Here is a 72,089-nt window from a genome sequence, read left to right on the forward strand (position 1 = left end):
CTCACAAAAGCTGTTATAGCTGTAGTCCTTGTTCACCTCCTCGCACTCTCACTGGAAAACTGAGGGCAATTATCTGATGTTAATGATAATGTGCTACGTAATGATTCATTCACCAATGTCAGCCTAAGCCTCAGCACACAGTATATACTCTTAAAGTTAGCATAATGGGCATTCACAATCCATTTTACCTGTACATTTTTACGTATATAGTCTAATCTATAAAGTCAATTGCTATTATAATTAAGCAAACTTCTAGCCTTTAATTTTTTTTTATTTAAATGTTGTACACTATTACATACTTCTGTCTTCAAGTAAAAAATCTTTTAGCACAATTGTAAAAATCTTCACCTTCAGATTTCGGATTAACTGTAAAATCGTAACCGATTTTTAAAAGACTTTTTTTTGTTCTTACAAAGAGAGTTAATTGAAATAACAAAACATTTGTATTGTTAGTCTGTTGGTGGCAAACTCGTTCAGCGTAAAGTCAGTCATGCCAACTTGAAGTGGACCGTTGCCACAGTTAATTAGCTTCATGATAAACTTTATAAATAGCGTGTATTTGTACAGCATTTAAGGAAATCCTGAGAGCGCCGCAGAAGAAGTGAGAAAAGGCCTTGTCAGAAAGTCTCCAGAGTATATGTAAACCTAGCAAAACATGACCAGTGGCCTCCAAATGCATTCATAATTCATTTAATACAGGAGTAGCAGCTTGAGCTTCCACCCACCCATCTGCTAGCTGGACCTGTGCCTCGTCCACAGGGCTTTATGAGGCACCAGGTCGGTCCACCATCACCATTAAGCTGACACTACACAACCGGACGCTATCGGACCACAGTTCTGTTCAGGGTTTAGAGTCGATGTGTTTAAACAAGGGTTAAATGGTGACAAAAGTAGGAATTTTTCAGATGTCTTGTTAAAGGTATGACTGGAGGCTGTTTGAATAGTGAGAGACGTTTGATAAAATGATGACAGATGTGCTATTACAGCCTAAAGAGAAGACAGGAAATAATCAGCATTTGCTCATGAGGTCTCTAGTCATTTAAATAATGTATAGAATTTGAAACAAATGAGTTGAGTTGATTTGAATGAAATCAAACTTCTCCTGTTCGAAAAGAGCATTAAGAGCACTGCCTTTTTAACAGCTGAACTCATAGGAAAAAAATAGCAAATGATGTCTATGTTTGACAACACTGAGATTAAATGGGGAACGAATAGCAGCTTTTGTAATTCTCATTATGCAACTGCTGTATATAGTTGCATGTATAATATTATAATATAGAAAATTAATCCAAATTTTAAAGACTTGCCAAATTCATGACACTTGTCTATATATATATATATATATATATATATATATATATATATATATATATATATATATATATATATATATATATATATATATATATAAGAACTGTCATGAATTTGGTCATTAATCCATCATACTGACTTTCACACCACACAGATTGGTTCGACCTGCATTTTCTGTTTAGTCTCAAGTATTGTTCTGCATATTTCACTCTACTAGTGTTAGCTACTTTACAGAGCCAGTTTCTTGTTTTCATAGTCTTGTGTCTGTTCATGGTTTTCTTAGTTTAGTTATTTTCTTCTCTTGCCTCTTCCCGTTGTTAGACTATTTGCCAGTGTATCTTGGATTAACCCTTTGCCTGCTGTTTTGGACTCTGTTTGTACCTTGTCTGGACTACTGCTCATGTTTTTGGATAACCCCTTTTTGTCAAGCACCCTGGATTCTGTTTGCCATCAAACGACTCAAGTCCAGTTGGATTATGTTTGTGTTTCGTCTGTGTCATACCTGTTCGCCGAAGTTTTGACCCTGCCTGTGTTATGACAATGCCTATTAATAAAAGCTTGACGACTGATACACATGTCTCACATCTTATCAGCGCGATTGCAAGTAACAGTAAAGACATTTATAATGTCAGAAAAGATTTCCAATGGTGCAGCATTTTTGGTATTACAGGAATGAATTGCATTTGAAAGCATATGAAAATAGTGACTTTACATTAGAATAATATTTCACAATATTACTGTCCTTTACTGTATATGTGATTAAACAAATGATGAGCATAAAATGCATCTTTCAAAACCATTAAAGTATTAGTGTATTACCTTGCCAACGTCAATAACAAATATTATTGGTTAAACTATTTCTGTAATATAAACAAAATACACTCCTCAGCAATGAATGAACAACCTCTGAGCGGTGAAAACTGATACGGTTTTGAAGCACAGATTTTAATCATAAGTGTATTTGTAACACAGATTCTGGCATCTTATATTTTAAAAAACATGCCTTTTCCGTTTCATGTGAAAAGTATCCGAAAAAGATAAAAATCACATTGCATTATTGCACCCTCATGTTGAGAGTCTGACACCAGAACGTCCACTTTCATCATCCGAGGCCCAGGGAGCAGGAGATGTTCTCATGTCTTAGGGAATAACCTGCTGTGAAAGAATGATGAGAGCTGCACAGAAAGACCGAGAGCAAATCTGCCCTCTTCTAAATCACAACATGCATTATTAGTCCAGAAGTTTGGTGTCTGTTTTATTTTATTAGATTGGGTGTAGTTGAAATCACAAAGCCAACAGGGGTAGTAGTTCAAAGTAGACAAAAAACACAAAGAGAACTGAAACGCCTCAAAGGAAAAATGTCCTATTTAAGTCAGTCGAACTGTTTCTCTAACACCTCCCATGATCAGAAACATAGATCGTACCATGAATCAAACACCATGGGTTGTTTCTAATTTTAGGATTTGTTATGTTTGAAAAAAAATCCTGGTTGTCAAGGCTGTAATTCACAAACAGACAATAACAAGCCATCACAAAGCCTGTTTTAAAAATTGTACTTGTATGTTTCAGGTTTGGGATCAAAAGCAGCTAATTGAACATGCTTATCCCTCTCACTGTGAGAGAGCACCGCAGGACTCGGCATTAGGAGAAGATCTTTCGCTCGACTCGATCGGAAACAAGCAAAAGTAGGTTAACTGTAGGAGACAATGCGATAAATGCCCTTTTCCCACTTGTTTGAAAAGAAAATTGTTTAAATCAGTGGCACTGGCCTATTTAAAGGCACCCTAAACTTGGACTTATTCAGACGTATTGGCCTTACTCCATCTAAAATAGTTTATGACCCATTTCTACTGACACAAAAGAAGAGTAAATTTCTGTCTGTATGTTTCCATTGTGATTTAGGCCATTTGTTCTGCACGTCAAAGTGACTGAAATAGCTGGATCAGATTTGATATATGATTTTTTTTGCTGGAATTTATCATTTCAGTGGGAAACCGATCAAACACAAGCCTGATTCAATTTACCATACACTGTAAAAAAAATAAGTGACATTTTTACGGTAAAATCTTGTAAAAACACTACGAAAAGAAAAAGCTGCTAATAGGTTAACAGTAAGTTCCCATACTATATACAAAGACAAACTTTTAAAATTCAATGTAATTTTACAGTAAATGCTGTTCATTGTATAGTTTTTAGAAGTAAATAGAACAAATTAATGTATAATTTACAGTCAAAAACTGTAAACTGATACTTCAAGAATTCCCCCATGAATTCCCAGACGTTCCCTACACTTCACATCTGAAAGTATTTTGCTTTGATGTAATCATGTTTTAATCAATAGTTCACACTTACGTACATTTAAGCGTTATGTTACATCTTGTTGTTTATTGAATGTTTATTGCATTATTTAAGTGCTGTGTGTGTTACCATGATGGTGTTTTGTGTTTGCGTGAATGACTTCTGCTTGTGGTGAAGCTGCTTGTGATAAGCTTTGATTCTTCATGTGGCTTTCTCCACATGATTGGTTGTCGGCATGTTAAAAGGTACAAAACATATTTTAATACTGTTTTTTTTTGTCAACTTTACTGGTTTATGTTATTTTTATACTGTACAAAATTATTCTGGCAACCACCAACTACTAGTTCATATTTCCAATAGTAATCAATTATTCCTGGAATACTTGATTGAGGTTTAGGTTCAAGTTACTTATTTAAAGTATGGCTTGCAGTATACAAATTCATACATCATGTGTCAACACACATACATGACAACATTTTCATTTTGGGGTGGAGTAACAATTTAAAGCCATTTAATGTAAAGTAGGACCAAAATATTGGATTGCTTTATTAATAACTACCTTTGCTAAAATAAAAGTACTTGAATTTATGTTATCATAAAGTGTAGCTGACTAGCAGAATATACACTACAAACTACATATATATATACATATACATATATAAACATACTGCTTTATAGGCCTACTATACACAAGTGCAAATACATTGCAAATGCACACACCAAAAGGTTTTGTTAAGCAATAAACACACACATTTGTCATTTTGATTTTTATCACAGTTGCGTCTCCTTTCGTCCTTTCATCCAGGTTCAGTAGCCCATGTCTCTTTCTTCTCCCATAAATGCACTAGACAGCTGAGACAGATGCCAAACAACAGAAGGCGCTTTCTTCCCTGACATGAAAATGCAGCTGTGGCGTATTGTACCTGTGGACCACGAGATCAATTAAACCTTCTGCTGGCAGAGCTGGAAAACGTAAGACCCCCTCCTTTCCGTCAACCTTTGAACTGTGGATTCTGAAAAAAAAACAAAACAGATTTGTTCCTGCTTCGTTTTTTTTTTTTTTTTTTTTTCGGGCGGAATCAACTTTGAATTAAATTTCCGTTTTAACGGATTGTTAAAACACAGGGATATTTTTGTCTTCCAGAAGTCAGACGTTGGAGCAGAGGCGTTCAGATGTGCCCTATTACGCTCCCTAATTCTACAGCCGTACTGGAATCGCTGCTGCACAGGGAGACCCTGTCTGCTAGAGGGCTGAGAAATTAGCATAATTTCTAAACAGCGCTACCCTGGCCTTAATTACTGAAGGGTTTAATCAGCCATAATAATGAGGCCACGCTTTAGGCAGGTGAGAGACACTTTTACACCTGAAACTGCGTGTGCCATGGGAGAAACAGGGCGCTGTTATGTCCTTGTCACTGTCGAAAAGGAAATTTAAAAATTACAACAGCCAGTCGCACTGTTGATACACAATTTTACCTTGGTTTCTAGGTTAATACTCCAGCGTCTGAAGCAAAAATAGCGTTGCTTTAGGACAAAACCTTTTTTATGCATTAAAAATTAGAATACTATATGCGCAGACGCTCTATTTCTCATGTCATTTGTTGGCAGGGAATTGAGCGGCAGCTGCTAATTCCTTCATGAAAGGTTTTTTGCCTCAAAGTTTTGGGGTGGGAGATAAGCCTTTATTGACCACCTCCTTAGAAAGGGATGGTTTCTGTACGGCTCGTGTTAGCGGCGGGAGTCTGTCTGCGCTGAGGCCACTCTCGGCATGTCAATGCTTTAATCCCTGCACTGCTTCTCTCTCTGTCTTTTTTTGCTATTGTTACAAAGCGAAAAAAAGACCAATAAGAAATGATTGCTGGGTTCAGCCTCCAGGATATATTGCCTAATAATTAATGAATTAAATAATTCAGATTCATATCTTTTTCTTATGCATCTAGACTTAAAAATTGCAGTTTAGCGCATTTTTTTGTATTTGGAAATAACATGATTTAAAAGAATACTTGATTTGAATATTAATGAAAATGTATTTTTTGAATTTATATTGAATGGAATTATCTTACCCTTAAGTATTTTTAGTGTGCACATGAACGTATGACTTAAAGAACATCTTTATATTTTATTTGATAAATTCTGATGTGAGTTTACTGTACCGTGTAAAAAAAAAACATTGATGAAAGCATTTATAAATTAAAATATACATCAATATAATTTCTGTTGATACTTATGTGTAATGGAAATATATTTGTTAATATACATTTGTTATTATGAACGTTAAAGATTAACTATAAATGTAATTACGAATAATAACACACTACGCTTAAAATTATAATTAAGTATAATCAAGAGGTTATGGTTGGGTTGTGAATTAAGGGTAAATATAAATGTAATTACAAAAATTCATTATAGATGTAACTGCATATAGGCATTTTTAAAAAAATATAAGTACAATGTAAAAACATGCATGTACACAATAAGTGCATTTATTTCCAGATTATTCATTTAAATTTAAGTGCATAGTAGTTAAGGCCACTTTACTAAAGTGGGACCTAAAATAATTATTTTTAATAATTTAAGGTACACTACAAAACGCACATTGAATCACACATTGAAATACTTCAAATATAAGCAACGTTTTATAGTAAACATTAAACCCAGTTGTATTGTGAGTGAGTGCTAACTAAAATTAAGGAGGTTTGCAATACATTAAGGCATTTAACAGCAGTAGACACAATTCATGCAGCCAGCAAATTAAGTTTTGCTAATTGGCATCTATTTTGTATGAAGTGGGTAGGCATTTGTACATTTTCTGCTTGCACCCCAGTCACGGTTAGGGCTAAGGGTGGACCTTCATGCTTACTGTTTTCCAAAAATCTCTTAGTACTAATTCATATAAAAAACAGCTAATTTGTAAAATACGACAAAAGACCAAAGTCATGACTTTTTTACTTTTTTACTGACTCAATGGTGATGGAAGATGCTAGGAGAGACACAAACAGTTTCCTATTAAAGGTCAGTGAGGGCTTTCTTCATAAAATGTCCAGGAGCACATTAGACAATAATTAAAGGCTGTTGCTTCTTTGGAAAAAGGGCACACTCTTACAGTGAAGTAGCTGATGGTTGTGTTAATGGTTATTATTGAAGATAAGCTTATTAACTCCCATTTGGGAGAAGGCACGATTGAAACTGTGCTTTTGTAAACTTACGTTGATCACAGTTGACTACTGCAAAGCCTTCAGCAAAATCCAGATTAGTGCTGATTCTCTGTTGTGCACATTAATGCTAAACCCTTACACCATCTCCTCAGCGTAATGAACACTTTTGCTACAGAACAATCCTGAAGTGCTTTTTGAATACCTCCAAACTTCAGATGTCCACATCCTGACCAGATATATTTGTCAACAAACACTTTAACTCTTCTTACTGAAAGCAACAGTTCACATTTAGAAATTAATTACCCTTATGTCGTTACAAACTCTTTTAGACCATTGTTTATCTTCAGAACACAAATTAAGATATTGTTAATAAAATCCAGAGCTTTCTGACCCTGCTGTCACTGTGTGGTGTGGGAAGGAGCTCGCGAAGATGACAGATAACAATTTACAGTCTTAATAAATAAGGCGGTTCCAAACAGAAGGGCAGTAACACACACACACACACACACACACACACACACACACACACACACACACACAAATAGTCCATATGACATCAGTGATTCAACAGCAATCTTATGGAGCTACAACAATATTTTTTTGTGTGAAAAGAAAACAAAAATAACATCATCATTAACACAAATACTAATGTGAACAGAAATCAAAGAGTGACATGGAAGAGAAGTAATTGTTGAATAAAGTCATTATTTTAGTTTAAAAAATTTTTGTGGTTGTGAACAACTGGTATAACATGCACTATTTTAACAATCTTCTAGCTACTTTTCTGGTCTTTGAATGTGTCGATTGCGCTGTTGTTTATGCCTGTCGTATTTCATCAAAAATCTCTTAATTTGTGTCTTAAAGATGAACGAAAGTCAATACGAGTGTGAGTAATTAATGACAGAATTATCTTTTTTTTTGGTGAACTATGCCTTTAATATTGAAAAAAATAATCATTGTATAAAAAAAAATATTTCAGATTTAAATATAATTGAATGAACTTAATTTAACTATACAGCAGCTCTGCAGAAGGCAATAGCGTCATTATTCATCTCCAGTCAGTTCAGTGCAGATAAAGTTCAGTTCGAAAACATTTTTGAAGTTTTTTGAAAATTTTGTTCTCATCCAGTACTGTCAGTGCAGTTCAATTAATAGTATTACTGAATATTTGTTGTCTTTTTTCCTCTAAAAGCTTCTACTTTTGTGTTCCACGGAAGAAAGAAAAGCATTGAGGTTGAAATGGCATAAGAGCGAGAATTACATAAACTTCATTTTGGGGTCTAAGTGGGTGATATTGGCCAGAATCAGCTAGGTCTATCATACCTGGAAAAAGCTATTTGTTAGCACTCTCATTCATCTTGATCAGGCCAGTGCCATAGTGACTTTCCCACTCTGGGTGACATCCAAAGAGACAGACAAGGTCCATTTCACGCTTTTATGAGCCTTCCAAAAAGAAAAACAATATATATTTTATCAGAACACGCAGCTTTTTTTCAGTAAAAAACTAACAAAGCCTTGCTAACCAGCTAAATATGTACCATTTTTTGTGTCTAGCTTTGTGTTAATAGCATATATCAAAAAGGTATGGCTCATCTTCACATAAGGCACATATTGTTCCCAGACAGCAAAATCATGCAAAAAAAAAATCCACAGTATTTATAGAGAAGAGACATTTATTGTAAATAAGTTTTGTGATGTGAACGGTACAACAGTGCTTAAACTTTCAACTTCCACATAGAAATGTTACATAGAATACATTGTTTAAAAAAATGTACCTTAGTGTATTAAATGTGCTCTGTTTCTCAGATGCCTCGCCAGTACAGAGCACGCTGAAGTACACACAGTATTATGACTAACTGAATACTATATTGACACATTTTCAAATAAACCTGGATCACAAAATAACCCTTCAATAAAAGACACTCAAGGTTTTACGGTATAATTTGAGCTTGTGCAGTTATTAGTTTGGCGGGCTTCGTTGTAATCCTCAATGCTTCGTCTATGTGATTTACAATATAGACCACTGAACTGGACAACTTGGTCTCATCAGCAACTACTATGCTACTACTTACAAGTTATTGTGTAACTATTCTGGCTTTACGTGAAGAATATGACAATATCATATCATAAAAGAGTTATGTATACCATCGGCATAGCTATATCCAGAATAAACAATTCAATTAATTCGACGGTGGGTTTTTGAGGTATTACTTTTCGAAAGGAAATACTCTGAAATCGTATTCGAGTGTTTAAAATGAACCAGTTACAGACGCAAATACACAAACTAACATCAATATCAGTTGCAGTGGGGTGATGGAGTTTCTCAAGACATGAAATAAAGGGCAATATCATTTTAGCACAGCTTTTATAACATCTGCCTATATATATGTCAATGTGTTTTTTTCACTGAGAGTCAGAGTGCATTGGCTCAACATCTAACCTTCATGATCACAGCATTAAAGTTGTTCTGCTAATATTCAGCCCTTTTGTGATATAATGTACAGCCGACTCTTCGAGACGGCGTCTGTTATGTACGAGTTCACCAAATCTCTAATGAAGAAGACCTTGTGCTGATGTCAAAAGATAAAAACCACTTTTTATGCATTCGTACATGGCCAACCCCAATGAAGCTGAGAAATGCAAACATAACGTATGGATAAAAACATAAAAATCAGACTTAATGTCTGGTAATGAACAGCAAGGCACAATGAGAGGTGGAAATAGCAATCAGTAATAAGACTACCCCCTATGTAGGCTGAACGTAACATGGGGTTTTATACATTTCAACACACTGAGAGATGAATTCACTAAGCAGTTGCGCCACATTTTTTTGTGAGGTATTTTAGCATAAGAAGCTTACAACCTTAATCCAGTTTAACCAGTTACTATTTACATTGGTATAGTGCTGTTTGTGCATTATTATTATTACATACTGTTTGCACCAAGTGTAATAATCGCAACAAAAATGCATCTCTTTTTTACATTGTGTAAAGAGACATTGTTATGTGTAAAGGTTTTAGCAAAAGGGTAAAGTATAGTGACATTAGTGAAATTTCTTTTGCGGTCAAAAAGGTCCTTTGTCAGCTGTAGTGATGTATGAAGCACTGCTTACATGAAAGTCACTTTTAAACCAGTTTGAAACTGCTTTCACCTTTTTCGCTAAATTCTAATGACAATACATTAGGTTTGATGGTATAAAGTTTCATTGCAATTCATATCAAAATTCATTCATATGATTATTTAGTTTATTATATATATATATATATATATATATATATATATATATATATATATATATATATATATATATATATATATATAGTAGAAACTAAATTAACATATGAATCATTATTATTATTTATTTATTTTGAATCATGCATTCAATGGGTTGCAATATACTGCCTGACACTATCCTGCAAAACATCAAACTCAGTCAGGAGGTCAGTCTGTAGCATTTACATCTTCTATTGATCAAACATTTTTTTCAAGCAAATTCAGAAGCCTAACTGCATTTTCTCCTAATCAAACTCAAAAGCATAGTGAATACAAGCATGCGTAAATGAAGCACTGTATAGCGTAACTGCATCTTAAGGCTTTTCACGACTGCTTCTTATTAACAAAATCCTACTATTTTGCCTAACAAAGTTAACACCGTGTACATTTTATATTAATCACGGAGCAATAATTCATCAAATGAGTCTGCTGTATTCTGTTTACCTTTGATGCTAAAACAATAATAAACTAATCAGGGGCGCAATTAATTCTTAGTGAATTCTCTCTCAATTGTTAACCTAGATTTTTCCCCCACGTTCCTGATTTCTGTATCACAATGGTGATTTCTTACGATTTCTCTCAGATGTACGGACTAAAGCCCTGGAATCCAGCTGTGCAGGTCTTTTTAGCTCTACGGCGAATCTTGACATTATCTGTTCTAATCCATTTCTGCAGTGTTCAGAGATTTCAGAGGAAAAGGTATTCACTATGTGATTTAATTCCAAGAAACGTGCCCCCCGGTGAGTGATCCTGTAGTGTGCTCTGAGTCATGAGGTGACCTGCAGTGAGACACTCAGGTTTAATAGATGTTGAGTGGACTCCGTGACTGACAGACCAGCGGCCATTATGTCAGTCTTAAGTACTGGTTTGTCGCAGGCTGTTTGGCAGTGACGCACAAAGACAGTATTCAATGGTATGAAAAAGACAAGCAGTAAAACTGAAGGCAGGGTTTGTGTTATTTTGCCTGGAGTGTTTTTTTCTCTGAATTCTTATAACAGCAGAGGCTAAAATTTGACACAATACTGATATTGCGCTTTATGCTGCTTTGTTGTTGAATCTTGACGGGGATTTTTATTTCTCATTGTAAATAATCAACCCTTCAACATGTCAATGTGGCTTTCATCTCTATTAGCTGTGAATCTTACAATATTTTATTGATATGTGGCTTGGGTGGTCACACTAGATTTTAGGATTTTAGTCTGCAGTGAATATGAGCAAAAGGATATGATGGAACGCTCTAGGGTTTCTGCTTTGGAATACATTTTGAAATAACATCTGAATGTATCCAGACTTTGTGGGATTTTCAATATTTTAAAATGGTAATTAAAACTCGCAAAGGAGATTTGTGTAGCTGACACTCTGTTCCAGTATTTGTACAAATTTAAAACATTTTTAAATGTGCAGTTAAAGACATACCACACCTAAAATGTCACCAGCTGTCAGATATCACTTGAATGCTCGTCCTGAGATGTTGCCTGTGCCAACCTTTCACTTTATGAAAATTTTGTTAAACTCTAACCCAATGTTCTTTTTATTGATTTCTTTTATAGGTGTTTCATCCATATTTTGAATTACACATTACATTGCGTTGCGTATTAGTATAGAAACTAATGTCATAAACATATATGTAAGATGAGTTTGAGTAAATGAGTTCAGATTTGGAGAAATCTTGCATTACATCACTTGGTCATTAATGCATCCAAACAGCAGATAAAAAACATCACAATAATCCATAAGTAAGCTGCAGGATTCCAGGCAATCATTTAACGTGAAAAACAGAAACAAGTTGACGACTTGTGGATTATTGTGACGTTTTTCTCAGCTGTTTGGACTCTCATTCTGACGGCACCCATTCACTGCACATCAGGATCCACTAATAAGCAAGTGTTATAAAGCTAAATTTCTCCAAAGAACAAACTCATTTACTGTGCATTTTGGATGCCCTGAGGGTAAAATTTGAACAGATATTTCTTTTTGGTTGAACTATTAGTTTACCTTAAAGGTGAAGTGTGCAATTTCTGCGCCACTAGCAGCAGGTCAGTCTGTGACATTTACATCCACTAATGATCAAACATCGCTGTACAGATTTGCAAGCCAGAGTTCACCAAACTTAAAAACAGCAGAGTACAAACACAAAATTTAATGTGATCACCCCTTATATCGTGAATACTGAGAATGTGAAAAAGCGTGTAAGCGTGCAAAAAGCTGTACTACTAGATATGTAAATGTATTTTTATTTCCACAATGAGTTAGCCTGCTAATTTACGATCTCGGTTTAGGTCAAAAACATTTTAAGAGTACCGAGATAAAGCCACTTGTTTCACAGCAATTAAAGTTTATGTGACCCACATTATTCACAGCCAGATACCTGGGATAATTTCGATGTGGATGACAAAACGTTCAGGTTTGGAAACTGAATGCAGCCTTTTGCCCTTACGCTAATTGAAATGGTTCACATTTTGATGCTAAAGACAAAAGAAACTACTGAATCCATTCTCGATACCGAATACACTCGGAATGCAACAATGGCAGTGTCGTAACAATCTTGTTCGCTATCAGAATTTACCATTCACTTTTATCATACAACATTGAAAAATAATGAACGTCTATCATTAACCCTAGAGTACTTCCTTTGTCTACAGTCTACAGTTGCACTAAAAGATAGGGCCATACAATGTGTGAACACATCCGAAAAAAATGGCGAAAACAGAAGGGAAATGTGTATTTAAGAACACTGACAATAAACATTTTCTATACCGAAGTATGACAGCCGTAAACAATAGATTTGTTTATATTTTATGCATCTTTGTTATTGAAGAAACACCATGTGCTCGCTGAAAAGCACAAGAGCTCCTAGATAATGAGTTCTTCTGTTGGAAAGGCACAAGCCCAGTGTTTGTCAGGATACAGCGTGTTACGTTGCTACAGGTTTTTGGTGCACACGCTCTGGAGATCTCGAGTGACGAGATGAGAAGAACTTGAGACACGATTGTCCTCACGTCATTTGTCATCTTCCAGATCGATGTCCTTTAATTATCCGTGGAAGCCTTTGACATTTTTCATCCATTCTGTTATATACAAGATTCTGAGAAAAACAGGATAGTGTTTCTTAAGGGACTTTCTCACAAGCTGTTGCGAAACATCATCTACAGTAGTACGTTTGATTGCATTGATTGCTTAGGGTTTCAATGGGTCCTCATCACATTGACTGATGGCCTCATCACTACAGCTCAGGTTATTCGTTTGTGACGGAATGGACACAGAAAGAGTTCCACGGTTTCCCGTGCGAACGTCGCCAATGCACGCCTGTTCCTCAAAGACAAACAGCACACATACAGCCATGCAGATCTCGAGCCAGACCGCTCGGTTCAATCCTTCCAGCAGGACGGGATCCTAATCCACTCTTCTTCCTCCATCAGGCTTCCCTTATTATCCTCGTTCTCCGTTCTCAGGCCTGGGCTCGATAAACCCGGCGTTGTGCCCGGTTCACACGGTCACCTCAGTCTTGCTGTTGGTGACGAAGTACGGATGTGGTGGCAGATAGTGCTGGCTGTGGGCAGATGTCAGCTCGTTCACTTGCTCCACGGTGGCGCTGTGCTTCTTGGGGGCGTACGTGTGCCGACGGCCCAGCGTTTCTGTGGTCTCCCAGCCCTTCAGCATGCCGGGGTTGGCGATGGTGTTTGAGCCAAAAGCTAGCGGGTGGGAGCTGTGGACCTTGGTGCTTTTGGACTTGTGTCCGTTCTGCTTTTGGCAGGGCAGCTCGGGGCTGTAAGGGTTGGTGGGCTCCTGCTCCAGACTCACCGAGTGCATGGGAAGAGTGCCTTTTGCTGCCAGGTCGGCTAGGTGCCGTCTGTTAGTGTAGAAGTTTTCGTTCGCTTTTTCAGCTGGAAAAGAGAGATGGAAGAGCAAAAAGCGAGGAAAATTTAATAACACTTCATTAGTCAGACGCAAAAAAAAAAAATAACAACCTGATTGCTGATTTGCGTTTTTTATTTTTTCCTCCCCTCATAAGTACCAGATAATTACACATTCAATAGATCAAGGGTTATCACTTGTTTTTCACAAATTAGCTTTTTTTTTCTCTGAAAATACTTGACACAACCATTTCCTCATGCAGACGACTAAAAAACTGCATGTTCCAGTAGAGAAACAGTTCACGGTGTGCCATTATTTATTGAGCACCATGTCATTCTAAATTAGTTTTTTTTCTCATTTTTGAAAGGTCTTCACACATAAAAAATGTACACTTAGTTTCAAAAGTTTGAGCTTTGTAAGAAATGTTTAATAAATCGATTATTTTAAGCAATCAAAATTGACAGTAAAAGTCAAGACGTTTATAATGTTGCAAAAGACTTCCATAATGTTGTTCTAAGTAATATATTATGATTTCCAATTTTGTTTATCAGTACAACAATGTTTTCAACATTGATTAAATAATAATACATTTCTTGAGCCGCTAATTAGCCTATTCACATGATTTCTGAAGGATCACGTGACACTGAAGATCGGAGTACCATTTCACAATATTACACTTATTAAAACAGTTTTTAATGTTTGATCAAATAAATGCAGCATTTGTGCATGAGCCAAAAACTTAAGAATATAGAGCAGGAGTTTGATATTGTTGGAACATGAGTAAAAAAATATATCAAAAATAATTGTGCATTCATTTGTTTGTTTGTTTGCTTTATTTGAACAGAATCAATATATTTAGTGCTCTGTTAAAAAAAAAAAAACCTTATGGTTTCTTTACAAAGGTGAATTGAATGTGAATTTTTAAGAGTGCCTTGTGTATTTATAAGATGAACTTTTAAGTTAGTATTGTGAATGGCGACCAGAGTAGTTAGACTGTTTGGGGCTGTCAACATGCTAATGCTTCTTTTTGCCTAAGGTTTCTATTTGTTTCAAGAAAATGTGTTTTTGAATGCAAATTAGCCTGGATTGCTTCCATCATCAAATGGAAAAATGGAGCTTTTTGCTCTACCAAAAGATGTTTTGGGATTTTATCCGTCTTCTGAAACCACTATTTTAAATCTGTAGTTATTGTGCACTTAAAAAACATCTCACAGTCACTTTGCAACTGTTATTACTGTAGACGTTATTTTTGACAATATGTGTTTACAGGCAACAAATCCAGCCGCATCAACACTGACAATCAAACAGCACCTAACAGCTTTCTGGCAAAGGAGTTCTGCTGCAAACATTTTCAACCAAGGCTAGTCGGTCACTAACAGCTTGTAACATGACTTGTTAAGACCGGACCAGAAAACCGAGTATAAACGATTGTAATATGTTTTCAAATGGCGTCACTAATCATGTGTTTTTGTGGTACAACACCTTCCAACTTAGCCAGGCCTTAATTGGGACTGACTACATTCTGCTTGAAGTCCTCCTCACTCCAGCATGACATTTTAGACTTTTAATTAAATATCCTTCAGCTGACCTTTTTAACAGTCTTGACACCCCAATGAGTCTCAGCAAACTGCAGATCTAAAACCTCATGCCAGCAGGCCAACCGCAAAATGAGGCAGCCGGACGAGAGAAGAGCTGATCTCTTTCATTGACATCAATACCCTGAGATTAACGCACATCAGAGAAAGGTAGCGCACTGAACTCGGACGCTTCAACTCCACGACCCATGAGGCTTGTCTCTGGGAATTCTCTCTTACAAATGGACCTTTTTTTGTTTTCCCAGTGATCAGTCTGCACAGACAGCACTTCAGTGGATTAACAACTGAGCAGTTTCATCCGTGGCTGAAAGCCTCAGAGAATGACTGTCATCACACGTTGCTGTTTTGGCGGCTTGTTTGTCTTCTGTTTGCTAACCGTCATCTCACTGAAGTCTTTTGATGGGCTTCACTCTGATGCCAGACTAATTGATGTGAAAAGTAACAAGTCACTACCCAAGGGTACTACTGTAAAACTTTATAATTACATTATTAATTATTTATAAGAAAATAATCCTTCTGTAGTCTTTCCGATATATTTATTTATTTACAGTGATGCGTTGACTAATTTAAAAAAAATACAATTAGTCAATTACTGATTACAAATTGCTTGACAAAAAATGTAATCTAATAGATTACACATTTTAGCTAATGTAATCTGAATTATTTTTATTTGTTTGTAGATTACTTTTGGTCTAACTTGTTTATCACATAGGTTTGGATAGGAATATTTGTGCCATGTTGGTAGAAAAATATATATTTTATATTTAATATATTTTATCCTTTATTATCAACAACATCAGGATTTTTGAAAACTGGGATTTGCTAAGGAACTGCATGGGGGCTGTGAGTTAATTCAATTATAAAAGCTAATTAATTTAAATCTAATTAATTAAATAAGAATGAGGAACTTAAAAATAAAACTTACTTGAGCAATAAAAATGGTCATGACTTCAGTCCATGTTCCCCTGTCTTGGTTTTTGTAGACTCTAATTTTTAAACAGGTTTGTTCCCCATTGTTTCTGTGCTCCCTTGTTCTTTTGCCCACCTTCTTATTTTATTAGTAACTGATTAGCTCCTCCCCCTTGTTACCTCATTATCCTGTCGATTTAAAATCCATTCAGTGCCGAGTATTACTATTATCTGTGTTTAGCAGTCTCCTAGTGTTAGCTGCCTTAGCGAGCCATTCTGTGTTTTGTTTAGTCTTCAGTATTGTCTAGAGTTTAGCATCCTCCCTGTGAAAGCTACAGTACGGAGCCCTTCCATGTTTTGAGTTTTGTCTAGTCTAGTCTTGCCAGTTTAACCGTGCATTGATCTCTGCCTTTGTTTTTGGATTTATCTTTTTTCCCTGCTCTTTGAGAGTTTTTGCTCCTTCCCTGGACTCTTGCTCATGTTTATCAGATTACCTCTCTGTCAAGCCCTCTGGATATTGTTGATCGACCACGATCGGCCTTGGATTATTCTTGTGTTTTGCCCCTGCCATACCTGTTTGCCATTGTTTCACCGTGCCTGTATCCTAACCACGTTTCTAAATAAAAGCCTGCACTTGGATCCGCCTGCCTCACGCCGCGTCCGCTCCGTTACAAAAATAGACATGCTTTCTTGCTCATAACCATTAACCAACCTCGGAGAAATGTAAACACGTGTTGCTAATTTATTTAAAGATTAATATCAATTATAAAAAAGTACACATTTTAGATCAAAGTAATGTGTGTCTAGCATGTAATCCATAAAAAGTAACTGCAACCTGATTATAAGAAATTTTACATGTAATATATTCTAATTACAATCTATTTTTACTTTTTTATTCTATCATAGCATGCTGTTACTGTGCAAATGCCCTTAAACGTTTAAGTCAAGGCCACATCAATATGAGACAATCTAAGATCTAAAGTGGTCTGACAGTACAAGAAAAACATATCAGGTCAAGATCACATGATTAGGAACTGCAGAAAGTAATCAAACTAAAAAGCATGATTAACATACAATCACACACGCCTTACCCACAGCCTTGAGCGAAGCATACTTGTTGAGCTCCTTGCCAGTTTGAGATGGTTCATAGGGGTGGGCTACAGGTACTTGTCCAAGGGCAGGATATTGTGTCATAGCCTGCATCATAGATGGGCCAGGTCCCACGCTGTTTATTTGGGCACTCTCTAAAGCAAAGAGACAGAAATAGAAACAAAAAAAAAATGTAAATGTTTTAATTCTAAAATATAAGCAATGCTTCCAGAGATGTCACATATTGTCTGTTCATTTGTTAACTTATCTATTAATTCAGTTTTATTTATTCATTTGTTTTAAGTCAAATCGGTGTCAGTCTTGGATCATCTGGTGCCAAAAATGATAAGAACAAAGAAGAAAAAAAAAATCTTCACAGAGTGGGTGATTTCTTTTCTTTTACCTACAGTAACAATACAACTTCATCATCAGAGATGCCACTTTTTTAGTTGCATTAAAAATCCACTTGAGGGGGCACATGCATCTGAATGACTGTGACGCTTCTGGGTACTGCTTATCTTTTGTGGGCGAGCTTTGTTCAGGAAGGCTAAACATTGTATCAGAATCTGTTGTTCTTCTACACATTAACGCCCTCAGAAGTCTTTCTCATTGCGTTCTCCTTTGTTTAAGCACATAGCAGTTGGGATACCTCCCATCAGAGTCAGCTAAATTAACATTTAACAATATCTTAAACTGCTTGAGGCCCGATTCATCGACCCATCAACACAACTTGTGAGTTTTCTCTTTGGTGATTCACTCTATCTCCCCCAGGAAGCAGATCATTAGTCATGGATTTCTGGAGCTCCAGCCAGGCTCTCCTGCGCTACTAATCGAATCCGTTTGAACTGCTAATGTCAAAACATGTTAATGCCAAAAGCACTGGCAAGCGATGGCCACAATGGAAAATTAATTGTTTTTTTTTTCCACAAGTCTTCACACTTGATTACAGCAAGGACTTTAATATTGAGGGTCGCAGATGGTGTAAATCGTAAATGCTATTCTAGAAATTGCATTAGTCAACATCTGGCCAGCCAAAGGGGGGCACAGGAGCATGGCAAATTGACTGGCCTTCTGCCGGCTGGCATGAGGGGCCAACCAGATGTTGTGGGTATAATTTCTAACCGCTCTGATGAGTCGCATGAGACAGAGAAAGTACGACACAGACACCGGAGAGCAACAGGAAAACAATAAACCAGCACACTCTGCACACTGTAACAGACACCAGTCAAATACTTCTTCCGCTGTGAATTATGCACAAAATGAGTACTGCGCGTGTTCGCGATGGAAAGCGTGTTTTGTGGCACTGTGCTACACTGCAATAGTGCTGCCTGATGTTTTTCTGTTCTTCAGATGTGTTTTAGTTGTTGAACTCTCCTTGACCTGTTGTTGTCTTGGAAACCTTTTCTATGTCTTCTAGCTGGATGGCTGTTTGCTACAAGATTGTACCGTCTTTATCACAGGACTGAAGGGCTCTTCGCTTAACACACACTTCAGACACTAGTGGGCTAAGGCCAAATACACCAAACGGAAAAACGTGTTTTTGTTCTATTCCGGTTTTCTCTCGGACTACGGTGCAGTTGGCACTGTTGGAATTTTTATTTTTTTTTAGAGGAAAGTCAAAAGAGGAACAGCTATTTACATTCACATTTACCAATACTGTTGTTCAACTGTACTGTACTTTTGGTAAAATGTTGGTAAATGTTGGTTTATTTTACGGTTAAACCTACAGTACTAGTTGCTAATTAGCAGGCATATTTCTAGGATATTAGCCCTTATATCTAATTAGATATTAGTGCTAATTTAGCACGTTTATGCCTTATTATGTATTTTACATCCCTATTTTAGCCAAACATAACAACTACCTTATTAACTATTAATAATATTAATAATGTCGCAGTTAATAGTTAACAAGAGTTAACTAAAAAAAAACATTAGTCTAGATCACCATGTCTTGCTTAGTTGGGGACACTTAATTTCTTAATTAATTATCATCAGTTTTATTACAGATTTTATTAAAGTCTTTCCAGTATTTAGGTAATCCTGTTTTTTTAGATTTGAGTCTTAGTTACAAATTTGACTGGTAGGCTAAATGAAAAAGCAAAAACTGTTTTGAATTGCATATCAGGAATGAGAGATTGATAGAAGAGACATGTTATTTATGACAGGAATGTGCCCCTATTGATTAAAAATTAGTAAGGACCACTTATCTAGTAATAACTATCCATATAGTTATTACTGGTACACTGTAACTACATATACTGAAAATTAAATTGCGACCAAAAAGATTTTTTCTCTAACAATTCAGACTTTTTCATATAAATTTAGAATTCCTATAATTCTGCGGAATTCTTAGTTTATATCTCATAATTCTGTTGTTTGTTTATGGCACAGTTCTGATTTTGTTAATCAGAACAAAAAAAAGTGGGAAAAAAGTCATGATTGTAAAATATAAATTCTAAATTTGGAGAAAAAACAAATCCAAACTGTGAGATAAAGAGTTGCAATCATCCCATGGCAGAAACAAGCTTCAACACCGTAGCGATAATTAGAAACTGTGCATATCAAATCATTTTAAATTCATATAATCAATCATCTACACCATTTGGAAACTTTACTCATAAAAGGAAATGACTGTAAGCATAAAGGAAATAATTTCAGACAATTAGACTAGACAATTTGACATTTCAGACTCCAGGTTCCCAAACATGAAGATCCCATAAATGCATCAGTTAATATGCTTATAAACCAGGTGTGCAGAATATCTAATTAAATGTGAGGAAATTAATTATGCTGTGATCCATAATCTCTTAGGCAGTAAGATTAATTCCAGTTCTATAATCAAAAGAGAGGATGAAAATAAGTCATTATGCAGTGGAACAGTAATAAAGGCAGGGTAAAATGTCCTGTCGCAGAAAATGAAATGCCTGTCCTGGGGTTCCTGAATGATTATCGAGTGTCTCCAGAATCAATCATTCAAACGCCGAGTTCAACCTTACGCAACCTTATCTTCAAACCTAACTTCTGAAATGCTGTTTCTGTGGACTCTGTCCTGAGTTTCTAACTCGATTGTGGCATCCATTGCAGCTGTAGGCATGGTGGCAGGTAATGGTTTTTCATATCCACTGACAGTGATAAATTTTGTTTTTGACATGGTCATTAGTCAAACGGAGTATGATACTACCTCCTGGTTATTAGTATTGATGCAAAGAGACACTTGTGGCATAATACAAAACACAACACTGATTTACAATTGATTCACGTTATTACCATTAACCCTGAGATGCATGCCTAAAAAAAGTGCTATATTTTTTATATTAACATTTATTGTAATATTAATTTAATGGGGAAGGAAATACATTCTGCATATTTGTTAAGCCTTAAAAATGAATGTAAGCAAAACTAAAGAACTGACAAAAATGTGTAGCTTGTATACAACATGTCGCTTTGAATAAAAGCTAAATGCATAAATGCCTTTTAATCTAGGGACCCATAAACTATGTGTTATATTTTCAGGTAGTTACGCATTTTCTGTTTTATTCTTTCTGAATACTGTGTTTTATGATTTCTGTTACAAATAACTCATGACCAGGAGAGGGAACTAAAAAAATGAAAGAAAATAAAAGGTTATCAGTTTAATAAAAGGCCATAAGTTAATTAAATTAAAAATAGCAATTGAATTAAACTTTTAAAATGCAATGGAATTCTAGTACAACATAACAGTTATATATTTCTTTATTTAATTTCTATCTGAAATAATTATATATTATTTTGACAGTGTTAAGTGAAGACTTGTCTGGACATAAAATTCATGCATTCATGCTTCCATAAAGTAAAAAGTGACAAGCGTCACACAAGCTTCAGTATGTGCAGATGAATCTGAGTCACATTTATGTAGAGACCTGCAGAACATGCCTTTTACAGTCTCTTTCTTCACACTAGTATTCAAGTATTTCTAAGCATTGATTAACAGTGTGTTTATCCAATATGCAGCATGTAAGACGCCTAGAGTTTTTAACATCACATAATTCACTTATTAATTATTACTTAAATAATTTCCTCCTGTGTCTAAAACACATATTTAACAGAAAGCACCGGATAGTGGAAAGGAGATGATCTCTATTATTTGTAGCCTACAATCTATCCTTTTTTTTCAGATAATTGGATTGGCTCACTGTTCATACAGAACAATCATGAGAAGAGAACCCCATGAGAAACGCAACAGAGGCAACATGGGTTTGGGAATAACTAGCCTCTGATTCCTCTTCTGTAGAGATGAAACTTTAGTTTCTTTGGCCTTCTTTAAAGCATTGCCATGCAGTCACCATTCCAGTAATGAGTTGGCTTGATTCAGGATTCTTTAAGGACAGTGGTTCATTTTTCACAATTGCCTGCTCCCTCATTTGAGTGAATGCAGTATAAAAACGTCCTCTGGTTTTCAGGAAAAAATATGTGAACATCCTTAAATAAATGTTTTGAAGAATCAAACTGTAGTAGATATTTTTCTACCAAAGTTAAAATTACCTGAATTTATTTTAAGCATGCCTTAATAGAAAACAGCACTACTGATAAAAGGGACAGTTCATCCAAAAATATACAACCTATCTTTATTTCTGACTCTGCCTTTCTAAGACATCCCTTTTATAGATAATCATGTTACAGACCTGATGCCAATTAACTTTAGTTTCTAGATGTTCTCCCAGCTGAATCTTTTCAAAACGTCTTTTTCAGCATTTTGTTGCCCCCATCCCAACTATTTCAAGACCTGTAGCACGCATCAAATTTAAAATAAACTCATTTTGTACAGAAAACTGTAAAATTACTTAGTTTAAACATTTTTGTTATCTGTGTTATTTTGTGAATAAAATATTGGCTCATGTAATGTGAAACTCTTTTAAGTTTCATTTCATCCAAAAAAAAAAAAAAATGTCCCAACATTTTCAAAATACAGGTTGTAAATTCTGTCATTATTGTCTTACCTCATGTATTTTTAAACTTGTATGTTTTTTGTGGAACATAACAGAAGATATTTTCAAGAATGTTGGATACCAAGCAGTTTTTACATAAAAAATAAATAAAATAATAATACTAATCTTTTTTAGTTCCACAGAAGAAAGTCGGTTATGTTATGCTTCAAGTGATTGGCTCAAAAGTAAATTTCAAAACACTCATGCTACTATTTGCCATGAAGATGAATGGTATATTTCTTCAGGTAGACCTCCTTGGCTGGTTAGGGGCTAAACAGCAGACAAAGCTGCTTGTATTTGGATAAAAATAGATTTCAAGTGACAAAACTATAAATGCTGGAGTGATAGAAATTGCTGTCATTTATGAGTGGTTTAGAGAGAGAGAGAGAGAGAGAGAGAGAAAGAAAGCGACTGGCCGTTTATCTGGGAGGAGATGTCAGCTATGCGTGAGATGTCACCCAGCTTTGGGTTCTCATCATCTGGCTCTGCCAAGATGTCTGATTGGAATTTAGCCCATTTTTGAAGAGACCAACTTAATGAATGTGCCAGTTTTAGTTACGTTACATGCACAGTTCGATTCCCTCCTGGACTGCGACTCGGGAGCCTTATCTAATGCAGCTAATAAATGACGGAGGTCAGCTTTGGGCCGAAAAAAGAAATGCATGAGACATTTTCATCAATACCTAATAGAAAAACATGCTTCGATGCATATAGAAATAAGAGATATATTGCCCCTAGGAGATGTGTTAGTCAGACCAGTGCTAAATTTTTCATGAAGAAAACAATAATCAATACACCTGCGCTTTTTCCGATAAATAATGCATCTAAAATTATCAAAAACTCCTTAGATCACAGGTGTCTGGACGTAATAAATTATTCATCATTTCAACTGTGCCCATAAATTCAGATTCTCAAATAAACTTCATAAGTTTGTTTTTGTTTATAATCAGCATGATTTGTGAATTTATGGCATAAGTTAATTCCTTCTTTAATTTTGCATCTGGAATGTACTGGAAGTATGTTACGTCGTACACACAGGAGGGTTTGTGTACAGAGAGACCAAAAGCAAAAGTTCAACAACATCAAAAGAATTTGTTTTAAACATCCAACTTCAGTATTTGTGGTATTAAGTTTTAGTTTGAAGGAGCCCACTTAATGCTGTATCTCAATGATAAAAAGAGATAATGAATACAGAAATTGGGCTAATTACAGCCTTATTTCCCACTGGTCAAAAACAGATATCAGTGCCAAGCTAATTACTTTAGAGAGGGGCATGAAATTACATGTTGTCTCTGATAAAAACAGTCTTAACTAAATAGTGCAGGGTACGAAGAGAACACGTTTGACATATCAGAAACATCCTCACTGTAGCTATAAGAAACAAATCACTGAGATGCTCAGCTCAAATCTTTCTAATGGAGACATTAACAAAATGTTACCAATGGGCAAGTCTTTTTTGTCCTTTATAAAATTTCCAGTGCCTATTCAGCATGCCATGAAAAAGGTCAATTCCTCACTTATATGGTTTATAACTACATGAGGGTGAGTAAATGATGACTTTTTAATCTCTTTAAAGCCGAAGGGCACAAAAGTATTCCAGAAAAAAAGAGACCTGCTCAAATGAGTCAAAGTGAGTCAAAAACAGACACAGATAGTCTGCAAGGCCTCATTAAAAATGCAGTAGAGTATTTTGGGATCCAAACACAATAGTGGCATGGGAAGGGCATAGACATTGTAGCACAAAGATAACTTTGGAACCAGCCTAAAAAGAAGAACAGAAATATTTATCTTCTTAAGAACATTCCACTGCATTCCATGAGCCTTTTTTTATAAAGCATGCAGATAACCTATATATGTGTATGCATGTGCTGGTGCCTGTCTGTGGTTCCTCTATGACATCTATACTGTTTTTCAAATTTACAAATATCTGAAAAAAGTTATTTTACTTAAGCAAAAACATCTAGACATTAATATTTGGCCATGTACCACAAGTCATAATGGTCAGTTTGAAATTTATGCATCACAAGCCAAATAAATAAGCTTTCTATTGATGTATTGTTTGTTAGGATAGGACGGTGTTTAGCCGAAATACAACTGTTTGAAAATCTAAAATCTGACAAAAATCTGAATATTGAGAAAATTATCTTTAAAGTTGTCCAAATGAAGTCCTAATCAAAAATTACTATACTAAATATATTTTACAACTATATATATATATATATATATATATATATATATATATATATATATATATATATTATATCTTCATGGAACATGATCTTTACTTAATATCCTAAAGATTTTTGCCATAAAAGAAAAATCTATAATTGACCCATACAATGTATTTTTGGGTATTGCTAATAAAGGGCCAAAAATGTATAGCCATTTACTCACCCACATTCCAAACCTGTTAGTCTTACTTTATTCTGTGAAGCACAGAATTATATTTCAAAGAATGTTTGGTAACCAGAGAGTTTGGTGACCACTGGCTTCCATTGTATGGGCAAATAAAACACAAAAGATCTTCTTTTATGTTTCACTTTAGAAGGAAAGCCATACAGCTTTGTAATTTTCTGGGTGTTGAACAGTGAAAATGCGGTTCAATCTTCACCACCACTACATCATAATGAAGGCTTTGTGCACCTACACTGTGTTGTTAGGGCTTTCTTAAATGCCCTGCAGTCATTTCTGTCGTGCATGAATACCCTTTCCATTCCTTGTTTGGTATTTTTTTTAAAGGCTAAGCATGTGATTCAATAGCAAAACAGGACGAGCTCTGGATTATTTTGATTTCTTCCTGATCTGCCATTACATGACTCATTACACACTCCACACAACTCCACACGTGGGCAGCCATCTTAAATTTGGAAACCCACGTCTGCATATTCATCTCTCTCCAGGAAATTTGGATGTTGTGCTGTCAGTGGCCCGTTGGTTTAGGATAAGTATGCCACATATGGAGATGGACCCTAGTATGCCTCAAAGACTCAATGCATGGATGTAAGGATTGTACATTCACTCTCAAAAATAAAGATTCATTATTAGCATATAAGATTCCATAAAGAACTTTTAACATTAATGAAACCCTTTCATTATACCAGTGGTTCCCTACCTTCCTGAATGCCCCCCCCAACACTGCATGTTTTCTATGTCTCCTTAATTTAACACACCTAGAGTCTCCAAGACCTGAAATGGGTGTGTTAGACAAAGGAGAGATGCAAAACAACTGAATTATACAAATGAATCCTTATAGTGAAAAAAGGTTGTTTTTTTTTATATATTTTACAGTAAGTAAAAAAACATTTTTTATGGTCTTAACGAAAAGTCTACAAGATACTTTAGTTACATTTTCTCAATGGTAGTATAAAAATGTTCTTAACCCTGACAAAAGCTCTGTTTTCATCAAGCCATTCTAGTCCATGTTGCTTTAAATGCTAATGCTGACCCCGCCCCTCTGTTCCGTGGAGTGCTGAGCAGAATTTAAACTTCAGCTGTGAAACTGGCTAACCAATCTAAGGTAAGACGGTCTTGTCAATCATCTATCGCAGGAATCTCAGAACAGCCCGATTTAAGGGGATTTTAAAATATGGGAAATAAAATGGGTGGATTTTTTATCATTATAGGATGGATGTGTACACACACTTCAAACCTCACATTTATGTTCAATTTTGCATTCAATGACTCCTTTAAGATCTGTTCACTGAAAGCTTCTTTGGAGAACCAAAAATGCTCTTTCCATGGCATTGTTGCAACCCTTCTGGAACCTTTTATTTTTAATAGTACACATCATCAGACATTTCACATAATAAACAAAGACCACGTCTTATTTCGTTTTTCATATAACTGAGAAAAACTTTAGATGACACTACTTCCTAAAGCTTTATTCTACTCTCTCACTGACTAAGTGAAGAAAGCTTCCCTGCTTTGTGCCTGACAGGCTGACGAGACCTCAAACCCTAGCCTTACAAGCCTCAAGTTGTTTTTATTTCCCTGGTTTTCATCTGCAGTACCGTGCCCTGTTCAGAGAAAGACATGCCAGTAAACAGGGTAAATAATAGAGTATTTGGTGAATATCAATAAGACTGAGAGCATATCTTCTGCAACTCTTTGGTAATCTTGCCTTGTGGCGGCCTAGTAGATATCCATGATTCATCTTCTGGCACTTCTTGAACTCTCAGCCTGTCTCTTGCCTTTTTTCATGGCCCCTTTTAACATTTTGGTCAATTCCAGCAGAACAGTGTCTGCTTTCAGAGGCCTCGTGGAAATAAACTTAACTTTCTGCTGTGGCGTAGAAGAGGAGTTGACTTGTTAAAGTCTCAGGCCACAATTATTGTAAACAATCCGTATTTCCTGAATAATTTTACAAACAAATGTGATTTCCAAATTCAATCTCTGTTGGATTCTGCCTGTACTGCATCATTAGTATGGTACCGCCTCATGTGGTTATTATCCATAAATATTCAATACCCGTCCTTAAATGCAATAAATATTAATGGACAGAGATCGACACAGCATTACCCATTACCCACCTTCAAATATTCCCATAGTTATTAATACTAGTGTTTGCTCCTCTGCAGCAAATGACTTCACATTGTACTGATGCAGCCTTAAGAGACAGACGGACCAGGACTGGAAAAATGGGTAACAGCAGAAACATGTTATTTGATTTTCTATGAGCCACGCCACAGTGACCAGAGGGCATAACATGGGAATACAAAATGTATGGTACATGAAACTAATGGAGCAATCCAAATACTAAAACAACTGCCTTGTAGATTTAGACAAGAGTGTACAGGTTATTTGTTTGCAGATGCTACTTGTTTTGATATTTTGCATCTAATTGCATCGAATATTCAGGTGTGGATTGAGTGTTCAAATGCTTCATTGACACGTTTCACTAAAAACGTTGTTTGAACTCACAGTTTAATAAGGTTTTGTTATTGTTATTAATGAGGATAAAATGCATAATACATGTGCAAATCGAATGTTTTGCTTGGAGTGAAGGCCATTAAAGGCATGTTTGTGTATGCTACTGTATTTCAGTGCAAACCCCTAAAACTATGCTTTAAAAGCTGGTTTATAAATCTCCATCTGGCTTAAAGAAATAGTTGACCCAAAAATGAAAATTTGCGGAAATGTACTAACCCCCGGGCCATCCAAGATGCAGATGAGTTTGTTTCTTTATCGAAACTGATTTGGTTAAATTCAGCATCGCATCACTTGCTCACAAATGGATCCTCTGCGGTGAATGGGTGCCGTCAGAATTACGGACTGAACAGCTCAAATATACACATCACCACTATCATGATTTAAAGTTAAAAACATCTTAATAATAGATCTGTTTCTTATAAACATGCAGATTTTCACGCTGTAAGATGTCAATTGATGGACTGCAGTCATGTGGATTACTTGTGCATTATAATTATGTTTTTATTAGATGTCTGTTTTCTCATTCTGACAGCACTCATTCACTGTAGAGGATGCATTGATGAACAAGTAATTTAAATAACTCCTCTACATCTTTAATTGCATATGAGGGTAAAATAAGTCACATTTACTGTTGTCATGGTGCAAAACATTTCCCCACACGGAAGCTGATCACTCAGATTCACCAATCTGCTAGATAGTGGTGTCGACTAAGGAGCACAGTAAACATTTAGAGAAGCAATAATAAAAAAATACATATATAGCATACACAATGAAATATCAACACAAGACCTAACAACTTTTTATGTTTGTATCTTAATGGAATAAAATGGTTCAATATAGCAAACGAACACTAACCACATTCAACCTGAAAAAGATACATTTAAAAAAGTTCAAAATCAGCATACATCAGTAAACTCCACAGTTTATCTGATCTGAACTGCCTCACTCCCTAAATGCTAAACATAGTAATAACCTGATTTTTTTTCTCAGTAAATGCTTCAAACACTCGGTCCAGAAACTCTGGAAGATGAAATGCCCTCCAGACTAAATTCTGCCACTGAAGAATGTAGACCAATAAAAAAAAAGTGAAGTGGACCCATTTCTTACAGCGGTGCCATAAAATCCAGATTGGACTGACCCACTTCAGGAGTGTACATCACCACTGGGCTTACATTTTGACTGAGAGGAAGTGGTCTGACAGCCACTCAATGACATGGTTTTTAAGTTGAGAGGAAATACTTCTCCCTCGCTTGACCACCTGCGGCCGTAAGTGCTCCTGTTGCGATGGGAGGCTTGCGCCATGGACAAATGATTGGAACAGGAAGTAGCACTCAAGTGTCACACAGTCACCTGTCAGTCGTCCGGCTCGCCGGGGGAAGGCTTGTTGACACCGTTACACCTGGAGAAATGTTTGAATAAAAGCACAGCCAGACGGTAATGGATGAGGAGCTCTTATTTGTATTGCTTTATTTAACATCACGTTACTTTAATTGTTTGGAGTCAGTGTAATTGTTGTGAAATTAGGCTCTTTGAAATGACATTCTTTGAAATGCCGTTTCTTAAGATGTTTTTTTTTTTTCTGGTGATGCTGTCTTGTTTACAGACAGAGTCTGCATTGATTTAGACTTTGAATGTCCTTCTGTCATTCTAACTGTGCTGTTCAAACACAAAGTGAAGAATGATTTTCATGCTGTTTATGACGGCTCTGCACTTGCATAACAATAACAGCTCTCGTAGGGTGCCATTATGCTACCAGAATACATTTGGACAAGTACTGGAAGCTATAGAACATGTGCAAACCAACCAATTCGCATTTGAAAAACACTGCAAAAAATAATTATGTTTACAACTACTGAATTTTCTCTCTCTCTCTTGTCTATATGATTTTTTTTTTTGGAATTACAGTGGAGTTACTATTCTCAGAAGAAAAAGAAAAATCATATTTTAAAGGTTTTGCTATTACGGCTTAAAATTTTACATAATAACAAATTTTCTTCTGATGTACACTCACAAAATATAGTAATTGTGTTTTGTAGAATTTGGCTTTTTTTATCAAAAATAAACCCGCAGTTTTGTAACTCTTTGCAAGTAACGAGATCCTCTTTTCTAACCAGCCACTTTTTGACTTTATCAGAAGGCCAAGCAGAGCTGTAGGTGCTACTATCCATCCAGTTTATATTATGTCAATATAATTTCACAAACCGAGCTGAACAAACAATAGGTAATGCTGACCTGTTAATATGTGCTGTTATATTAATATTTCTGGAAATAAAGTGGTCAAAAATTGGTACAGTAGTCAAAATTCTAAATATTGAAGGAATGAGCAGGATAGAGCGTAACTTACAGTGCCTTACACTGTAAATTAATATGATGATTTATCCACATTTTAATACACCTATTAGAATGGATACAGCACATTTAAAGATGAAATCGGATTCCTCGTAATGTGACCCCTTTAACATGAAGTGGGCAACTGCTCCTCTACAATCATCTATGACCGTTTTCAGCTCAATCTGTGGGAGTGTTTGACTGATGGTGGGATGTATGAAGGTCTGAAGCAATCCACCCCCTATTGTGATACAGCTCTCAAAGAGCCAATTTGGGCCTGATAAAAAAGCAGCCTTTCTCAGCTCTCATCTTCTCAACAGTTGCTTTAGCAGTGTGAGCTCCATGCACCCTCTGACGAGCCAGACGCGCGATTTATGTCACAGCTCCAATCGGGGATTATTTATATGTTTTGCTTGTTTTTGATGGTGTGCAATTTTTTTTCTAATTATAATGTGTTAACTTGGAGCCTATGCGATCTGAGAAGTCCACACCATTGCTTGCCAGTCATCGCAGCCTTCCTCGGATGCCGTTGATTTACATAGCCACCTACCTGTCAGCACGTCGACTGGCAGGAAATTAACTGATAATTATTCAAGGGGGAGGGGGGCATTAGAGGGAAAAGGGAACTCTGTTTAAGATGCGATAATTGATCTGACTGCCCGGGCTCTACCTGTCCCTGCCTAAATTCATTAAAATAAATAACAGCAATTTCAGCTACTCTCAAACCCTCCCCTAACATATTTTAGTCAGCGTTTAGCACGTTTATGAAAGACTACAATGAATAAACTGCTTAGCAGAAGAGTAGGCACTCATTTCTCAGCCATGCTCAATTTACTGCATTTCAAAATATCATTGTAATGAAGGGGTCAGATGATGGTACCATGGTATACAAAAGTCCCAAAGTCTGAAACAACTAGCACGCAAAATTACTTTATTTTATTATCTGAATGATAAACAATAATGTTAAAAGATTTAGCTATTCTAACATTATAAGGCACAGTATGAAAAAACATTAACCCCAACTTCCTCACTGACCTCCTAGTGACGCATTTTTTGGCAAATATTTAGGAAAAGTTTGTGACATGCTGAAACTATGTGAAAAGTACTTGTCATATTGAGACCGATGTGTGGACGAATTTACAAACAGGTCATTTTTTCCCATCACGCTAAATGGCCAATCACTAGCAACATTTTACCTTATATTTACAATATTTTACTTTTTTTTTTTTTTTCAGCTGTACTTTTTCACAAAGAAGACTTGCAATGGTCAGCAAAATCTTACACCATCTCCATGGAAACAAGCAGTGCGGCAAACCAGGTAAAGCTGTCTGTGCAACTAAACAACAGCCGCACTCAAGGACTTTTGACAGGAAAATTCACTCCTGGTAAAAAATTTCTTTTGTTGTGTTTCTCTACTGTATGCGTTATAATCTGGATTCATCAGCTACGACTTAACTCACTGCAGTCTTACGAACTCCACGCGGCACCGCATTTCGATTTATCTTCGTGCCACTTTCACCTCTAACAGTTATTTAGTCCTTTAAGCTCGCTAAAAACTGCTCTAAGCTGTTCTGATGTGTAAACAGAAGACTGAGAGTTGATTAGGTTAACTGGCATAGTAATGAGTCACCGTTAGTTTCTTTGCCCAGCGGATTCTGAGTTTGAGCAGATTCTCATGAGTAAAACTATGCTGTACAAACACTGGCTCGGGGAGGGTGAATTAATTATATATCATTGCTGTCACCTGTTTAAATAAAAACAGCCTCTCAGCTTGTGCTGGTAAATGTTTGGACCAGAGCTTCACAGCAGAACTGTGGGTATCCCAGACTTATTGTGCAATTTAAATCTGTATGCTAATGGAAATTGTAGTGGTTGGGCAGTAAATACAAAAAGCAGTCAAGCCAAACCAAGTTTCTTGTGCTTGGTTAACCCGGATTACTGGACAGGGACTATGAATTACATTCCAGCGACTGCTCATGATGATTTTCTGTTTGACCAGCCACTAGATGACTCAGTTTTGAGAATACGGATGTAATTTCAAGTCTGTGTGTTGTAGAAGCAAGGTATTTTTGGGTTTTTGCCTCGTTATTAGATACACTTGAGAGTGACAGAATCTTTTGGGCTGCGCCTTTGAGACTGTCTGAGGAGGAGGAGACAGACCATTCATAGAAAGATAGGTCCTGCCTTTCAGTTAAATTAACCAGTCGCTTCATTACTAACGGCACAGTCCAGGGAGTCGAGATTTGGCTAAATTTAGCAGTTTGAAGCCAAAGCATCTTTCTTTTTTGAAGGCAAAATTGTAGCACTATTGCGATATCCACTTGCTAACCCTGCTAAAAAACAAAACAATACCATCACAGAAATTAAAATCATTTCTACTACAAATACCATTACAAACATTACAAACGATGAACTTTTAAGCATTAAAACCATTAAAAATCAAACATATTCCAATAGGATTTAATGAAAGACAACCAATTACCAGTGGAAACACAAATTAACACACAGTTAATTGTAACACAGATGGTTTAAATATTTCTAGATTTTCATTTGAATTTAAAAGAAATTCAATTAACCAACACTGACAGTAAAGATATTTATAATATCACAAACTATTTCTATTTCTGAATAAATGCCGTTCCTGTGAACTTTGACAAGTATGTTAACTTAGCCTGTTTTTTAAATGTCTGCAAAAATATTATGGTATTTTTACGCTTTAGTAGAGTCAAAAACTTACATACAGCACCTTTAAATGAAATTGCGTATATTAGAAGCCAGAACCAAACTTGTCACCCACATGGGTACCACATCGGAACATATGCTTTGTCGCAATGGCTCTTCACTCTTCTCACCTTTCATAAATGACATGGCTCTCGACATTGTTCTGCTTTGCTTCATGTGTGTAACCTTGTTTAATATGACAAGACCAGGCCAGCCCTGTGGTCCCAGTGTGGCATCAGTCAGCATTTCCTGAATAAAGACTTTAATGGCTTTGTGGCCTCAGAGCCTTGAATGTGAGCAGGCCGGTGGATTGACTGCATTCCCTGTTTTGTACAGAGAGATGTCTGAGTTCCCTGCAGACGGCCCTTCTCTCGTAATGTTATTTCTCCCCTGCGTTGGTACAGACAGCTCTTTAGAGGAGCAACACCTGCATGTCATTCCGCTCTGCTCCGTTGCACTTTCAGCAGCAAGCGCAATCACTCAGCCAGCCTGTTAACATACATTCCCCATTGCCTCTAAAGTGTTGTTGTAGAAAAAACACGGGTGTACACTACAGATTTCACTCTCTGGCTCAGAGCAGACAGCTATCTTTAAGTGCTCAATTTGTTTTCTTTCCATGAAGTCCCTTTCTTCCATTTCAGAGATTGAGTGGAGACCAATGGAAAAAGTCAAGCTTGCAACTTGTATTGTAATAACAGCCGAATAAAGTGCTACTTCCATCTAAATTCAAGAAATTACTCTCCCTGTCCTCATTTAAAGAAGTAGTTCACCCAAGAATTAAAAGTCAACCTCAGACTATCCAAGATGTAGATCTTTTTTTTTTTCTCTTGAAAAACTCAGCAATTAATCCTTTATAGTGAATGGGTGCCGTCAAAATAAGAGTCCAAAACAAGCTCATCTTCATCAAAGATGGCCTGAGGGTGAGTACCAATTTTCATTCTTGGTTGCACTATTTGTTTAAAGTAACAGCTGTCAGGCCGCTGAATTATAATGTGGTAAAATAGAAGCCAGCAGACTTTGTGCAGCAATTTACTTACATAAACATGCCTTACCAGGCATGTGAGAGTGCTTGCATGGAATAGGCAGCCTATAAAAAGAGCATACGACATCTGCTACAACTGCTTTTGTGACTTTCATTAGGAGACCATCAAATAAAGTGTAACTGTTTGACTCGACATGAGCCGTATTGATCTAAACAACTGAGAAACACATCGGGAAACCGTCAGCACCATGGCAACACTGTGACATGCCACAATACAATGTTGGTAAATCAGTGCTGTCTGAGGGCTGAACTTTATTGAATTAGACTTCCTAGCTTGTAATATTTCATTTTAATCATTATTTATGAAGGAAGCTAAACTGTAATTGTTTTTCCTGCCAGATATCTTTTGGCAAATGGCATATTCACATTGATTTGCTAAGCAATGTTTAATCATTTTTGCCTCGGCTAAATTAAAGGAAGTTATACAATTAGATGCTGTATGGCCTCGAGTGCTTTGTGACTTTAATAAAAATGGTGTATTGTACTGACCAATCAGCATCCAAAAACGACCCATTTTATAGTACTCCATATTGACCAATCAGCATTCTACATCAGAACAATCTAAATTCTGTATTAACCAATCAGCATCCACGTCTGTTTTAAAATATACTGTATTAACCAATAAGCATCCAGATGTAGAACTATGCATTTTACAATATATTGGATCGAAAAAGTAAGCATCCAGGGCAAGAATCATCTGTTTTATAAAAGTCATACTGACCAATCAGCATCCAAGACTAGCCATTATTATCCTCTGTGTAGACCGCATTGAGCACAGAAACAGGAACATCTTTTTTTTTATAATATATCATATTAACCAATTGTCATGCAGGGCCAGAACTATCCATTTAATTACATTCCGCAATGATTATTTTACAACAGCTTTATGTTTTATTGAAAATGACCAATTAGCACCCAGTATCAGAACTATCCATTTTATAAAATAAATGAGAACACTTGCCAAAGTAAACAGGGTATTTTTAAAGTGATAATTTGCTAGTTCTCATATTTTCCTGCACATTTGTATTATTTGCATGAAATAACAGCATGAGTGAGGTGAAAAGAGAGAAGCGAGAGAGATGGAGTTGTGTGTGTGAGAAGGAGTGTGTGTGCTTGCTGTGTGTGTTAGTCAGCCACTTAGCCTGTGGTAATTACTATCTCAGCATGTTAAATGATCACTATAGACGCAAGTGCTACCGCAGCCCACCGGACACGCCAAAAATGGGCTTCTGTAACTACTTCCCCTGTTCTCAGTAGGAGTCGAATCAAGCAGGCGAATATATTTACTGATGAATAGCCATAGGACCTCACAGCTGCTTCTCTGTGGTGAAGAAGATGCATCTGCTACTATTGGATTGTCACAGCGAAGAGTGTTTTCCAGAACGAGCTAAACCGAGCTTTGAGTGGCATGGATTCGACCTGTTGTGCGTGAGCTGTGATGGTAAGGAACAGATTTACTTACGCAGGTTGTTTCCTGTTGCTCTGGCCTGCATGTTCTCGTAGTGTTGTCCATGCACCGCCAAGCTCTCCTCGCTCTCCACATGTTCTCCTGGAGCTGTCTGGCGCATCACCTGGGCCAGCGCTCTACGGAGAAAGGCTTTATTTACTCATCGTACAAAACACTGTTAACTTATTGAAAACAAATTCAATACATATTTATGCTGTTCATGACTGACATTTTCTCATCAAAATGGCCTTAAATATATATAAATATATATATATATATATATATATATATATATATATATATATATATATATATATATATATTTTTTTTTTTTTTTTTTTTAATAAACTTTAGTTTACATCACTACCATGAACCTAATTTGCTACTTGAGTATGTGTTGTTTTAGTAGGAGGGACATTCTCATTCTAGACAGCTTGAAATGAAATTGATTTATTATTTTAAAAAATATTACATTGATTAATTAAGAGATTTGACCCACCACTGCAAGATGAAGATGAGTCATAAATATGTTTGGGCTATTTTGTTGTAAAACAAAATTTTAATTAAACCCCTGTGTTTAAACCTGTGGATTTTTCATTTTTGATTGCTTGTGAATTTAGAATATAATTCTATATAGCTGAAAGGAGCTGAAAGGTCACATTCAACTGAGCTTACGCACCTTGGTTTTTCCAGAAGCTATGCCTCATTTGTGCATTATTCGTTGATAATTTTGGCTGTGCTTACTCAAATGAACAGTAGCATCAGATCAATCAGGTCTATTGTGAATCAGTTCCAAAACGAAGAGATGCAGCAATAATATAGAATATTTAAAAGATGCATGTGAATCACTTAACTAGCATTTTCAACAAAAAAAAAACTCTGTCAAAAAGACTGAAACACAAAATGAGGGTTAAATGGTGCATATCTGTTAAAAACGATATTTGTCAAGAGTGTACTATTATCTCATGACGTATAAGAGATATTGTCTACAAGCTGCAAAACTCTGAAACCATGTGAACCATGTGTACATAAAACTGAGAGCTTCATTCACACCAAAGCTTTGAAATGGTAAATAAGACCTGTTTGTAGAGATACATTAAACTATAATGAAAATGGTGCAAGTCAGCATGGGGCAATATTCAAAAGGCACTCGAGTAAAAGGGTGCAAATGTAGGTGGTGGGTGGGACAGCGTGGCCCATATGAGGTTTGATTAGGTGTACGGGTTAGTCTAAATAGAGTGAAAGGGCAGTGCACAAACAGAATGTCCTTGAAATATTAGCATCATTAGACACAGATCAGTGTCCATTATCCTGCTAATGTCATGGACACCTCTCTACTGATGTTTAGATGAGTGAGCGCGCGCTTGTTTGGAGTAGAAGCTTTTACAGACAAAATCTGTGCCTCACCATGGAGATAATTAGAGACTTACGGAGATGTTGATGAATGTTTAAAACACTGCTGATCAACAGATGAATTAGACCTGAATGCTAGTCAGTATTTTTTGTAGCGCATCTGCTTTCAGCTCTCTCTGATTATCGGCATTTTATCTCGAGTCTTCAAGGGAAAATATATCTAGTTTTTGGTCCTAAGCTATTGAAAGAAAGAAAGAAAGAAAACGCTTTTTCTTGAATTGAAAGTAAGTTACTTTGTGCATTCCACCACTTTAGCAGGCCCGCTAAACCTTGAACCTCAAATAAATACCTGTCTGTGAAACTAAAGGAGCATTTTCTGTACTTCCGTACATGTCTGCGTTGTCAACTGCCTAAGCGATAAATAGATAGACAGGGAAACGAAGTTAGGAAAAACTAGCACAAGGTCACGGTGATAGATAGAGTTGTGTCAGTGTAATCCTTGAAAGCCTTGAGCTGCACTGAATGACATCCCAGAGGAAAACTGTCAGGTTTAGATGCTCAAAAGACATAATAAGCGTTCTCGCTTCTATTTTATAGTCATATTGATATCAATGTATATAAACAAATCAAACAAATCTCATTAAGGCGGAATGAAATGGATACAAATGAGGTTATTGTTGACCTATATTGAGATTGCTGAGCTATAAAATCAGCAAACAGCACATCTCTGATATTTCAGGAAGGCTGCCATGGCAAATATTTGAATCCGTAATGAAACATTTGGAAAAAAAAAAATGATTTAATGAAACAAGAAAACGACTCAGCTTATGTAAACATCTCCATTTGCTCTTTGTTTAATCGCATTGTTTTCTACAAGAAATGGATATTGAGATATTAAGGAGATCTCATTTGTATCTTTTTATTCCCCCTGGAATGAACTGCACATCTCATATAACAATTCATAACTTCTCATATACAACTTCCGCAGCAATGTAACGATACACAAACAGCATCCATTTTTGTTTTTGGAAGAATCTGAACGTTACAAATCCCCTTTTTTTCTAAACCGTCCGTTCCCATCGGATAGAATCAGCTTGGCAACAATAACGCAGACAATTTAAAACACCGTTCGAACTTGAACTTGTAAACACAAGTCGCTTACCTCGACATGTTCTCTCTGTGAGGTCGATGCGCCTTCTCTAAGCCAAGTTTGGTGAATATCCCAACCAGAGCCATGATAGCAACTACTCCGCATATGATATACACAATCAAATTGGTTTTATCCTTAGTCGGATCGTGTTGGTCCATCATCTTCGGCGGCGGTCTGCCCGTCATGGACCACGGCGGAGTGTCGTAGTTCTTGCAGGTGGTCTGATCTAATCTGGAGTTCTTAAACTCGCAGCAGAACCTGAAGCCACAGGTCCCGCAACAGTACAGGTAGCTACCAGTCCGGCACACGAAAGGAGGATCCCACTGACCCATCACATCATAATAGCCCCGACACCTGTCCTCCGTGTGAGGGGTCTCGGACAGACCGTTCTCCCCGTCTCTGGAATCGTTGGACCCCGACGCCGTCACCAAACCATCCAGGTTTTTCCCAGGTTCTCCTTCTGCGTCGCACACAAGAACTTTCATCAAAAAGTAACCCAGTAGTAAGCCAGTGCTTTTCATCCTGCGTTCTTCTCTCCTCTTCTTTGCCACGGCTGATCGGACGCTGAAAAATCGAGTTGAGTATCTTTTGTCATGAAGTGTCAGCACGCATATCTCCATCAAGAACATCACCGCCATCCGAGATGATGCTCATGTTTGAAGATACTTGAGCGCCACTGTTGGTTTGTGCAGGCTTTGAAGTACGCACAATGTTTGTAGATATGTATGTAGATTTCTGTCGTTTCGAGAGTGGCGCTGCAACAAACACTACTGTGCTTTGTCTAGTATTTAGCCTTATCCTAAACAGCGGCGGTCTTGCGCACTCGGGTGCGTGGAGCGTCTGGAGCGCAATGAGCTGCGCTTGAACAGAGCGCTGAGTGAGACTGAATGCGTAATGATGAGAGAGGAGGAGGGGAGAGACCCAAGTATGGGCACATGGAAGTAACAAAAGGATTGGGAGAAGGAGAGAGAGAGAGAAGGATGTGTCACATTAATTAAAAAAACAAAAACAATATCATATACATTGTCTAATGCAGTAGCACAGGGTTTATGCAGTGTCTTTATAGACTATTCAAATATAATACAATAAAATAACAAAATAGAATAATTCACTTTTAAACGCTGAAGCAAATCTTTAAAATAAATAACTAAAACTACATATGTATTAATAACAAACTTTTTTTTTTTTCTACGCTGAAGCTTCTGAAAGGCACATAGACTTTTGTGCGTTTACTATGTTGGTTACTTTTAACAATACCCCGCCCCTTTTTCTGTTTTGGGTTTCTTGAGAGTGTTCAGTGATTCGATTTTGACGTTTTGAATTCAGAATGGCCTTCAAATAGCGGTCATGATGCCACATGATACCCGGCGACATGAGCGACAGACAACACAGAGGATAGTTCAGCAGAATCAACTTTATGCAAATGAGATGACGTTACGTTACGTTATTTTGAAAAAGGCACGTATCGTTAACTTTTTCAGGCAAGGCCAAATATCACGTGCGGTCCGGAGCTAAAAGATAGAAACATGGGCTGCGTTTACACCGCAAGTCCTAAGGAGCAGATCCGATCTTTTGAACATACACGATTTTTTTGGCCCGCTGTTTACATGAAGTTTAGTAGCCCTAATTGTTTGTCTGACTGATGTTTGTGCAGATCTTTTGTTAGAATCAACCCACACAATGGCACCAAGACCGGCACATCTAAGTTTGGAACAAAAAAAGTGGGAATATCTCAGAGAAGAGGAACAACAGTCAGTCCTCGTGTGTGTTCTCTTCTCAGAAGGCTAATGGACTTTGATTGGTTGAGCGTGTAAGTTTACACATGTATCAAAACTACACCTACAGAAAATGTAAAATGACGCTACACGTGACTGCTGAAGTGATGTGTTTGTCAGTTTTAATAAATTGTTTTCTTACAACAGCTTTGAGTTTGAGTTTTATTATTAAAAAAATATATATATATTTCTTTCAATGCATTCACATCAAAGTAATGGTGAAGAGCACAGTGTAATTTACAGTTAAAATAGTTATTTACAGGAATTTCATAGTAAAAATGTTACAGCAACATCTTGGCTTTTGTTGAATTTACAGGATTTTATTGGCAACTTTTGTTGCCAGGTAAGTACTGTAATTTAATATAATTACCAGAAGAAAAAAAAAAACTAATGTGTTTTTACAAGTTTAAATTTATAATCCTGTAATAAAAACAAAAAACATTGTATTCTGAAAACATTAATTTATTGTAAATTGCTTAGCAGTATTATACTGTAATCAATTTTACAGCAATTAGCAGCTGGTTTAGAGGTGTTTATTGGCAATTTTTTTGCCAGTAAATTATTGTAAATTCTACAGTGCGTTTTTTATATATATATATATATATATATATATATATATATATATATATATATATATATATATATATATATATATATATATATAGTGGATTAGATTAAATAAGTTTATTAAGAATATTATTTTCCTGCCCAGTGTAATGCAGTATAGAAAAAGCCAGCTCTTTTTTCCTTGTTAGTTTGTCATACAATGTTGTCTGTAGGCATTTAGTGAGTTATTTTGGGAATTTTGAGCAAATGTATAATTTATTTTGGTAGCTTTACCCGATGCTGCTACCTCACTAAATCAAAGGTATAGTCAGAAGTCAATTTTCCAGATACACAGTTGATTACACAATTAAAATTCAAACCCCAGATAGGCATATCTTTGAGAAGGTTAATATAAATCAAGTTTATTGTGTTACATTCTGGATTAATCCCGTCTTTTGTATGGTCTGTATTTACAAAATTATATCAGTTCTTGTGGGCATTTGGCACGGCAAACAAGACCCCCGCTCAGAATGAGCTAATTACGTATGCAGATGAATGATCAGTCTGCATTGTTTGTCTTTGAGAGGATAGATAGACCTGCCTAAGGTGTCAGAAATTGTAACCTATGAAAGGAAAAAGAAGCAGTAATGCGACTAAATAGAAAACAGACTTTTGGAATATTCATGTTCTGAGCAAATTCATAAAATGTCATGAAAACAGCAGAACTGTTGCAGGAATGAAGGGTTATCAGAATGCACGAGTCAATGAGGCCATCCATAAAGTACTTGAGAGACACTAAGGGATCACTTGGTCTTGTTATTGCCATGGTAACCAGGTGCATAATGGCCTAATTTCATTTTCCAAGTCCTATTGACTTAGTAGAGTGATTTTCAAAACATACAGAAAGCCATGGAAAAGTGCTGTCTTTCTGGTTTTTTCTTCCCTTCAACAGCCTGATGCTTAAAGTTAAAAGTATAAAGGACACCTGAAGCTGAATGACAGTTTGTGCAAGAGATGCACCCCATTGTTTAAAGGTCAATACATAGTGAATTATCCCATTTTTTCCATTGTGCATCTCAGGAGGTTCTTTCTTTGTGGAGAGCGTACACGTCTTTCAAAAAAAAAAGAAAACAGATTTAGTATCTGACAGCTATATTTTATTTTTATGAACAAATAATGTGTATTTTTTATCTTGATATCTGAAAGGTCTTGGAATGCTTTGATAATGCGGAATTCAAAATCTAAATTTAAATCTGGAGATAACTAGCGTACTAGATTTAAAACAGCAATTGTGAAGTAAATGTGCAGATTAGAAATAAATGAATAAAAGAAAAAAAATGCATTTACATCTTGGCCAGAGGGTGAATGAATTTTTTAAAGCAAATTTTCACTTTTGGGTGAACCGTTCCTTTTCTAAAGACAGCTCTTCTTCCATGGAAGAAAGATATACCGTATGGATCATATTGAGAATGTAATTTCTAATGGCAGAAGTTGTATTGCAGGGAAGTAATAATAATAAGCTTAATAAATGTCTGTGACTTTTGTCATTTTCTACAACTCCAAACAGCTTAGTCATTTGCATCCGCAGCTATTGTTTATCTTTTAACTCCTCTATTATCACCATCACAATGAGAGGCCTTGATCATGCATAAGCTTACACAAAGTTTGTCATAGATCATTTATTTTTGGAGCTGGTGTTAATCTGGAATTTTAACAGTGTTTTGAAAGCACCATCTGCCACCTGAGAAATCTAGCTGATTTGCGTTTGATGTTAGTCCGAGCCACAGAAAACGTCTTTATTCGCAATTGGCTGTCAAGGGAATCGTGGCTCTTTGCTGTTTGTATCTTTAAAGACTGCTGTAAATAGTTCAGCCGTTCCTACGGGATTTTTTTTTACTAAAGTTTGTTTAGAGACAAAACTCTGCACGAGCGTCTCAGAGAGCACAGCTGGCAGCTCCTGATCAGACCGTTGCATTGAAAAAGCTCTCACTTTGACATAGGAAGAATAGCAATCGGCGAGCGATGAAACATCACGCTCAATTTAACCTGTCAATATTTTGTTTCTTGGCCAGACTGTTTTAGAGGCCGCTGTATATCATGAATGAATAGTCACCGTAGGATTTATGGATTCTGGCTGCAGTAGAATAGAGCTGTGCAGTCTAGAGAAAAGGTCATCTGACAGATAAAACCAAATCTTGAGCAAGTTTTGAATCGCTGTTCTCTTGTGTGTTCACAAAATTGGAACAGCCTTTAATCATTCCCATACACCATTTAACCTTCTGAACCTCCTCTTTCTTGTTATCCTTTCTGTGAGGGAAAAGGAATGAAACTAGTTAAATCCGTAGGAACCTACATTTTTTGTGCAAGTGTGAAAAATAAAGGAATGATGTACTATAAAGAATAACTGGTGTGATTGTTCTGTATTTCCCAAAATTATATTCAAATAAATATACAATTTTAGGATATTAATATATAAGCTATATGAGGATATATTATATATAAAAAAAAAAAAAAAAAATTCAAATTTTCAAATAGTTGTGTCTAGGCCTAATATCGTCCTATCATAACAAACTATACTATACATCAATGGAAATATTATTTATTCAGCTCTCACATGATTTGACACCTGACTATATACATTTGTCATACTTAATTTTATGGTTTATTAACATTTAATAAGATAATTAACTTTAAGTTTAGATACAGAGCGGGATATGGGGATGTAGAATATGTGCCTTATAAGCTAATAATATGCTAATAAGAAACTAGTTAGTAGTGAGAATTGGTCTCTGTGCTAAAGTGTTGCTGTTTTTTTTTTTTTTTCAATGATTATAATAAACTATATAGCCTGAAAAAGAAACTCATCTATACATAAAAACACATCCCACACTTTTTTTTAGTTTGTGGTCCACTTTTCCCGGAGACGCTCCGTGAGCTCATAGTCTGGAGCGATGCAGCCGTCACTCCCCCAACCTTCTGTCAGGCCTGGCTGATCTCTGTCTTTAGCCATGTGGAGTGTGACGTGAGCTTCTGATCACTTGCTGCTCGCTAGAAAAGGACACCGCGTTATGCGTGACTCTCTCTTGTGAAGAGGAACCAGACAGTGACTCAGTTTAATAATATGATTTCAAGATATGTAACAGCATCCCACAGAGGGGTATTTAAAGTGAAAATATGTGTAAAGGGATTGTGGAGATTGTCTCTTTACATCATCAGTGACGTCATTGTCACTAGTGCTATACAGTACGTGTTGCAGTGTGTGGTGGAGACATCTGTTTAGTGCTTGCATTATAGTCTTCACATGTCATATGGCCGCCTAAACTAATTTTAGGGGCCTTAAAGGAATATTCCGTGTTCAGTACAAAAAAGCTAAATTGCCAGCAGTGTACAGGAGTATAGTTCAGCCTATTTTGAAAATGAGTATCAATAAAAGAATACACTGCTGTACGTCAGTTGCAATCAGTTGAAAATGAACAGTTTAAATTAGATTTCATTTTTGACCAACTTAATAGAACTTCATTGAATTATTCCATGTATTTTCATAATTACTTTGAAATAATGCCGAATGCACTGAAATCACTCATGGTAAACTAAAATGCACTCTATTGTGAACACTGGCGTGTTATGTTCTTAAATAAACTTGTTATTACACATTTGAAATTATGAGGTTGCAGTTTAGCACATTTAAAATATATCAACTTTACACATCAGTTCAACACACTAGTTAAAATTACTACTATATATGTGTATATGAGTATGATAACAAAATAAGTGTACTTCGTTAAAACGTGATTAAATATTTTGTCTTTTTTGGTTTTGTTAGTTCTTTTTTTTAATAAAATGACTTTGAAATGTTTGATTTGATTTATTACAAGGTGCACTTTTTTTAATTAAGTATGTTAATACATACTACCTTTATGTTATATATTCTGTGGACACCTTATATATAAAAGCTTCGAAGTACACTGTAACGGCACACTCAGTATAACAAAAAATATACTCAAGTTTTTGAGAAAAGTTTATATTAATTGCTCCTTCACAGGGAGTTTGACTGATATGCGATCTGACTAATCATAACGCCATTTTTGTCGGACCAACAAACCTGGCAGGGGAGTAGATTAAGGTAAGTGGACTTGAAATTAAAAAAATAGTGTGTATTGACATCTTCCTGCAGGTGAAACAAGATACTTTCTGATGTTCATTCATGTTTAGCAATCTATAATAAAAAGGAAAAGATGATCGGCTCAAGTGGCACAAAACTGTATTTATTGTTGGAATTTTTCAAATATTAAAAAGGTGAGACATAATTTCTAAAGTAACCTCCTCTTTCATGTCTGTTGGCAAGTTGTATTTTTCACTGTGTAAGAACTTGATGTTTGGCGTGAGAGCGTAAGGTCAATGAGCAAACGGAGGGGGGTAGGTATTTGCGAAGGGTCCAAAAAAAACGTTTTAAACCCTTCTGCTATTGTTTTGAGCTACAAGCGTCACGCTAACCAGCCAAACCTTGACCTTGGCTCAAACAAACAGCCTTTAAAAGCACCAGTGTTTACAATATTCATGAAATCTGATCCTTGAATTGTTGCCTCTGCACATTTAAATTCCACGCTTCACCTTTAAGAATAGTAGTTCTCACCAGTTTTTTCAACGTATAAATATATATTGATTACAGTCCTCCGAGGGTTCGCACTTGACAAAGCACATAACCCGCTTTCAATAGCATGAGCTCATGAGAAGAATGGATTTTTTTGGGTTGTTTATAAAAACGGCGTAGCTGTAGTGAGCAGGCATGCAACACACAAAATGACAGTGACATTGAAGGGGATTGTGTGACAGAGGAGAAAATAAATCTGCAAATTGCATTTGTTTTCAATTCCCATATCCAGCCTTGCTTTAGCGGCTGGCTTCTCAAGATAAAACAAACAGTATTTGTACGTTTCAAAAAGCTTGTAATGCCCCTCTAGTAAACAAACCAAAGATTTTCGACGTGCCAAAACGCTTAGCTCTCATGAAAGAGTTACTTGAACGCTATAGGCTGAATACGGTGATCCCCGAGTAGAGCTCAGAGCAAGGAATTGTCCAACACATATATACAACACTCAGCAGAGGCCAAAAGTTTGAGACCTTTTTTTTAAGGAAAACTAAAATTAGTAGTACTGTTAGAATAGTGTGACATTCAGTTTGTCTGTACATGGATTAGAGGAATACATGGAATCTCATTTCATTCTTAGGACTGCCATTGTAGCTCTTGAGCGTATTGTTTGGAATTCATTTAGATAAAATCTCTCATCTGAAATATTGCACCTGAGCCTCTGAACCTTCCTTCAGTCTGCAGTGCCAGTATTATTCCACTCAGTGGTTTTCATTTGATGTCTTATTTTATGTTCCTAAGAGGAAACATAAAACACTGGTGAATATCTGATCTCAGTCAAGATAGCCAGCTTATAAGATACATTCGTTAGGTATTATCAACAAAATTGACTATTTATTTGCTTGTTTCTGGTCTTAGTGTCAACCATTTATCAGTGCAAAAAAAAAATATGTTGATTAAAACAACATTCCCTATCCCCTTACGGGGACTTCACGTACATCATGATTAAAGTCAGCAGGAAATGAAAAGGATTTAGTATGTTACATTTTCTTCCAATGTGCTTGAATGAAGTGACAAACTCATCTATAAAATTGCATAACTTATCTGTTGATCTACCAGAACAACAGTCTAAAGTCTGGTGACATATACTGAAATAGCTGGATATCATTTGCATGCAGAAACTGCTTATTATGTCTAAAATGTGCGTAACATGCGCAATCTTTATGTGTATAAATAGCACACAAAATACAAAGAAAAATGCTATCGATACACATTTACACAAGACCAGCCTCACCGGACTTAATAAACCAACTAAACGTCCTATATTCAAAGTAAGTCACAAAGACACTTCCATTACATCCATTGTTGTTTTATCTCACATTATTGTGGCTCCATTCTGGTAATCCCACATTTATAACCCAATTAATTCCTGTCTTGCGTTTTTTTGTCATTAAAATCATGTTAACAATGTCACGTTATGAAGTAAAATGGATTCAGATCAGATTGTCTTTAACGCATTCTCTAACGAAATAATAGGTTTGTATCATGTTTTGAAAAAGAGGCACGGACATAAAACACAATGCAGAGTAATGTTTTATTAAAGACGTGTTTTATTCTTCTGATTACAGCGGTTCTGACTGACATTGCTATAATACTTGCAGGTCACATCTCGGCAATAATGAGTAAACTGTCAGAGATACACCGTCAGTGTCAATGCTTCAATTTGTTCCGTCCGAGATTTCCATACAGGCTCTCTTTCTCCTTTCCTCATCTGTCCTTCACTTCCTATTACACCCTTCTCCCTCGCATCTCTCTTGCTCGGCGGAAATGGGTGAAAAAACACACAGAACAAGTTGTCCGATTTTCTTTCTCCATTTCCTCGGTGCAGTCGTAGCATTTGAGAAGTCATTATTGTGTTTCATCTGGCGTGCTGCCTTTGCTCCTCTGCTCCACCGGACTGTGATTGAGCAGCCAGACCTCACCATCAGAGCCGGCCTTCCTCCGCTCGCTCGCCGGGGCACAGCCCACTGCCAACCCGCCGATAATTGAAAAGGAAATGAAATGTGATACCTGCTCTGCATGAGTCCACTGCCTCACCTGAGGGATCGTGCCGATGTGAGTTTCGCTATTTTCAAGGAAAACGAGACAGGGGGTAGAATGATGGAAATGCATTGGGGGATTTTTGCTGTTGGATAGACAACAGCCAGATCACAACGTGTCTTAACCAGGCGTGACACAGCAAGACTCCAGTCACAATCGATTTGCCGGTCCACTTTGAAAGCAAAAATGCTGCTTGATGTCTGCGCGATACAGTAAAAGCCAATCAGAACACGTTAGTTGGTTGGTTAATATATTGTTTAAATTGAAGCCAAGCCATCCAAACTATGCCCTGGTTGTTGGAGATTTAAATGAGAGGGTCAGAAAGCTCTTGGAAATAATCAAAAATATCTTAATTTATGTTCTGAAGATAATCAAAGGTCTTACAGGTTTGTAACGACATAAGTAGACTTAATTAATGACAGAACAAACAAAAGACTATAGTTGTGACACAATGGTTGTGTATATGCAGCAAAAAAATAATAATAACAATAGGTTAAATAAAACCGTTAAGCAAAATAAGAGCGCAAATAATTACAATAATGCAAGAGACTATAGCTGAAGGTTTTTTTTTTTTTTTTAATGACAGTTTTCATGTAAGTTTTGTCTAAAGCATTTCAAGTATATTTTATTCATTCATTTATTTATTTTTGTACTTAAACCAAAATTTTTGCAATTTCTGCAATTGTTTCTCGGCTGAGTAGCCATCAGTGCTTGATTTCCGGACATTCATGAGGACGTAACTGGATGATCTAGTCTGCGACAGAGCGAAACGCATTCAGGAACACAAAGACCCCATAGTCCAGACAAATGATTTCCTTGTGATTCCTTCTCACAAAAATTGCCTTTGCTAAATGAGACTATGGCATTTACAACAAAGGGCTCTCAGCCATTAAAGCAGATTTGTCTTCACTAACTTATTGAGCAAACTCTGTGAATATCAAAGGTGAGAGTCTCTCCATATTATCTGAGTCCTCCTAACCCCACTCCAATGAGAAATAATTGAAGACATCTATCTGTCACTGGGTGAACACACACAGCGTCTCCACCTGCCATCTATGTGTTCTTATTTTGTCTCAATACGTCCTTGAACTCTCTTGCTATTAAAAGAACAACCATCCTTGTTAGGAAGTTTTGGTGGTCATCACCAGACAAGGACATGTCAACCTGAGTAAATGTCAGACCTGTATGTACACAGTCTAAGGGATCCTGGCAATGTCTATATATCTCTAAACGCTCAAACGTCTCACTTTGCAGTGCTTTATCACTGACCTGCTTGTTTCACGAGGCTTCCTTTTCATCATATGGACATATTTCCAAAAACCATGTCAGGTGACTGGCCAAGCTTTTACACACCTATTGCAGCAACTCCCAAACTTGTATCCGTGAGGTACCCTGAGCTAATACCCAACTCATAAATAATAGACCTACAGCCAAAACCAACTAAACCACTAGCATGTGGTCTCAGCCTCAGGCAGAACACCCACACAGACTGTATTTCACACTGAAATCATGACAGTGCTGATTGACAATTTTTGCGAATTGGTTTTGCGTTCTAAATTGTAAAAAAAAAAAAAGATAGACTAAAACCTGTTAATTGGTTAACAGTAAGTTTCTTTGTAAAAGCAAACTAAAAGTTTACTGTAAAAAACTGTTAAATGTCAAAACATAAAAATGTGATCATTTTTGTCCCCAGTCTCAGTATAACTGTCAGCAATTAAATAAGAATAAGAAACTAATTGCAATAGGGCAAAAAAAAAAAAACGACAGTATATTTGAACCTGGTCTCATGAAAATATGTACCTCTGTGCACTTTTTGTGCAACGCTGGTTTTTATGGTTTTCACGGTCTTACCACACGTTTCACCACAGTTTCAAAGAGAAATGTCCACTGAGTGGCGCTAAAACACAGGCTCAATTTGTGAACCCTGGCACATTTATATAGGTATATATTGTTCAGACTTTAATTATCTGTGAGCTGCTGCTAAAAGTTAATGCTCTCACATGTTAGAAATATGCCCTACACCAAATTCAACCCTAAGGTCGAACCCCAATTCTCTTCTTACACCCCTTCCCCTACTGCTATCCCTCCACCTACCCCTTCCCCTTTTCCCTTGAAACAGAGTGTCATGACAAAGGGGTGAAAATATTCCCCCATGAATTTGGACACCACTACTACGACATAACACATCATCTAGCTCCTACAATACACATACCTGCTAGTGTACATTATCAGCTCTCCCATCCAGGTACAGAGAAACTTGTCAATGCTGCCCCACAACTTTTATTTAAATACTGAAAAATTTTAATCACTGGATAAAAGAGAGACAGACAGACACACATAAATGCAAATTCTCTTTTCTTTTTCTTTTGATCATAATTTGAAAAAATAATTCATTTGAAAGGCTAACTGGCTTTACTTCTAAAACACGTTTAAAAACAGCTAAAAGCTGACCAAAGCGCTGTACACTGTCACTAGCACAAATACAATAAATAAACTAGTCTTGTCTTGTGGGGATGAAGGGATGAAATAGATTTGTAAGACAAGGTGGTCAATAACCTGTTCAATGATTAGTATACAAATAGAAGAATTTTCAACCAATACAGAGATCTCAGAATTGGTGTAACATTATATATTTTTTTACAATCCTTCAGAAATCTAGCTGCTGTATTTTGTACTACTTGTAGATGAGTAATTAGAGTTTTTGAGATGCCATAATACACCGAAAAGTATGAGTTATCCAGCCGTGACATGATAAAGGCATGGATGGCAATCTCTAGAGAAGATTCAAAGAGAAATATTTTTTTTCTAGTAACCAGTAAATATATTTGCATGTCGTCAGTGTAACAAGAAAAAGAGACACCATGCTTTCTAAACACAGAACCCAGAGGAAGTAAAAGAGTGGGAGCTAGAATCGAGCCCTGAGGAACACCACATGTTACAAGACCCAGAGCTGAAGTACATCTTAACCCAGAATTTTCTATTAATTAAAAAGGATTTCATCTGGCTATCTGACCCTTCCCCTTACGTCAAGCCCTTCACATAAACGTGCAAAACGGAGGAGTAGGGCTAAGAGAGGTAAGGGGAAAAGGACTGGGCCTAAACCTTCCCCCCCAAAACTGATAGAAAAACCCATTTGTTGATGCAACTATGCCATTTCAACTTCCTTTTTCACAGATTTGAACTGTTTTGTTGAACCATAGTCGCATGATCTCCGTGAGCTACCAAACACACCTACTGTCTATGAAAACCCGTAAGCTGTCTCATTTAGAAGGCTGCCCCCCGGAGGCTGCATACATTCAAAGGCTGCATAAGTCATTGAGGATTTCAGAAAAGCAAATAGCTGAATGTAACCTTTGAATTCATCTTTCTTTCACAGGAATTCGACGGATGAATTAAGTGTATCATTCACTGCTAGAGAAAACCCACAATTTTCAAATATTCTAGCATATTAATATTGTTTTGAAATCAAACATTCTTCAAAACAATGATAATATTCTTCAAGTAATTGTGCAAAAATTATTCTTCATTAATCAAAACTCTGTACATTTTTGTGAAAAGGAATAAAAGGTGTCTAAGGAGATAATGTTATTGATTATATTGGGATGTCTGCTGGAAGTTAAGTTAGGGCCACAAAAGCATGTACGCGCAGTAATGTTTGTTGTTGCCGTCTATACTGTTACACATGTTTTCTCAGTTGTTTGCTTTTGCTTAAGACCTAAATTACTTTGTTTATACTTTGTATTCTTCAGAGGATACTTGCAAAGACAGTCATTTTGACATACACATGTGTATTTTACTGTTTAATGCCAATAAACAAGCAAAAAATTTATTCTTGTGTATAACCAAGATGTGTTTTATATTTGTGTGTATGATGGCTTCTTTTTCTTTACCTCCTGTGTTTTTATGGTGCCTGTCAGTATGTTAAAATTAAAAAAAAAAACAATTTTAGTAGCAGTGGTGCACTTTTGTTCGTTTGTTATTTTTCAAATGACAGTTTTAAACTATAAAATTGTCAGGTTGTTCTGTAAATATATTTAGTGTTTAGTACACTAAACATTTTTGTGTATTTTCACAGAGCTATTCTGACAACATTTTTTATGTAATAATTTAATTTAGGCATCATTTTGCGTGTTTTCTAAATCATCAGTCGAGAAAACCCTTTTTGAATGTTTTTTTAAAATGGATCCATTTTTTATTGTCTATATGATACATCCTAGCACAGCAATTCCCAGTCCCATCTCCAGAGGTTTCATTCATCACACTTGTTTCCATAGCTACATGCACACTTGTTTCCTGTTCTCTCATCACCATTCACAGGTTAAACACCCTGTCTCGTTCATCCTTGTAAGCCTTGGATTCAAGAACTTGGTGCGAGTCGTCTCAGTCTATTGGTAAGCTTTGAAGTCAAAATGAGTAGAACCTGAAAGATCATTCAGCTATCTTCCTGAGTTTGGGATGTGACAGTTTTATTAGTCAACTGCACAGATCAACAGTGTAATGCAGACAATCAGCGTCATGACTGTGAAGTGCCAGATCATTTCAAATGCAAAAAAAAAAAACTAAACAAAAAAGTGTCTGGGAAGCGTCTTGGTCTGAGCCGGAGGCTGGTTGGCTGGTTTAAGCTAGAGTGGTTTTGTCCACATTCTTAGCTAACCAGCTAAACCAGCCTGACCAGCCTAGCCAGAGTGGGAGATCAGCTAAAACCATTTACTTCCAGCTGAAACCAGCATTGACCAGCCAACCAGCCTAGGCTGGTTTTAGTTGTTTTTTTAGCAAGCTCCCCAGTCCAGTTCACCATGAGCGACTCCTATGGCAAGCCCAACACCGTTCGCTGCTCAACCAAGCCTGCCTGGGATACGTATGGCAAGCCAAATAGACGTTAAATGGCCAGTGCCTGTTCCTCCACCATGGCTCCTCCCTCTGTCGACCCCACCCTGGACTCTGTCTGTCGTCTTCCTCCATCTCTAACTCATTAACTTTCCCCTTTATTAGTTCTAACCTGTTCAGTTCTCCCTTGTCCAAGATTAATGTTGGTTTGCGTTGCGTACGTGTACCCTCCTCTGAATTACCCCTCTGTTGTTTAGTGTGATCCCACCTGGACGTTGCCTTCATTCAACGCTGCACCATCACGGAACCTATTATTATCCTGCTTCAATATTGTTACTCATATATTGATCTTATTTTTAATGGATAACCATTTCATAAAACATTACCTTTTTAGAACACATTCTGTGTACTTATTATTATACATTTGAAGGTTTCAAGTGAATCTCATATTTTCCAACTATTTCTAAATACTTTAAAAACAAGAATAATTATAAAAAAACAGAACGACAGCATACAAAGTTTGTTTTAATCACAAGGTAATTTGAATAAATAATAGACTCACAGTGTGACAGTTCCAGGTGTCTCAACCGACTAATGGCATTTTAATTATAAGAGGACTTCAAACACAGTCACTTCAGTAAAGGGAGAATGTGGCAATATGTATTTGGGACAGGGGGAGGTGTTTGTGGACTATTATTTGTCTGCTTGGTAAATCTCAATAGCTTTCGTGTCAAATGTGAGATGCTCTTCACTCATTAATTATCATTCAGAAACATCACTTGTGATTCAGCCTCATCCGTCCAGCTGACACATTTTACTGTTTACACACAGAAAGTGGTATACTGTAGGAGTGATGCTGATGTTCAGCCTGCCCACTTTGCATGATTCATTTGGATGGAGTGCGTGAGACTCAAAATAATTGCTGGAGATTTCTACTAGTGTTGACCTTAAGTCTGACCTCAATATATCTTGCATTTTCTCAAACATCCCATAAATACATATGAGTGTTGACCCTATGATGCAGACCTATGCAGCATGATAAAAATGAACTTCATTCTCTGCCCTGTTTAACCTTAAAAGATCCTGCTCGGGTAATTCAAATTAGCATGGCTTTTTATATTATAAATCTTTGACTTTGCATTATAAATGTACATTTTTCTAAAATCACGCCAGTGTTGTGCAAGATTCCTCCTCCTTTTTCAAGATGACATTCTATTGGCCGACCTGGTTTCTTCAAGAGAACTCTATTCAGCACCTGATTAGAAAAATAAAGAAGAGCTCGATCTTTAAATATAATTTACAATAAATAAAAATTGATCGATCTTTTAAATTATACACTACAATTTTAAACGTTTAAAGCTGGAAGGCTTTTTAGTCTCTTATTCTCACCGAGGCTGTATTTACTTAGCGATATTGTGAAATATTTATGCCATTTAACATAGCATGTTGATGGTGAAGCTGAATTTTCAGCATTTTCTTTTTTTAGTTGAAAAACGGTGTGATGTAAACACCCCCTAAGAAAAGCTATTTTGATTAGCTAGAACAAATGTTTTTAAATCAGGCATTGAGGAAGGGGGACAGGATTCTGCAAAGGGTGCAGGATTGGAGGGATTGAAATAGAATTACAGGCTTAGAGACCAACAATGAAAACACGACAATAGAGGTTTATTAAAAATATGAAGGGGAATTCTCAAAGCCAGATGTATGTTTCCAAGAGGGTTTATCAAAAAGTCGGTAGCAGACATGTTTCTCACGTACATACTATGTACTTACTACTTACTAGTAACTACTATAAGTAATAACTAGGCACTAACTCTAAACTTAAACCTAAACCTAACCCTACCACATTACTAGTACTTTCTGTAAGTACATGTAAGCCTAGTGCTGTCAAATGATTTATCGCATGCAAAGAAAAGCTTTTGTTTACATAATATATGAGTATTTATTACTTATATCTAAATACACACACATCATATATTTTTTTAAATTATTTACATGTATATTGCCTACACTGATGTATTTAAATTATATATTTAAGATATAAAAAATTTTTTCTTAAATATATACATGCATGTGTTTGTATTCATATATACAGAATAAATACAGCACACTCTCATATATTATGTAAACAAAAGCTTTTCTTTGCATGCGATAAATCATTTGACAGCACTAGGCTTACACGTACTTACAGAAAGTACTAGTAATGTGGTAGGGTTAGGTTTAGGTTTAGGTTTAGCACACACATGCTGTAAAATAAAGTGCACCCAAAAAAGTCTTTCACATTAAATATGTCTCGTTGTGCTCAACTTTCGCCTATGCGTCAGTAAACTCACGCAGTCAGTCACTTTTTTCGCCTTGTCTCTTCTAACCATAAGAAGCCCGACATGTATTATGCAAAATTGTGTGTAAGTAATTTTTGCTTAAATCTTGAAGGTCTTCCCAGACTGTGGTTTCTTGAGGCTGTCTGAGGTCACCATCATCTCCTGACTCATCTGTTTACCTCAGCAAGCAGCTGTGCCAGGGGGGCAGACGCACTCCTCTCACAAAATCTCTCTTGTCTTTGGAGTAATATTATTGGTGTAATATTTCACTTGTGTTTTCTTATTACACTCTGCACTTTTTCCCTTGCGACCACTGGATACAGTGGCTGCCGGCCAATTTCATGGCTGTTTCATTAGGCGTCGTGAGGGCGGAATATTTCACAATTACTGTCACTCAGATGAAGTTTTGTGTGTCAGCGATGAGTAAAAAGGCCACAAGTCAATTTTTTTAAATGAGTCAGGGAGTGTGGGTTTTCTTTGGGATTTACTTTTGCTTCAGGTAACTTGATTCACAATCACCCTCATTCTTCTACCCTGAGGCTATATATTTCTACGATCAAAAAAAAAAAAAAAAAAAAAACTTTTACACAAAATCTCCTGCTTTATGCAGGCTACTAAGCAGAGTTCCTGTTAACTGTTCATAGTTGTTGTTTTTTGTTTGTTTGTTTGTTTTTTTAGCATTTCTTTTTTTAGCTTTTTTGGGAGTTTTGGAGATTTAGTTTACATTGGTAACACTTTAAATAAGGTTTCACTAGGTTAGGTTTAGAATGAGCAATACGTGTAAAGCATAAAACTAACAATAAGCAATTGTATTTTCATTAATTAACGTTAACAAAAATTGAAACGATTAAAAAGATTAAATGCATTATTTAATTACCTATTATAATTTTAACAGCATTTTTATGTGTAGTTTAGGCATGTAAAACTGAACATTTTAAGACATTATATTTATAATTATATTATATACATTATGAAAAGCAATTTGTGGCCTTTTTTAGTTGCTGCATAGCGTCATGAAAACTAGTCTTAGTTTAGTTTTTCATTTGTTTGTTTATTTTCAAATAATTTTTTTAAAATAAACAACAGGAACAAGAAACGATGTCATTTTTGCCTACGCTGTAAAAAAATGCAGTTTCACTTTTGCTTGCCATTTGTACTAGCTTCTGTGTGACCTTTTTTTCTACCCTCTTTTGTGTGTGATTTTTTTTCAGCATAGCGCATCAAGTGACCACTGATGGTTTCTCAAAAAAGAATGAGGTGTATGATCCTCCAGTCTACAGTGTCTTCTTCAGTTTATGATTGTTTAGTTGACCCAGATTACAAACCAAAATAGCGTATCTTGTTCTGCCAAGATGAGAAATTTGGGAATAAAACCCGTTCATGGTGATTTTGTCATGGTGGTGAACCACAGAGCATGACTTTATGGACACAGGCATGGTCCAGAGCTGATAAGCAGGTATTCATATCCCAGGATTCAGTCACACATTACTCAGAGTGAAGGTGGCTGGTGAGGATTAAAGCTCTTCTGCTGGTTGAACCTCAGCTGGACGATCATCATGTCTTTAGGGTAAAGTAAACTGGCAAATAATTACACCAGAAAGTGGGTCTTCTTTCATCGTCTTCAGTTTGTTGGCCATGTCTGGAAGATCAATCCAAGGATCCATCCGTAAAAATCCATATGGTAATCTTTTAAAAGGCCCGCTGAGATACAACAAGGGAATGAGCGAATCATTTTCTTTTACCGGATAATTCACTTTGAGAAACAGTTTACAAAAAGGCCTTCAAATGTCTTCGATGTCTGATATTTGCTCAACAAACAAGGACAAAAGCTCATCCAAGCATCAAATTTCACACACCGTTGGGTTCAGATGGCATGATTTTGAAGTATATTCCTGTGAGAACCCTGCTCTTATATCAGTATTATCCCACCTTCCCATTCACACGTAAGAGACTGCAATCTGATCCCTGAGGAACCACATTTCGCCCCTTCCTGCTACTCAAAGCTGCGACCAAGTCCTAAATCAAGAGATGAAAGAGGGTTTTGAACCTCTGCAGTCAGCCTCTGGATAATGATGAAGAATAAAGGGCTTTCTAATGATCCTTTAGCATGCTGTTCAAGAAAAAATGATGTCTGTCATTGAAATGATGGTACCATGGATAGGACTTCCTTCATTTATAACCGCTTTTTTGGCCAATGCTGCCATACGATTTACAATTTGAAAATAAATGTAAAAATAAAGTTGTAAATAAACGTCATTGCCGAGTGTTTACAAGAAAATACTATTTTAAGCTCACTACTTCAAAATTAACGTCTTACCCTTTTTTTGTAATTAACTTTTCTGAAAGAGTTTGAATGAGAGATGATCTGACCAATCATAACGCCAAATCTGCCATCTTGCCTGACAAACAAAACAGAGGGGAGAGTAAATGAACTCAAGTAGACTTTTAACCAAAAAAATAAGGTGTGTATTGATGTGTTTCTGTGGTTAAAATAAAATACGTTATGATGCTCATTCCTGTTTATTTCACGCTTTAATTAAATTTGAAAAGATGATTGGTTCACATGCCGGCAACTGTGATTTGTCAGTCACAAAACAGCAGGTATTGTTTGAACTTCCTAAAAAAGTTATCTGCATGTAATTAGGCATTATTTACTGTTGTTATTGTTATAGCATGTATGTCTAACGTGTGATAAATTAATAAAATGACACATAAAATGACAATAAAATAATAATAAAAATATATATATTTAATATATATATATATATATATATATATATATATATATATATATATATATATATATATATATATATATATAATATGTTCTTTGTTAAAAAATAATAAATAATTCTAATACACTGTAAATGAAGGAGTATATTATTTTATAGCACAACCATAAAATTACAAAATTAATATTTATGCCTATTTTCTAATTTTATTTTTAAGCTTTTATTTTCCGTTAGAAAAGTGCACTGTGTGTTTAAGAGTGAAGCATGGTACTGTGTCTGTTTACACGTGTACAGCTCATAATACAGCACTAAGCAGCTGAGTTTATTTTTTCATTTTACTGAATCGCTTTGGCAATTTGATCATCGCACCAAGCCATAATGCAATATTGATTTTATTTAAATGGCGCAGCTCTAATTTCTAGACCTCGAAGCCGTTCAATAACTATGTGCAAACCGAGTGAAATTCGAGACTTTACTTAAAAGCTTCGCCACAGCTCTCAAATCTTATCCACGTGTGCGTGTTTTCCATAAGAATGTCACGAACTGGCCTGTGAAGCGTCGTGTATGTCTTGACAGCACTTTTGTTCATTAAATTTTGATCGATGACACGCAGTCACTACGGAGACGCACCTCAACAGATGTAAATTACGTTTGATTGTAGAGGTGATCTTGGGAACAGATGCCTTCTGCGAGCAGACACCGCGGATTGGTCTTTCTTCTATTTCAACATGAACTGTCATATGCTTCAAGGATCTGGGCCAAGTCCGAGTCTAACTCAATCTCAGATACTCAGTGTATGACATGTTCGCCCTTGTGATGACAAGCCCTTTGAACACGTAAACTGTGTGAACCAGTCCCAGAGTGAGCGCAGAAATGAAAGTGCAATTAAAGTACTTCACAGAACGTGCACTTGTATTTTTTTGTTTGATTCAGGTCACCAATGTTTGAAGTCAGCACGAAGCAGAAAGTGGTTTTAATTTCAAAAATGTCAAGGTCAAGTTGACCCTGAAGAGCATCTTGACATGTATCATGTAGGTAATGCCGCTTTGCGAGCAAATAATGGATTGCAGCCAATTGAAAACCTAGCTTTTCACTGAATTTCGCGGAAAAGGTAAAATGAAAATAGCACTCAAATGAGCACTCAAATCAGAAATAATTGTGATCCATGCTTAATAACTTGATAAATTAATTTTAAACAAACTAATAGAAAAAAGGCTGTAAAGAGCAATGACATTTCCCACGGGCGTTCTTCAGAAGGATTGTGTTTTTAACGACAGTCAGGGTTTCTTAACTCGTGATGATTTGGATTCTCACGGGCCGTCGTCATGGAATTGTGTCCTAAATTGCAAAACTCTCTTTCTGAATGAAAATAAATGGTTTTCTGTTGAAGATCAGTCACTTGACTCTGAATAATGCTATTACCTGGCAAGACACTGACAGATGGAAACATTCAGAACGGACCACTGGTCTGTGGCAACATCTCATGTTGTCTGTCTAGACAGGTGCAGCACTGCACAGAAAAATGGGTTGCCTGTCCCACTCAACTCCAGAATTGTTTTTCCTGGACAGCAAGATAAATATATCGACTGAAGCTGTGCTCATGTTTGCTTTCGTTCTGTGAGGTTTTTCTTATTTCAGTACGATTCCATTGGATTGTGAATTTTAGGTAAAGGCAACAAGTGTTTTCACAGATTTGTTGCATTGACAAACAATTGACAACAATTAATAATATTCAGTGGACCTTTTTTCCTTACACATTTTCACAAGAGTTTTGCTAATGTAACCACATCTTAAGAATAATTTTTATAGCGCTCTGTATTATATCTCTGGTCACACTTTATTTTATTACTATTTGTATGCATTTGTTATATTTATTATATAATTTTTTATATCTAAATGAATTAGGTGAAATAATGACTCTTCAGAAAAAATGTTAATCTTTTAATTCATGCTTTGTTTTTTCCAAGCATTACAGAGCAAATGTCTATTAAAACTGTTACGATCCCACGATGGACTAGGGGTGTGTGGGTCGCACACTTAAATTTAAGGGACGTTGGTAGGCTGAATATCCAACACTGGTTACAACCAAAGCGATGACACGAGACAAACGAGATGCTGAATGAGGTGATTTATTTACAATGAATATGAAAGTGCAAAAGAAATAGTACTAATTAAAGAAATATTTACATAAAGAAAACATTTCAAGTGAAAAGCAGAACAGATAGAGAGACTGGCTATTGGTGCGGCTGAAAATAAACCAAAAAACCACTCTAACTACAACCAAGTTCCCCTTTAAAACTGACCTAAGAAAAACAAAAGAAAAGGAAAAAGAAAATCTTCAACGTCCAGGACGTCCTAAACTACTCTTCTTAAGAAATACATAGGTTGGCACGCACCACCTTACCTAGTGTATCTCTAGACAAAGAATCACCTATATGTTGCGATGTAAACCACGTGGCTTGCTTTCCTTAGCCAGTCTTTCTGCCACCAACAATGACAACCATTTACAAAATGAGTCTCAAACAAAAGCCTTCCTCCATCAGTCTCTAAACTAGGCTTTTAAAACCCAGTTGAGAATGGCGATTGGTTGAAGCCTGAGCAATGGACCACTATCTGCACAAATCAGGAGCCATTAATTCTATTCACTTTTTTGTCATTCCTGCTCATCTTTTTATAAGCAATAAGTCTCTCAACTCAGGCATGTGGAATACAAAGATGGCAGAAAGAGTGTTTTGTGTGTGTGTTTGTCACAATCTGAGACAACAGACTTTAATCAACCAGTCTCACACTCTATAAGCCCATCCCACAATTTAAGTTCAACTTCCTCTTCAAAATCCTGCACAAAATTACTAATCAGCATAGCCTGTTATTCTTTCATAAACAAAATCGCCAGCACATCCTTCCTGTCTGAAATCAGACTGCCTTAAATGTCTAGAATTTTTGTTTCATCACTAATCTTGGGCTGAAATGACGTCAACCTATTAGTCACTGTAAATGATCCTGTTTTCAAAACATCAACAGCTGTTCCAGGAATTCTGCTCTTTTTTTTCTGATTGCTGGACCAGAAACCTTGATAACTGCTGTACAGTGTCTCACAAACATGTTGTTGTGTGCTCTTGAAGATGCACTGGAACCCTGTCAAGTGATTATTTCCATCTCCTTTTGATTAAGATCAATGCGCCATGTCTCATTTTAATTATATTTTTCAATGTGTTACGATAATTGTCCTCCTGTATACTTCAGCAGACACCAATGTGATTTAGTAACATAAAAGGATGGCTTAAGTAAATAGATTTTTGCCTTATTACACTTTTACCAAAATAATTTAAAGTAGTTGTTTAACTTCATTTCCAATGCAGTAAACTCACTGATGCCCAAGCTTTCGTTTTTTATATTGCTTTACTTCCACATTGTAAATCCCTCACTGTTGACATGCAGCCAATAATCTGTAATACCCACAATTCCTGTGTTTCTCCACCTTAACTTTGCATATTGAGTTTTGGTGGCTGCATTGAGCAGGATCAGCGAGCCCACGGGGAATTGGATGACGCCCGCGATGAAGTCAGTCAACACCTTTAGTTTCTGAGTTTTCAGTTCCAGAACTTCATGCATTCCCTCTGAAAGGCTTGAATGCTAATCCTGCCTTATCCGGAGCAAAACACATCCCAGTCCCAGGACGGATAGGCACATCAATCAAGGATTTGGCCTCTCGCCCTGTTTCCATCTCCTGTGCATACTCATGCTGTTTCCCACATGTCGGATTTGTACATCCCTGAACATTATAGATGGACACTCACACCTTTGCTATCACATCCCTCTTCTATACCTATTGCAGTTGTTTCCTGCTGCGTGGACTCTATTACCGAGCTTGCCTCTGTGCATTTTGACATAACCATTATCAAGAGCAACTCGTGCATTGCTGCTTTACTATTGACCAAAATGGCGCTTTTGCCAAAATAAACGTCTTGATGTATGTTTTCCAGTGACCATGTCTCTTTAATGTTGTGGAGAAGCTGCTGAAAACAGGCAGAAGCAAGGATTTATTTGCGGAAAAATGAACAGAATGACCATGCACTCAACAACTCACAAAGAACTTAACAAACACTAGGGCTGTATATAGGGTAGGCTAACAAACTGAACAAGATGAGATACGAACTGACTACAAACACCACAGATAATCAAGGTCTTTGGGATCACTAGAAACCTTCATTCGGGTGTGATTTGGAGCTGGTTGGAGCTAAACATAAACTAAAGTTGTGGCCCTCCAGGAATTGAGTTTGATACTACTGATCTATTGGTAAATAATGAGGAGAATAACAACTTGCAGTAAATAGTAAAAAAACTCATTTCAAATGTAGTGGAATAAAGAGTATTTGGAAATGTCGTAAAGTAGAGAGTAAAAGTTGCTAATATCTATGATACTCAGTAAAACTGCAAAATACCCGAACTTGAGTACAATAATAAGTTATAATTTACTCAAGTACTTTACACCTCTCTACAGGCAGCCCACTAGGCTTTACAACAAAGCTGTTGTGTTACTTTAGCAGTGCTACATGCTGTTACCTCCCCTCATTGTCAATGAAGTTCACCCCAAACTAGTCGTCTTAATTCATCTCTTCGTATGGCAAATGGTTTCTGTGCTTCAAGAAATGACTTCATCTTCAGTCACGTTCAGCCTCTATTACTCCTTTTCTCGCATTAGCTGACCTTTCTGGCTTCTCAGACTGTGACAATGGACTCGTCTTGTCTGCCAATGTGCAAGACTCAAAGAAAAGGGACTGGTGCTGACACCTCCTATTCAGCACGGAGCTTCCCAAACCCATCGCGGGACTTTTGCTTTGTGACAGATTGTATTAACGGCAGGAGACGTTGATGGATTTGCTTTCTGGCAAGGAACAGTTTCTGCCTTTTCACACCCAAACCGCACACATCAATCAGAAACCTGTTCCTTTTGGACGTTTCTTCAAATATTGCTGCTCTAGCAATACCAGATTGCTGATGTCGAGTGGGGATATTGGGATGTGAAATTCGAATTAGCTCCACTGAGCTAATTTTCTCACTGTAATGAAAGCCTCGATTTAATTTTGCGGTGTGAGATCCGATCCTCTGACAGAAGCGATATTTTTATTAGCCTGATGTAGGAGGTGCATCCTCTGCCTGCTTTGTGCCCTGAAGGTGGCCACTTCGGTCATTTGCTGCCGTCTCTTATCACACGGGGTATTGGAATTGCTCTCACCCATAGTCACCAAAGAAAGATTTCGTGAGAGAGAAATGGAAAGTGAATCCATTTCTCTCTCACGAAATCTTTCTTCATTTTTATCGGCTTCATTGGATGCTCTTATCTCTGGCTTGGTTTCAAAAGAGGCACATTTGGCTCACATTTCACCATCCAGAAGTTTTTTTTTTATTACATTTGCGATTGTTTTTGGAACGAGACTCTGCCTTTTCATAACATTAATGGCCGTTTTCGGCAGAGCATTCAAAGCCGTCTCCCTCAGCCTATCATTTTATCCAAACTTTGCCTGAAATTTTCCTGCTTCCTTTTGTATTTATCACTATCTCCAAGCAAAAATGGAGCAAAACTGCTTCTCTGCACCAGGCCCATGTGTAATTAATAAACTGAAAACATTGAATCTGAAACCACTCTGCAAAACAATAAATCAGACAGCTATTTTACTCAGGATGCCTTTTTAAAGGATTGTTTCTGTAGAGGATTATGATGCTGTAAATGGGATTGTCTCAAGCTAAACATGGAAACACAGAGAGTAGGTTTATGCATTCATATCCATCCTAATGTAGGAGTAATGATAAACAGGAGTAATAACAAACAGCTAGTTTGAAGAATCCTAGCAAAATGAAAAACATTTATCTGCTGTCTCATTCATCCTATTTACAACTTTAATGGTTTGTTATACTTCAAAGCCCCAACAAATAATCCATATATCAGTTTATTTGAAAAAAAAAAACATGTTAAAATGTGTAACACATATGATACATCAGGTTTTTTGACGGATGTTTATTTATCTCTCAATCATGTCAAGTCATGTTTATTTATATAGTGCTTTAAACCATACAGATTTTCAGTGTTAAGTAATAATACAATAATGCTGACAAAATTCAATTCTGCTGTAAAGCAGCTCTGAAAAGAGGAAAATAGTAAACAGTCAATTCAGTTAAACTTAAAGTCAATTCATTGTTGATTCTGTGATGTCATCGTACAGCTCACCCAATATTGTCTGTGCAACCAAGTTGACAAGATTGGCAGAAAAAAAAAACTTGGAAGAATCCAAGCTCAGTCAGTTCTCTTCTGGCGAGACGAAGGAACATGATGTGGTTTAATTCCAGACTGCAACACAAGTCAGGCGGTGATGGACCACTCAGAACATCCAGTTCCTTCCACTTGAAGATTGAATACATCACATGGGGAAGTAGTAAAATCTGGCCACAGGGTCTGAGCAATGTATTCATCTGGTTCTTGTGGTCTTTGAAGAGGCTATCTTGTTGAAAAGGTCTTTTCAGGGGATATGTCTCTAGAGGGGTTTTCAGACTGGAGAACCCTTTTATAGGAACCTTTTTTTAATAAAATGAAAACTAAAAGAATTACATGAGCCAATATTTTATTCACAATTGAACATAACATAACATAAATTTTACAATGTAATGAATTAAATGAGTTAATTTGATGTCTGCTACTGGTCTCAAAATAGTTGGGACAAGGGCATGTTTACCATGGTGTAGCATGACGTCGGCATTGATGTTATGAGTTTCTGCACCAAATATTATCCACAGGTCAAAGTTCTGGACTGCAGGCAGGCCAATTCAGCACCCGGACTCTTCTACTGTGAAGTAATTAATTTAATTAGTTTCTAGATGCTCTCCTAGCTGAATCTTTTCAAATTGTCTTTTTTAAAACACATGTGTTGCCCCTGTGCCAACATTTTTGAGACCTGCAGGAGGCAACACATTAGAAATTTGTTTATTTCGTTGATAGAAGTGTACAATTTCTCTATTTAAACAGTCATTGTGTTTCCTATGTTTTATTGTGAATAAAATATTGGCTCATGTGATTAAGTTTTTTCGTTTTCATTTTATTCAAATTTGAAAAAAGCCCCAACATTTCAAGGATTTAGGTTGTAGCTCTAGTAACATTTTTGGAATCTAAATTAAATCTTACTTCATAAGGTCTAAACCTCCAAACATTGGCCACAAACACGTACAAAACACTGGCTACCTGGCATTTTTATAAAAGCCTTAACATGGAAACAGCGATAACGCCATTTACATATTGTCTGCAGCATTAAGTTATTTAATGATAAGAATCAATGCAAGCTGTCATAAGAGATGTAGTCAGAGTTTGATGTTCAGATGTTGTTGATGTTTGTACATGCCTTTAAAACTACGGCACTTTTAGCCGCCTCATAGTTCCTTTCTGCGGATGCAAATGCAACCATGAAAACGGACCTAGGGGGAAATGTATGTGTAATCTATACAATGGAACTATACAACTAAGATATAAGTTAAATATGTAAAATAGAGTGAAATATTGGTGGTGCTGTTGTTTCATTTATGATACTGCCCTGGTCAGTTTTCTTTTATATAGTATTTCCAGACTTAATGCCTGAAGAAAATATTTTTTGTTCTCCCTAGAGATTTTTTTAGAAGCACTTTTTTATAATTTCAAGGTTAGTGGGCAGAAACATTTTTGTTCTGAGAGACCTGGTAGTGGTTAGATTGATAGCCAAAGGGCTCTTGACAAAAAATGGCAGCCAATGACATTCATGCACACCGAGTGGTTATTTTGAGCTCCAAGTAATACTTCAAATCAGTAAAAAGCTATATATATTATAAAAATAAGCTATAAATAGACAAAAACATTTCAAGCCAAACCAATTAGTTCAGAATCTAACAATAATTACAGAAAGAATATCATAAGAATATTCTTTGACTGTTTTTTTAGAGTGGCAGGTTTAGATCAATGATACGGCTTGACACAGTTCCAGCATCTGTGACAATCATAGCCTGATTATGTGTCATTTACATTACATCATTTGCATTAATAACACAACATGGTCATATGTTACTGTACTGCATGACTGACTGGCACAGCTCTCACTGACAACACTTCAGCACCCTGCTAGTTTAACACTGTCTAAATTTTACCTTATATTTCCTTTCTTGTGTAGATAACAGAGTCAACTAGATTGATGTGTGGGAGTATATCTTCAAGTTCTCCAATGGCCCTGTAATTACGGTCTATTAAGCAATGAGGCAATCTGGATCACATAGCAAATTAACAGGTTTTTAAATCCATGTACACCGTTTTCTGAGCCTAGTGCACCCATTGTGAAACATACAGAATGCGTTGCACTTTCATTACATTGGTTTATTCTCCCTATAAACTTGTGAATGCACAGCATTATGGAGCAGCTTCCTCGATATTAAGATCCCATAAAATCTGTTAATGCACTGGGGGAATGAATGCTAGCATCCCTTTAAATTTCATGCAAATTCAACCTTTCTAGAGCCTTTGGGTGATTGAAGGTGTCAAGACTCCATTGTTCTCTTAACACGCACCCGTTCTAAAGCACCCTTCAGCATCTCTGTCATAATGCCAGCTGTTAAAGCTTTTAGATTTGCCACTGTCTTAATATAAAAGCCTGGACTGCTGCCCTTTCAATTCAAGTCTTTTTTTTATCCTCAGGTTCTAGGAAATTCACCCTCATCACATAATGTGATTTTTTTTCCTGTCAAGTCTATATGACTTTATTTCAAAACTCTGGATACTGGATATCAAGTGGAGATTCAAAAGATCATCAGAATCGTACACAGGTAAACATAAATGTACTTGAGAGCTTCTATTACTGACAAGTAATACCATTTATAGTAAGTATACTATAAAAAGTTGTTATGATTTACTGTGAAAACAGTAAAAGGATGTATGGCAGATGAGATTATATTTTATTCAAATACTGAGGTGTCATGTAATCTTTGTTAAACATTTTGTGTGCAATATGGTCTTTTATGTTATATTTCTTTAATTTATATTTACTATATTTTTAGCATTATATGTGTGTTAATTTGTTATTTTCATATCTCCTTTGTGATTTTCCTTCTATATATTTTTTTTTTCATCTTGTGGCCTGCTATTCTTGTCTGCTATACCTTCTGTATTATGGCTGTTAGTAGTATGCTTTAAGGTACAAAGGACATTTTAGAACCTCAAGTTGATAAGAATATTAACTGATATATCAGTAAAGTATATATATATATATATATATATATATATATATATATATATATATATATATATATATATATATATATAGATAAAGGGGGCTGTGGCAAAAAAAATCAAAAAAAATAAAAAAATAAAACTTCAGCACCCACAATGCACTATGCTCAATATGACTGTCCATGCTCAGAAATGCAATAATTCTGAAGCGTAGGCTTTTGTTGACAAATGATCGGATATAGTGCAGTTCAACCTGTAAAAAAGTGCACATAGTTAATTTATATACCAACAATGTAAACGTCTTTCTGCTATGGATTTGACATGCATGAAGCGATATATGTATGTGCATGACAGTGTTGTGTGGAGCACTAGCAAATGTGTTGCTCTGATGACTGTTGTGTTTGCTGGTGAGGGATGCGAGTTCAGCACGCATGACACATTTTGGACAGGAGTGGGTGTTCAGCCCACATGGCAAAATGAGTGGAGAGCCTCTGAAACAGGCTTTTGTTATTCTGAGTACCAAGCTCTTTGAGAACAACATCATGTTCACATGTTTTCAAAGGCTCAGATTGTTGTTTGTTAATGTCAAAGGTGTAGCTGCAGGTTACATCACTTCAAGCCATTGCTTGGTGTTGGGCTCAGTGTTTGTCAAAGGTAGGTGCTATCCACCAATTTGTGGTTGTTTCAAGTCAGGCTTAGACTTTTTCTGTATTTTCCATGTAATATTTGGGCAATTATAGTTGACTATATAAAGCACCGCTACTCTTTCAGTGTGCCCCCAAAAATCTATTGAAATTCAAATTGTAGACCTCCAAATAGAAGGGCTGCAATGCTTTTTCCATGAAATTGCCAAATTGGAGTTGCTTGCGATGAGAGGAATTGGATGTGGGGTGTCTGCAGATGGGCTGACAAGCCACTTTTTTTCTTTTATATCACTATTTGGCACGCTCAGGATGCAGGAGCAGAAAAAAAGTGGTTGTCATGACAACAGCTGAAAAACAGCTTAGATGACCATTAGTAAGTAAGAGGTCTATTGTGAGATGCCCCCTTTGACCTGACATAATGACACACTGTATTTGTGACGATACCCTTGAAGCCACTTTCATGAGAGAGCATATCCAAATGAAACGCACACGTGACTACAGCTACTTTTTGCCAATTAATGAATATATAACCAATGTCAAAAGAGCAAGTGTTGTTTTGAATTTCGAGGCCAACAGAACAAATGAGGCCAAAAGTTGAGGCCAATGAAGTTGTTGATATTGAGTTATGCATATTTTACGCACAGTATTGCTGTTGAATTTGTCTACATTTTGGCACTGGCAATGAAAATATTCCCAAATGGAGTCAAAGCAGAATTGTTGTGTGTCCACCAGAAACATTCAGAGTGTTTCATTCCTGAATGGATCATATTTAAACAAATCAGTGGAGCGAGTGATTCAATGACTCACTCGTCAAGACAGTCATCTTTTTGTTTCTATATTAACAAATCAGAGTGAACGATTCAGTGACTCACTCATGTTTTGCTTCCTGAATGAATGTGTGTTATACTAATTGTTCAGTGACTCACTTTTAAAGACAATGGCTGCTTTGTTTTCTGAATGAATCAGTGTTTTCAGAAATCAGCGAAGTGATTGATTCAGTAGCTACATTTCCATCCACCTATTGTATTTTTTATGCGCATTTTAAAATATAGCAAAAAAAAAAAAAAACACTGCATGGAAATGACAATATGAGCGTAAATTCTAAAAACGTGCATTAAAAACTGCAGGATTTATGTAGGATAAACATTTTTGAAAAAAATGTGACGGAATAACTTGAAAGATCTCATTCACACAGCAACTACATGTTGTTATAGTCATTCTGTCTGTCATCGAAGTATTTGTGCATAAACACTGTCTTACACGTTTTCCCAAACAGCAGCATCTGCCTTCAAAAGCATTGACAACGTTTATTGTGCTTCGGCAGTTTGGTCTGCTGTCCTATAACATATATGATAATTATGGAAACTTGCGTTTATAATGAATTATTATAAACACAATCACTGTCTTGTTGCCTGAATGACTCAAACAATTCAAAGACAAAGAATTATTTTTGTTTTCTGAATTACTCAGTGCGTTCTAAGAAATCGGCAGAATGATTTATTAACTTAAAACTTTTCATATATTTGTATTCCAGAATAAATCAATGTTCTCAAGAAGTTAAATGAATAATTCAGTGACTTACTCATAACATGCACTCATAACACTATCATACTGTATGTTTAGTTTCTAAATGAATCAGTGGTTTGAATGAATGATTCACTCATAAAGACAAACACTTCTTTAGTTCAATTCGAATTGAGTTGATGAATGAATAACTATTTCCTAAAGTTATAACAGTGTATGTACATAACAGTGTAATCTACAGAAAGAATCATACAAACAATTAAGAAAACAGGAAAAAAAATGTGATACAAAGTCCCAGGCTGTTAGAGCTTGCTCTATTAGAGCTTGACTTAGAGCCTGATCTGTTAGAACGTCTAGAATGCCACTCAGAACTATATGTAATTTTTGTCATTATTATGAAAACAGTTTTGGAAATTCATCTTAGTACAGTATCTGTGCGCAAATTGCTTTAAAGTGGTTGTTTAGAAAGTCATGAAAGTGTGTGATCAACGGTACGTAGCCAGTTTGGCAAATGAATGTAAACCGAGGCAGAAATTTGTTCAGTCACAAGTACCCGCATTCCCCTTGAGTTCTTCTGCACAAAGATGCTATTAGAAGAATAAACAAGGTATTGCCTTCTAGCAGCAGAGCCAAAAGGCTTGTGATGTTTAGTTGTTGTGGAGCTAATCTAACGCTGTTGATTCTGACACAGTTTCAGCTGCTTAATTGTGCTTTAGGGAATGGGTGATTCATCCCGTCTCATTACAATAAAGACGTAAAGCATTATGCTTTCTCATCCCAGAGCCTGCATTCATGTATTCTCGCAGCAATCCGAATGACGACTGAATTTGAATTGATTTCCAATCTGCAAAGTTGGGTGGGAGTGTGGCACCCGGTGGGGCTTTCTGACAGTCTCAGAGATGTTCTTTGGTTTAAAAACTCACAGAGTAGTATAACTCTGACGGATAATGCTCTTGTGAATTGAAAAACAGACCCACAAGTGTGACTGTGAGGGATAATCCTTATTTGAGAAAGCAAAACATGACTTTTTCTTGTTCAAATAGTCTTCAGATTGACATCACCTTTGTATTTATGGTGTAATAATCAGAAAATTGTTAAAAGTATCTGCCAACAAACTATGTTTTTAATGGCGCGACAGTTATTTGGTATAACTAGTGGATATTTAAAGCCCCTTCATATACCTTTGCACACTAAAGCACACTTTAGCGTAATGTACTTATTATACTAATGCTATAAAATAAGGCACTTAAAAGTGAACTGCATTTTAATGTAAATCAAATTGGTTTTATAGTTTAACTTTATATGATTGTATATAACTTATATTAAATTAAATGAGCTAAACTAGAGCTTTTTTGGTCCTCTAGTATGACTTAAGTACATATTTATGTATTCATTTGTGTACCATTTACTTAACTGCCATCCCAAACGCACAAAATCTTCTTTTACAGACATTCACACTAACATTAACTGTTTTCTACTGGTGGAATACTCAGTCTTACTTCTATTTTACTACTTGTTTTCTTTTTTTATTTATAAAAAAGTACAAATAAAAAAGCAACACACCGTCTAACAACTGCATTTTCAATTTTTTCTGTTACTTTGACTTGATTTGTTTTTGTTGAGATAAATGTATCCGTTACATCACTAAATGTAAATTTAAATGCAATTTCATAATACTGACTTTGATTAAATATGATAAAAGTATACAACAGAATGTAATAAAAAGTGTTGATGGTAAACTATAACATACGTTGAAACTTGCATTTAATGTATTTAAACATACCAACTTAAAATACAATAGGAAATAACACACACAGTTAATCAAGTAGGTTATGTTTTTGTTAATAGAAAGTGTTCAAAATTTTTAAAATGTTTGATTCACATTAAGTGCAATCGAGTGATTTATAGTTTTATTTTACATTTATCTAATTAAAAGCATACTGTCCTTTGTAATATTTGTTAGTAGCTTGTTGTGTGTGTTACTACTTTTTTATAAAAAAAGATGTCTGGATTGTAGTTTAACTACTTTAAATGAGGATCCAGGGAAACCAGAGTTTCAAAGAAACTTCTCTAATGGTGCCAAGCAGTGACGGCTAGGTTGTAAATTCTGGAGTTCTCCACTCGGTCTCACCCCAGGGACAGAGATACAGTCAAGTGATTGACACACGCTGTCCTATTAGCAGAGCCATGCTGAAATATAGACAGCCTCCGCTGGTTACGGATCTGCTCAGATGTAAGAACTCAGAAACATGTGACTTCCTGATGATTGCTCTCCTTTCATCAGTAGTTTCATCTGTATGATAGATGATAACACGGTAGATGTCTTTTTATTGGAGTATTCTGTTTTAAAGGTGTCTATTTCTGTCTGTTTATTAACATATTTTAACTTTATTTTGCAGTCATTCACTTTACTTGTATTATGTTCACAAGTGATGTTATTAATTTACTGCCTGGTCTGCCGGTGACTTCACTGATAAGCTTATTAGCTCGTTCAGTGACACATTTGTGACAGTTTCACCTATAAATTCACTGATCAGCTCACTGTTAATTTAACAGATGAGGTCTTGGAGTATATTAAGCATTTCATCACAGGCAACACCAAGGAAATTGCAGATGAGAAAAAAGATAAGGTCACCAATCAGCCATTGATTAAGCCTCAAATAACCTTTGCAATAAGGTCATCTTTGCAGTGTAATAGATTTAATTATTCAGGAACGGGCTCGAAGTTATGCCTCATATCTATCTTTTTGTGTCACCAATAACCCTGGGTGAACATGTTTTTCCGTTTTTACCCTGAACAGCAGAGCAGCGCTGGAATTGAGATTGTTAGCAAGCGTTTATAAACTTAACAGTGCTTACTTCATTAAATATTCATCTGCTTTGTACAATCTCTGAAAATGTCACGCTGGGTTTGGTTTTATCAGTTTTTGTTGCATTCGGGTTTTTTTTCCTCTTTTTAATTTGTCAAGACTTTAATGAGGCTGTTTGTATCTTCGAAATGAACCTTTCAGACAGTGCTCTCGCAAACATTTTCAGCATGTTTTGTCTCAAGCAAACAATGAAACTGACACCTTGGAGGTTTTGTTCCATCACAGAGTAAATGTCCATCACAGCTTTAACCCGAGTCAAATAAAGCTCTCTGATGGCAGCATATTCTCAAAATACTATGACAGAGCTGAGTAGAGGTGAGAAGAGTGTCCTCAGGTGTAGTTTGACAGCGGAGCTGAAGAGGGAAGAGAGAGTGGATCGGGGATAGTGGTGACACGTAGGACAGGATGATGGCACTTATCCAGGCAGGCATGACTCACAAGAGCAGAGCAACAGAATCACTGGCCCAACATCACACCCTGTCAATAAGAGACTTCTTTAAAGTCTCTTATTTAGGAAAGGAAGGCAATAATAAATATAAAAATATTTAACATTATTTTTTATTAATAATATTATTTGATAGGTATTTTATACAACAAGAACTACTACTACTACTTATATAATAATAATAATAATAATAATAATAATAATAATAATAATAATAATAATAATAATATGTTGCAAAAATTAACATTATTTGTTGCTATTTTACATAGCCTTATATTTTTATTGTATTATTATAGTAATTAATAATATTATAATAATGTTTTTTTACTATGAGTATATAATTTCTCTAAAATTACAACATTTTATTTTTACTATTATTTAATTGTAGTGTAAGTACAGTACAGTACAGTAAAATGATGCATATATAATAATGTGCCTGTTCATGCTAGTTATACATTCAATAATGATAATAATAATATAAAATTATTACACCATTTATTATCAAGTATTAGTATTTTTAAAAATTAGTATCTTTAAAATATTTTACATAGCCTAATATCTTTAAATGTATTTTTATAGTAATAAAAGTATTCTTTACTTATTATTGTTTATTATTATTATTATTATTATTATTATTATTATTATTATTATTATTATTATTATTATTAATATAATAATAATAATAATGTGTATAAATAACAAACACACACATTCTTTATTATATTATATAATTTTATATGCACCATATTACTGTACTGTAATTATAGATTTTACTAATAGTTGTAGTAGTAGTAGTAATAATAATAATAATTTAATAATTATTAGAATGAAATTAAATAAAAAAAATCTTATTTGATCATACTACATACTGCTAATATTGTATTTATTATCACATATTAACATTATTTTTTTTGTATTAGGTATTGCTGTTGTTGTGGACATTTTCAAAAACATTTCTTAAAACTCTGTAGTGTTGTAGTATTTGAAAAAGTGCAAGATGAGGACAGCCCCTTAGAGGAACTGCATTATAAATTGCTCCTTATTCTTACAAATGACACTCATTGCC

At 36.1% G+C, this 72,089-nt stretch overlaps 1 protein-coding gene across 1 annotated transcript; it reads right to left on the reverse strand.

The window, feature by feature from the left end:
- Nucleotides 1-8,419: 8,419 nt before the first annotated feature.
- Nucleotides 8,420-38,292, reverse strand: shisa9b (shisa family member 9b). Its single transcript, XM_043235908.1, has 4 exons — nucleotides 37,432-38,292; nucleotides 34,932-35,053; nucleotides 17,488-17,640; nucleotides 8,420-13,921 (listed from the first exon to the last, which is right to left on the reverse strand). The coding sequence occupies exons 1-4, from the start codon at nucleotides 38,055-38,057 to the stop codon at nucleotides 13,524-13,526; spliced, it is 1,299 nt and encodes a 432-aa protein (XP_043091843.1). The 5' UTR covers nucleotides 38,058-38,292; the 3' UTR covers nucleotides 8,420-13,523.
- Nucleotides 38,293-72,089: the final 33,797 nt, after the last annotated feature.

The sequence above is a fragment of the Puntigrus tetrazona genome, chromosome 3, assembly GCF_018831695.1.
Source record: "Puntigrus tetrazona isolate hp1 chromosome 3, ASM1883169v1, whole genome shotgun sequence".
In the NCBI taxonomy this organism is placed as follows: Eukaryota; Metazoa; Chordata; class Actinopteri; order Cypriniformes; family Cyprinidae; genus Puntigrus; species Puntigrus tetrazona.

What these genes read in the sequence shown, in the direction of transcription:
- shisa9b (XM_043235908.1), bottom strand. Translation starts at nt 38,057, where the DNA reads ATGGCGGTGATGTTCTTGATGGAGATATGCGTGCTGACACTTCATGAC. An exon ending in AGCAACAGGAAACAACCTGC is followed by an intron (nt 17,641 to 34,931) that starts GTAAGTAAATCT and finishes TCTTTGCTTTAG; the next exon opens with AGAGTGCCCAAATAAACAGC. An exon ending in TGCTTCGCTCAAGGCTGTGG is followed by an intron (nt 13,922 to 17,487) that starts GTAAGGCGTGTG and finishes TCTCTTTTCCAG; the next exon opens with CTGAAAAAGCGAACGAAAAC.